At 45.9% G+C, this 72,089-nt stretch overlaps 2 protein-coding genes across 5 annotated transcripts; one reads left to right on the top strand and one right to left on the bottom strand.

Moving 5' to 3' along the window:
- The first annotated feature begins 18,939 nt into the window (after window positions 1–18,939).
- Window positions 18,940–31,893, top strand: LOC109886014 (fatty acid desaturase 2-like). Of its 2 annotated transcripts, XM_031832922.1 has the most exons (14): window positions 18,940–19,106; window positions 19,528–19,630; window positions 19,989–20,300; window positions 21,407–21,517; window positions 22,946–23,143; window positions 23,372–23,473; window positions 23,820–23,945; window positions 27,271–27,331; window positions 27,461–27,537; window positions 30,334–30,431; window positions 30,595–30,691; window positions 30,916–30,995; window positions 31,387–31,512; window positions 31,646–31,893. In XM_031832922.1, the coding sequence occupies exons 3-14, from the start codon at window positions 20,064–20,066 to the stop codon at window positions 31,695–31,697; spliced, it is 1,365 nt and encodes a 454-aa protein (XP_031688782.1). In that variant the 5' UTR covers window positions 18,940–19,106; window positions 19,528–19,630; window positions 19,989–20,063; the 3' UTR covers window positions 31,698–31,893. The 2 variants fall into 2 exon arrangements, with proteins under 2 accessions (XP_031688782.1, XP_031688783.1); XM_031832923.1 differs by lacking the exon at window positions 19,528–19,630 and having other exon boundaries at window positions 18,984–19,106.
- Window positions 31,894–37,845: 5,952 nt separating this feature from the next.
- On the bottom strand, window positions 37,846–69,108 carry LOC109884128 (fatty acid desaturase 2). Of its 3 annotated transcripts, none has more exons than XM_031832919.1 (14): window positions 68,860–69,108; window positions 68,263–68,333; window positions 67,591–67,902; window positions 67,190–67,300; window positions 62,683–62,880; window positions 60,052–60,153; window positions 59,581–59,706; window positions 52,502–52,562; window positions 52,300–52,376; window positions 41,318–41,415; window positions 41,058–41,154; window positions 40,560–40,639; window positions 40,094–40,219; window positions 37,846–39,960 (listed from the first exon to the last, which is right to left on the bottom strand). In XM_031832919.1, exons 3-14 carry the CDS (start codon window positions 67,825–67,827, stop codon window positions 39,909–39,911), a joined length of 1,365 nt encoding a protein of 454 aa, XP_031688779.1. In that variant the 5' UTR covers window positions 67,828–67,902; window positions 68,263–68,333; window positions 68,860–69,108; the 3' UTR covers window positions 37,846–39,908. The 3 variants fall into 3 exon arrangements, with proteins under 3 accessions (XP_031688779.1, XP_031688781.1, XP_031688780.1); XM_031832920.1 differs by having other exon boundaries at window positions 38,000–39,960; window positions 67,591–67,892; window positions 68,860–68,990; XM_031832921.1 differs by lacking the exon at window positions 68,263–68,333 and having other exon boundaries at window positions 68,860–68,985.
- Window positions 69,109–72,089: the final 2,981 nt, after the last annotated feature.

Raw genomic sequence — 72,089 nt, 5'->3', positions numbered from 1 at the left:
AGAGAGAGAGAGAGAGGAGGGAACAGCAATGTCAGAGAGAGAGAGGAGGGAACAGCAGTGACAGAGAGAGAGAGAGAGAGAGGAGGGAACAGCAGTGTCAGAGAGAGAGAGAGAGGAGGGAACAGCAGTGACAGAGAGAGAGAGGAGGGAACAGCAGTGTCAGAGAGAGAGAGGAGGGAACAGCAGTGACAGAGAGAGAGATAGAGGAGGGAACAGCAGTGTCAGAGAGAGAGAGAGAGAGAGAGGAGGGAACAGCAGTGACAGAGAGAGAGAGGAGGGAACAGCAGTGTCAGAGAGAGAGAGGAGGGAACAGCAGTGACAGAGAGAGAGAGGAGGGAACAGCAGTGACAGAGAGAGGGAGGAGGGAACAGCAGTGACAGAGAGAGAGAGAGAGGAGGGAACAGCAGTGACAGAGAGAGAGAGGAGGGAACAGCAGTGACAGAGAGAGAGAGGAGGGAACAGCAGTGACAGAGAGAGAGAGGAGGGAACAGCAGTGACAGAGAGAGAGAGGAGGGAACAGCAGTGACAGAGAGAGAGAGGAGGGAACAGCAGTGACAGAGAGAGAGAGGAGGGAACAGCAGTGACAGAGAGAGAGAGAGAGGAGGGAACAGCAGTGTCAGAGAGAGAGAGAGAGAGAGAGAGGAGGGAACAGCAGTGACAGAGAGAGAGAGGAGGGAACAGCAGTGTCAGAGAGAGAGAGGAGGGAACAGCAGTGACAGAGAGAGAGATAGAGGAGGGAACAGCAGTGTCAGAGAGAGATAGAGAGAGAGGAGGGAACAGCAGTGACAGAGAGAGAGAGGAGGGAACAGCAGTGTCAGAGAGAGAGAGGAGGGAACAGCAGTGACAGAGAGAGAGATAGAGGAGGGAACAGCAGTGTCAGAGAGAGAGAGGAGGGAACAGCAGTGTCAGAGAGAGAGAGGAGGGAACAGCAGTGACAGAGAGAGAGAGGAGGGAACAGCAGTGTCAGAGAGAGAGAGGAGGGAACAGCAGTGTCAGAGAGAGAGAGGAGGGAACAGCAGTGACAGAAAGAGAGAGGAGGGAACAGCAGTGACAGAGAGAGAGAGGAGGGAACAGCAGTGACAGAAAGAGAGAGGAGGGAACAGCAGTGACAGAGAGAGAGAGGAGGGAACAGCAGTGACAGAGAGAGAGAGGAGGGAACAGCAGTGACAGAGAGAGAGAGGAGGGAACAGCAGTGTCAGAGAGAGAGAGAGGAGGGAACAGCAGTGACAGAGAGAGAGAGGAGGGAACAGCAGTGACAGAGAGAGAGAGAGGAGGGAACAGCAGTGTCAGAGAGAGAGAGAGGAGGGAACAGCAGTGACAGAGAGAGAGAGGAGGGAACAGCAGTGTCAGAGAGAGAGAGAGGAGGGAACAGCAGTGTCAGAGAGAGAGAGAGGAGGGAACAGCAGTGACAGAGAGAGAGAGGAGGGAACAGCAGTGACAGAGAGAGAGAGGAGGGAACAGCAGTGTCAGAGAGAGAGAGGAGGGAACAGCAGTGACAGAGAGAGAGAGGAGGGAACAGCAGTGACAGAGAGAGAGAGAGAGGGAACAGCAGTGACAGAGAGAGAGAGGAGGGAACAGCAGTGACAGAGAGAGAGAGGAGGGAACAGCAGTGTAGTTTAGACTCCCTTTGAAATGTTGCATGTTTGAGATTGACTGCATCGCGGACTGATCTACAAATTAGAATGTGTCTGAATTTAGAAGGTGGTTTGTAGTTTGAGCAGTTGGTAATTACAGACTGAGCTAATGGTATAGGTGTGTTAAGCAAAAACACATTAGCTCATCACACATACAAGTATCAAGATTGTGCCTTGTAAAAAAACATGACATTTTTAACATACACAGCAAGCTGCAGGGTTTGTCCTTCTAAATATATACAGTACCTTCGGTACAGTATTCAGACCTTGACTTTTTCCACATTTTGTGACGTTTCAGCCTTATTAAACATCCTCAGCAATCTACACACACTACCCAATAATGACATCACACTATCCAATAATGACATCACAATACCCCATAATGACATCACAATACCCCATAATGACATCACAATACCCCATAATGACATCACAATACCCCATAATGACATCACAATACCCCATAATGACATCACAATACCCGATAATGACATCACAATACCCCATAATGACATCACAATACCCCATAATGACATCACAATACCCCATAATGACATCACAATACCCCATAATGACATCACAATACCCCATAATGACAAAGTGAACACAGGTTTTTAGAACATTTTGCAAATGTATAAAACATTTAAAACATCTTCTTCAGGCTAGGGTCTATTTTTCTCCATTTCCGCCTGACTGATGTGCCCAAAGTAAACTGCCTGTTGCTCAGGCCCTGAAGCCAGGATATGCATATAATTGGGACCATTGGAAAGAAAACACTCTGAGGTGTGTATAAATGTTAAAATAATGCAGGAGACTATAACACAATAGATATGGTAGGAGAAAATCCAAAGAGCCCATGCTCTTACATTGGAAAGTATAGGGAAAATGTAATCTAGCTCCCAGTATGCAATTCTTATTGCTTCCACTGGGTGTCAGTAGTCTTTGTTCAAGATTTCAGGCTTGTTTCTTCCAAAACAAAGAATAATAATGAGTTTCGGTACAGGGACACAGACTTTCGTGTACGCGCGACAAAGAGGACACGCACCTGCTAATATCGTTTTCCTATTGAACATAATTCTTTCCATATGAAATATTATAGTTTAATTACATTTTAGGATATCTGAGGATTAAATAGAAAAGTATTTTGACTTGTTTTAAACAAAGTTTAGCGGTAGAGTTTTGGATTCCTTTCTCTGCATGTTGAACGAGTGGATTACTCAAATCGATGGCGCCAACTAAACTGACTTTTAGGGATATAAAGAAGGATTTTATCTAGCAAAATGACACTACATGTTATAGCTGGGACCCTTTAGATGACAAATCAGAGGAAGATTTTCAAAAAGTGAGTGAACATTTAATCGCTATTTGTGAATTTATGAAACCTGTGCCGGTGGAAAAATATTTTGATGTGGGGAGCCGTTCCTCAAACAATCGCATGGCATGCTGTCGCTGTAATAGCTACTGTAAATCGGACAGTGCAGATAGATTAACAAGAATTTAAGCTTTTTAGCGATATTTTTAGCGACACTTGTATGTACCTACATGTTTAATATCCATAGTTTGATTATTTATTTGAATTTCGCGCCCACCAGTTTCACCGGAAGTTATTATTCATTTAAAACAGAAATACCTTAATTAAGTATTTAGTATTCAGACCCTTTGCTTGGTTGACTTTCTATGTAATGAAAATAAAATGTATCTCCTTGCCTATGTAACAGCCATATTTGGGAAAGAACTTAACGCAAGCATTCAGGAGAAATGCAAAGAAATTCTACAGATGAGTGACCAAATCAATTATTTTCATATGTTTGTCAGGTCACAAGAATTTTCCGATATCAAAACGGGATCGTGGGCCAAAAGAGTTAGGGAACACCTGCTATGTAACCCAATGAAACTGACACCATTGCACAGTCAGAGAGCCTAATATAGCTGACACCATCGCACAGGCAGAGAGCCTAATATAGCTGTCACCATCGCACAGTCAGAGAGCCTAATATAGCTGACACCATCGCACAGGCAGAGTGCCTAATATAGCTGACACCATCGCACAGTCAGAGAGCCTTATATAGCTGACACCATCGCACAGTCAGAGAGCCTAATATAGCTGACACCATCGCACAGGCAGAGTGCCTAATATAGCTGACACCATCGCACAGTCAGAGAGCCTTATATAGCTGACACCATCGCACAGGCAGAGAGCCTAATGAAACTGACACCATCGCACAGTCAGAGAGCCTAATGAAACTGACACCATCGCACAGGCAGAGAGCCTAATATAGCTGACACCATCGCACAGGCAGAGAGCCTAATATAGCTGACACCATCGCACAGTCAGAGAGCCTAATATAGCTGACACCATCGCACAGGCAGAGAGCCTAATATAGCTGACACCATCGCACAGGCAGAGAGCCTAATATAGCTGACACCATCGCACAGTCAGAGAGCCTAATATAGCTGACACCATCGCACAGGCAGAGAGCCTAATATAGCTGTCACCATCGCACAGGCAGAGAGCCTAATATAGCTGACACCATCGCACAGGCAGAGAGCCTAATATAGCTGTCACCATCGCACAGGCAGAGAGCCTAATATAGCTGACACCATCGCACAGGCAGAGAGCCTAATATAGCTGACACCATCGCACAGGCAGAGAGCCTAATATAGCTGTCACCATCGCACAGGCAGAGAGCCTAATATAGCTGTCACCATCGCACAGGCAAAGAGCCTAATATAGCTGTCACCATCGCACAGGCAGAGAGCCTAATATAGCTGTCACCATCGCACAGGCAGAGAGCCTAATATAGCTGTCACCATCGCACAGGCAGAGAGCCTAATATAGCTGTCACCATCACACAGTCAGAGAGCCTAATATAGCTGTCACCATCGCACAGTCAGAGATCCTAATATAGCTGTCACCATCGCACAGGCAGAGAGCCTAATATAGCTGTCACCATTGCACAGGCAGAGAGCCTAATATAGCTGTCACCATCACACAGGCAGAGAGCCTAATATAGCTGTCACCATCGCACAGTCAGAGAGCCTAATATAGCTGACACCATCGCACAGGCAGAGAGCCTAATATAGCTGTCACCATCGCACAGTCAGAGAGCCTAATATAGCTGTCACCATCGCACAGGCAGAGAGCCTAATATAGCTGTCACCATCGCACAGGCAGAGAGCCTAATATAGCTGTCACCATCGCACAGGCAGAGAGCCTAATATAGCTGTCACCATCGCACAGGCAGAGAGCCTAATATAGCTGTCACCATCGCACAGGCAGAGAGCCTAATATAGCTGTCACCATCGCACAGGCAGAGAGCCTAATATAGCTGTCACCATCGCAAAGTCAGAGAGCCTAATATAGCTGACACCATCGCACAGGCAGAGAGCCTAATATAGCTGACACCATCACACAGTCAGAGAGCCTAATATAGCTGACACCATCGCACAGGCAGAGAGCCTAATATAGCTGTCACCATCGCACAGGCAGAGAGCCTAATATAGCTGTCACCATCGCACAGGCAGAGAGCCTAATATCGCTGTCACCATCGCACAGGCAGAGAGCCTAATATAGCTGTCACCATCGCACAGTCAGAGAGCCTAATATAGCTGTCACCATCACACAGGCAGAGAGCCTAATATAGCTGTCACCATCGCACAGGCAGAGAGCCTAATATAGCTGACACCATCGCACAGTCAGAGAGCCTAATATAGCTGACACCATCGCACAGGCAGAGAGCCTAATATAGCTGTCACCATCGCACAGGCAGAGAGCCTAATATAGCTGTCACCATCACACAGTCAGAGAGCCTAATATAGCTGTCACCATCGCACAGGCAGAGAGCCTAATATAGCTGTCACCATCGCACAGGCAGAGAGCCTAATATAGCTGTCACCATCGCACAGGCAGAGAGCCTAATATAGCTGTCACCATCGCACAGGCAGAGAGCCTAATATAGCTGACACCATCGCACAGTCAGAAAGCCTAATATAGCTGACACCATCGCACAGGCAGAGAGCCTAATATAGCTGACACCATCGCACAGTCAGAGAGCCTAATATAGCTGACACCATCGCACAGGCAGAGAGCCTAATATAGCTGTCACCATCGCACAGGCAGAGAGCCTAATATAGCTGTCACCATCGCACAGGCAGAGAGCCTAATATAGCTGTCACCATCGCACAGGCAGAGAGCCTAATATAGCTGTCACCATCACACAGGCAGAGAGCCTAATATAGCTGTCACCATCACACAGTCAGAGAGCCTAATATAGCTGTCACCATCACACAGGCAGAGAGCCTAATATAGCTGTCACCATCACACAGGCAGAGAGCCTAATATAGCTGTCACCATCACACAGGCAGAGAGCCTAATATAGCTGTCACCATCGCACAGTCAGAGAGCCTAATATAGCTGACACCATCGCACAGGCAGAGAGCCTAATATAGCTGACACCATCGCACAGGCAGATAGCCTAATATAGCTGTCACCATCACACAGGCAGAGAGCCTAATATAGCTGACACCATCGCACAGTCAGAGAGACTAATATAGCTGTCACCATCACACAGTCAGAGAGCCTAATATAGCTGTCAACATCGCACAGGCAGAGAGCCTAATATAGCTGTCACCATCACACAGGCAGAGAGCCTAATATGGCTGTCACCATCGCACAGGCAGAGAGCCTAATATAGCGGACACCATCGCACAGGCAGAGAGCCTAATATAGCTGACACCATCGCACAGGCAGAGAGCCTAATATAGCTGTCACCATCACACAGTCAGAGAGCCTAATATAGCTGACACCATCGCACAGGCAGAGAGCCTAATATAGCTGACACCATCGCACAGGCAGATAGCCTAATATAGCTGTCACCATCACACAGGCAGAGAGCCTAATATAGCTGACACCATCGCACAGTCAGAGAGACTAATATAGCTGTCACCATCACACAGTCAGAGAGCCTAATATAGCTGTCAACATCGCACAGGCAGAGAGCCTAATATAGCTGTCACCATCACACAGGCAGAGAGCCTAATATAGCTGTCACCATCGCACAGGCAGAGAGCCTAATATAGCTGACACCATCGCACAGGCAGAGAGCCTAATATAGCTGACACCATCACACAGGCAGAGAGCCTAATATAGCTGTCACCATCACACAGGCAGAGAGCCTAATATAGCTGACACCATCGCACAGTCAGAGAGCCTAATATAGCTGTCACCATCACACAGGCAGAGAGCCTAATATAGCTGACACCATCACACAGGCAGAGAGCCTAATATAGCTGACACCATCGCACAGTCAGAGAGCCTAATATAGCTGTCACCATCACACAGGCAGAGAGCCTAATATAGCTGACACCATCACACAGGCAGAGAGCCTAATATAGCTGACACCATCGCACAGGCAGAGAGCCTAATATAGCTGTCACCATCGCACAGGCAGAGAGCCTAATATAGCTGTCACCATCACACAGGCAGAGAGCCTAATATAGCTGACACCATCACACAGGCAGAGAGCCTAATATAGCTGACACCATCACACAGGCAGAGAGCCTAATATAGCTGACACCATCGCACAGGCAGAGAGCCTAATATAGCTGTCACCATCGCACAGGCAGAGAGCCTAATATAGCTGACACCATCGCACAGTCAGAGAGCCTAATATAGCTGACACCATCGCACAGGCAGAGAGCCTAATATAGCTGTCACCATCACACAGGCAGAGAGCCTAATATAGCTGTCACCATCGCACAGTCAGAGAGCCTAATATAGCTGACACCATCGCACAGTCAGAGAGCCTAATATAGCTGTCACCATCGCACAGGCAGAGAGCCTAATATAGCTGACACCATCACACAGGCAGAGAGCCTAATATAGCTGTCACCATCGCACAGGCAGAGAGCCTAATATAGCTGACACCATCACACAGGCAGAGAGCCTAATATAGCTGACACCATCGCACAGGCAGAGAGCCTAATATAGCTGTCACCATCGCACAGGCAGAGAGCCTAATATAGCTGACACCATCGCACAGTCAGAGAGCCTAATATAGCTGACACCATCGCACAGGCAGAGAGCCTAATATAGCTGTCACCATCACACAGGCAGAGAGCCTAATATAGCTGTCACCATCGCACAGTCAGAGAGCCTAATATAGCTGACACCATCGCACAGTCAGAGAGCCTAATATAGCTGTCACCATCGCACAGGCAGAGAGCCTAATATAGCTGACACCATCGCACAGGCAGAGAGCCTAATATAGCTGTCACCATCACACAGTCAGAGAGCCTAATATAGCTGTCACCATCACACAGTCAGAGAGCCTAATATAGCTGACACCATCGCACAGGCAGAGAGCCTAATATAGCTGACACCATCGCACAGGCAGAGAGCCTAATATAGCTGACACCATCGCACAGTCAGAGAGCCTAATATAGCTGTCACCATCACACAGGCAGAGAGCCTAATATAGCTGTCACCATCGCACAGGCAGAGAGCCTAATATAGCTGACACCATCGCACAGGCAGAGAGCCTAATATAGCTGTCACCATCGCACAGGCAGAGAGCCTAATATAGCTGTCACCATCGCACAGGCAGAGAGCCTAATATAGCTGTCACCATCACACAGGCAGAGAGCCTAATATAGCTGACACCATCGCACAGGCAGAGAGCCTAATATAGCTGTCACCATCACACAGGCAGAGAGCCTAATATAGCTGTCACCATCGCACAGTCAGAGAGCCTAATATAGCTGTCACCATCGCACAGGCAGAGAGCCTAATATAGCTGTCACCATCGCACAGGCAGAGAGCCTAATATAGCTGACACCATCACACAGGCAGAGAGCCTAATATAGCTGTCACCATCACACAGGCAGAGAGCCTAATATAGCTGTCACCATCACACAGGCAGAGAGCCTAATATAGCTGTCACCATCACACAGGCAGAGAGCCTAATATAGCTGTCACCATCACACAGGCAGAGAGCCTAATATAGCTGTCACCATCACACAGGCAGAGAGCCTAATATAGCTGTCACCATCACACAGGCAGAGAGCCTAATATAGCTGTCACCATCACACAGGCAGAGAGCCTAATATAGCTGTCACCATCGCACAGGCAGAGAGCCTAATATAGCTGTCACCATCGCACAGTCAGAGAGCCTAATATAGCTGTCACCATCACACAGGCAGAGAGCCTAATATAGCTGTCACCATCACACAGGCAGAGAGCCTAATATAGCTGACACCATCGCACAGGCAGAGAGCCTAATATAGCTGTCACCATCACACAGGCAGAGAGCCTAATATAGCTGTCACCATCGCACAGTCAGAGAGCCTAATATAGCTGTCACCATCGCACAGGCAGAGAGCCTAATATAGCTGTCACCATCGCACATGCAGAGAGCCTAATATAGCTGACACCATCACACAGGCAGAGAGCCTAATATAGCTGTCACCATCACACAGGCAGAGAGCCTAATATAGCTGTCACCATCACACAGGCAGAGAGCCTAATATAGCTGTCACCATCACACAGGCAGAGAGCCTAATATAGCTGTCACCATCACACAGGCAGAGAGCCTAATATAGCTGACACCATCACACAGGCAGAGAGCCTAATATAGCTGTCACCATCACACAGGCAGAGAGCCTAATATAGCTGTCACCATCACACAGGCAGAGAGCCTAATATAGCTGACACCATCGCACAGGCAGAGAGCCTAATATAGCTGTCACCATCACACAGTCAGAGAGCCTAATATAGCTGACACCATCGCACAGTCAGAGAGCCTAATATAGCTGTCACCATCACACAGTCAGAGAGCCTAATATAGCTGTCACCATCACACAGTCAGAGAGCCTAATATAGCTGACACCATCACACAGTCAGAGAGCCTAATATAGCTGTCACCATCGCACAGGCAGAGAGCCTAATATAGCTGACACCATCACACAGTCAGAGAGCCTAATATAGCTGTCACCATCGCACAGGCAGAGAGCCTAATATAGCTGTCACCATCACACAGGCAGAGAGCCTAATATAGCTGACACCATCGCACAGGCAGAGAGCCTAATATAGCTGTCACCATCGCACAGGCAGAGAGCCTAATATAGCTGTCACCATCGCACAGGCAGAGAGCCTAATATAGCTGTCACCATCACACAGGCAGAGAGCCTAATATAGCTGACACCATCGCACAGGCAGAGAGCCTAATATAGCTGTCACCATCACACAGGCAGAGAGCCTAATATAGCTGTCACCATCGCACAGTCAGAGAGCCTAATATAGCTGTCACCATCGCACAGGCAGAGAGCCTAATATAGCTGTCACCATCGCACAGGCAGAGAGCCTAATATAGCTGACACCATCACACAGGCAGAGAGCCTAATATAGCTGTCACCATCACACAGGCAGAGAGCCTAATATAGCTGTCACCATCACACAGGCAGAGAGCCTAATATAGCTGTCACCATCACACAGGCAGAGAGCCTAATATAGCTGTCACCATCACACAGGCAGAGAGCCTAATATAGCTGTCACCATCACACAGGCAGAGAGCCTAATATAGCTGTCACCATCACACAGGCAGAGAGCCTAATATAGCTGTCACCATCACACAGGCAGAGAGCCTAATATAGCTGTCACCATCGCACAGTCAGAGAGCCTAATATAGCTGTCACCATCGCACAGTCAGAGAGCCTAATATAGCTGTCACCATCACACAGGCAGAGAGCCTAATATAGCTGTCACCATCACACAGGCAGAGAGCCTAATATAGCTGACACCATCGCACAGGCAGAGAGCCTAATATAGCTGTCACCATCACACAGGCAGAGAGCCTAATATAGCTGTCACCATCGCACAGTCAGAGAGCCTAATATAGCTGTCACCATCGCACAGGCAGAGAGCCTAATATAGCTGTCACCATCGCACAGGCAGAGAGCCTAATATAGCTGACACCATCACACAGGCAGAGAGCCTAATATAGCTGTCACCATCACACAGGCAGAGAGCCTAATATAGCTGTCACCATCACACAGGCAGAGAGCCTAATATAGCTGTCACCATCACACAGGCAGAGAGCCTAATATAGCTGTCACCATCACACAGGCAGAGAGCCTAATATAGCTGACACCATCACACAGGCAGAGAGCCTAATATAGCTGTCACCATCACACAGGCAGAGAGCCTAATATAGCTGTCACCATCACACAGGCAGAGAGCCTAATATAGCTGACACCATCGCACAGGCAGAGAGCCTAATATAGCTGTCACCATCACACAGTCAGAGAGCCTAATATAGCTGACACCATCGCACAGTCAGAGAGCCTAATATAGCTGTCACCATCGCACAGTCAGAGAGCCTAATATAGCTGTCACCATCACACAGTCAGAGAGCCTAATATAGCTGTCACCATCACACAGGCAGAGAGCCTAATATAGCTGACACCATCACACAGGCAGAGAGCCTAATATAGCTGACACCATCACACAGGCAGAGAGCCTAATATAGCTGACACCATCGCACAGGCAGAGAGCCTAATATAGCTGTCAACATCACACAGGCAGAGAGCCTAATATAGCTGTCACCATCACACAGGCAGAGAGCCTAATATAGCTGACACCATCGCACAGGCAGAGAGCCTAATATAGCTGTCACCATCGCACAGGCAGAGAGCCTAATATAGCTGTCAACATCACACAGGCAGAGAGCCTAATATAGCTGTCAACATCACACAGGCAGAGAGCCTAATATAGCTGACACCATCGCACAGGCAGAGAGCCTAATATAGCTGACACCATCACACAGGCAGAGAGCCTAATATAGCTGACACCATCGCACAGGCAGAGAGCCTAATATAGCTGTCACCATCGCACAGGCAGAGAGCCTAATATAGCTGTCAACATCACACAGGCAGAGAGCCTAATATAGCTGACACCATCGCACAGGCAGAGAGCCTAATATAGCTGTCACCATCGCACAGGCAGAGAGCCTAATATAGCTGTCAACATCACACAGGCAGAGAGCCTAATATAGCTGTCAACATCACACAGGCAGAGAGCCTAATATAGCTGACACCATCGCACAGGCAGAGAGCCTAATATAGCTGACACCATCACACAGGCAGAGAGCCTAATATAGCTGACACCATCGCACAGGCAGAGAGCCTAATATAGCTGTCACCATCGCACAGGCAGAGAGCCTAATATAGCTGTCAACATCACACAGGCAGAGAGCCTAATATAGCTGACACCATCGCACAGGCAGAGAGCCTAATATAGCTGACACCATCGCACAGGCAGAGAGCCTAATATAGCTGACACCATCGCACAGGCAGATAGCCTAATATAGCTGACACCATCGCACAGGCAGAGAGCCTAATATAGCTGACACCATCGCACAGGCAGATAGCCTAATATAGCTGACACCATCACACAGGCAGAGAGCCTAATATAGCTGACACCATCACACAGTCAGAGAGCCTAATATAGCTGACACCATCACACAGTCAGAGAGCCTAATATAGCTGTCACCATCACACAGGCAGAGAGCCTAATATAGCTGACACCATCACACAGGCAGAGAGCCTAATATAGCTGACACCATCACACAGGCAGAGAGCCTAATATAGCTGTCACCATCGCACAGGCAGAGAGCCTAATATAGCTGTCACCATCACACAGGCAGAGAGCCTAATATAGCTGACACCATCGCACAGGCAGAGAGCCTAATATAGCTGTCACCATCGCACAGGCAGAGAGCCTAATATAGCTGTCACCATCGCACAGGCAGAGAGCCTAATATAGCTGTCACCATCGCAAAGTCAGAGAGCCTAATATAGCTGACACCATCGCACAGGCAGAGAGCCTAATATAGCTGACACCATCACACAGTCAGAGAGCCTAATATAGCTGACACCATCGCACAGGCAGAGAGCCTAATATAGCTGTCACCATCGCACAGGCAGAGAGCCTAATATAGCTGTCACCATCGCACAGGCAGAGAGCCTAATATAGCTGACACCATCACACAGGCAGAGAGCCTAATATAGCTGACACCATCGCACAGGCAGAGAGCCTAATATAGCTGTCACCATCGCACAGGCAGAGAGCCTAATATAGCTGACACCATCACACAGGCAGAGAGCCTAATATAGCTGTCACCATCGCACAGGCAGAGAGCCTAATATAGCTGACACCATCGCACAGGCAGAGAGCCTAATATAGCTGACACCATCACACAGGCAGAGAGCCTAATATAGCTGACACCATCACACAGGCAGAGAGCCTAATATAGCTGACACCATCGCACAGGCAGAGAGCCTAATATAGCTGACACCATCACACAGGCAGAGAGCCTAATATAGCTGACACCATCACACAGGCAGAGAGCCTAATATTGCTGACACCATCGCACAGGCAGAGAGCCTAATATAGCTGACACCATCACACAGGCAGAGAGCCTAATATAGCTGACACCATCGCACAGGCAGAGAGCCTAATATAGCTGTCACCATCACACAGGCAGAGAGCCTAATATAGCTGACACCATCACACAGGCAGAGAGCCTAATATAGCTGTCACCATCACACAGTCAGAGAGCCTAATATAGCTGACACCATCACACAGGCAGAGAGCCTAATATAGCTGACACCATCACACAGGCAGAGAGCCTAATATAGCTGTCACCATCGCACAGGCAGAGAGCCTAATATAGCTGTCACCATCACACAGGCAGAGAGCCTAATATAGCTGTCACCATCACACAGGCAGAGAGCCTAATATAGCTGTCACCATCGCACAGGCAGAGAGCCTAATATAGCTGACACCATCGCACAGTCAGAGAGCCTAATATAGCTGTCACCATCACACAGGCAGAGAGCCTAATATAGCTGTCACCATCACACAGGCAGAGAGCCTAATATAGCTGTCACCATCGCACAGGCAGAGAGCCTAATATAGCTGACACCATCACACAGGCAGAGTTGGACAGAGGGGGAGGAGGAGGATTTCTTAGTTGGGTAAATTTGGGGAATACGTCCCAAATAGCACTGTATTCTATTTGTAATGCACTACTTGACCAGGGTCTTTAAGGAATAGGGTGCCATTTGGCTATAGGTCCTGGTCTAAAGTAGTGCACTACATAGGGAATAGGGTGTCATTTGGCTATAGGCCCTGGTCTAAAGTAGTGCACAATATAGGGAATAGGGTGCCATTTGGTAGTGCACTACATAGGGAATAGGGTGCCATTTGGGAAGCATTCTTGATGTACATTTTTTTTCACATCACGTCTTGAGCTGAGGGTCAAAGGAGAATAAGGAGGACAGTGTGTTCGGTCCAATTAACTGCAATGTGAATTTGTGGGTTTTCAATGTGGTTTTGTTTCCACCTGCTGGTTAATATCGGTAGTGGTTGAGCTGAAACAAACTCTTGTTCAAGGTTGAATGAATGGGTTACGTTTATATAGCGAGTGTGCCCACACTGACATTAATCGGCACGTGCGCTCTAGCCGACAGCTCGCAGAAACGGCGAGGGTATAGCCTGTATCCCTCAAACTCAACTCTGGACCTTGAAGCCAGTGCCACTACTTGTTTTCATTATTCCCCTCTAATCAGGGACGTATTTTTAGACTTGGGACACCAGGTGTGTGCAATTAATTATCATGTAGAACAGAAAAACCAGCAGGCTTTCGGACCTTGTAGGGTCAGAGTTGAGTACCAACGTGATGAGATTATTATGGACAAAAGAGTGAGATGATGTTTATTTGTCAAACGGCAACCCAAACATCGATGATCATGTCACCAGAATAAGACCCTCGATATTTATTGGGAAGGAGCGTCAAAACTCCTTTCGCCATCCTGTGATGTTCACCATCATTTATTTCATCTCTAGCCTCAAACTGCGTGGTTTACCGCCGAGTCATAGTGGCAGGACTACACAACATGGTATTGCATGACTCCAGGTTTACGTCGATATAATGGCTATTAAATAAATAGTTGCATGACTCCAGATTTACGTCGATATAATGGTTATTTAATAAATAGTTGCATGACTCCAGGTTTACGTCGATATAATGGTTATTAGATAAATAGTTGCATGACTCCAGGTTTACGTCGATATACTGGTTATTAAATAAATCGTTTCATGACTCCAGGTTTACGTCGATATAATGGTTATTAGATAAATAGTTGCATGACTCCAGGTTTACGTCGATATAATGGTTATTAGATAAATAGTTGTGCATAAAAGCGTTTCCACTGACATTTCTCGCACAATTAATTTTAGCGACACAAAAAGATCCAACCTTGTCTAGCGTGTTTTTGTTACCCCGGCCAAACCCTAACCCGAACGACGCTGGGGCCAATTATGCTCCACCCTATGGGACTCCCAATCACGGCCAGTTGTGATACAGCCTGGAAATCGAACCAGGGTGTCTGTAGTGACACCTCTAGCACTGAGATGCAGTGCCTTAAACCACTGCGCCACTCGGTAGCCCCATGCTAAACAGCCAACCTTACTGAAGCAAGTTATTCCTATCACTCTCTATTGTCATCGGTCTAGTCACAGGGAACCTCTTAGGATCCCTCGCCCTGAACACATCTTCCTCTACTACACTCTTCACTGCCTCAGCATATGACACCTTTACTACTCTGATCCTGGCAACCTAAACCTGCCTTTCCCTCACAGGACACTTCTGATCTGGGTACCCCTACAGTAATCACACACAACTTCTTCCACCAATATTACACACTCCTTTGACTCATGCCCTCCTGCACACTCACATCTAGGAATCTCCCTCCTTCCTACACACTGCTGCAACATGACCATAAGTTTGGCACCTAAAACACTGTTATGGGTTCGGAACAAAAAAGCTTTACAAACACGAAAGCTCTTACAAGCATTTATGACATTTCTCCTTCCAGTTATTGATAAACATGTACTTATTAAGAAAGGGACTGTTAGATCTGCTGAGACACTATAGATTGATGAGGAACTGAAGAATTGTGTGGTTGAGAGAGAGAGGAAGTTAAACAAGTGGCTAATAAGTCTGGCTGCTCATCTGACTGGAAAACCGACCGGAGAAATGATGTGACTGAACTGAACAAAAAGAAGAAGAAGAAAAACTCTATGAAACTTAGTTAAATTATATAAAATATGACGTAAAATAAAAAGCTTTGGAGAACTTCATATGAAATTATGGGCAAAAAAGACTAATTCAACATCGTTATTTACTAAATCAGACGACTCATTCATCACCAAACCCTTTGATGTGGCCAATTATTTAAATAACTACTTCATTGGCAAAGTGGGCAAAATCAGACATGAAATGCTAACCGCCAAAGACGTGGATTTAAGGCAGCCCCCCCCCCCCTGCACCTCTCTGATTCATAGGGTTTGGGTTAAATGCGGAAAGACACGTTTCAGTTGAATAAATGTCCCTTTCCAGCAACAAACTGTGAGCTATCCAGACATAAAATACCTAATTATGAAAGAAAAGCTATTTAATAAGGTTAGCATGGAAAAATGTTCTGAGTGTTCTTGGCCATTAATAATGAGAGACCAAAGCTACTGAGGATAATAGCAGAATATCTGAGCTTGAAGAAAAACGGTTTCACCTCAGGTAGGGAAGCTAAAGTCATGATACCTTTACTTTCGAATGGTAAAGGGCTATTTTTTTGGGCTCAAACAGCGGACCAATAAGTATACTGCCGGGCTCTTATTAACAAACACTTTGGAAAGAATTGTGTTTGAATCAAATACAATGCTATTTGTCAATGAAGAAATGAACAACAGACTTTCAGCCTATAGAGAAGGGCATTCTACATGTACTGCACTGACACAAGGGAAAGGGGGATAGCTAGTCAGTTGTTCAATTGAATGTATTCAACTGAAATGTGTCTTCCCGCATTTCCTGCCTTAAATCAACATCCACGTCTTCCCGCATTTAACCCAATGCCTCTGAATCAGAGAGGTGCCTTAATCAACATCCACGTCTTCCCGCATTTAACCCAATGCCTCTGAATCAGAGAGGTGCCTTAATCAACATCCACGTCTTCGGCGCTCGGGGAACAGTGGGCAAAAGAAATAAAAATAATCTATTTCACCTTTATTTAACCAGGTAGGCTAGTTCACCTTTATTTAACCAGGTAGGCTAGTTCACCTTTATTTAACCAGGTAGGCTAGTTCACCTTTATTTAACCAGGTAGGCTAGTTCACCTTTATTTAACCAGGTAGGCTAGTTCACCTTTATTTAACCAGGTAGGCTAGTTCACCTTTATTTAACCAGGTAGGCTAGTTCACCTTTATTTAACCAGGTAGGCTAGTTCACCTTTATTTAACCAGGTAGGCTAGTTCACCTTTATTTAACCAGGTAGGCTAGTTGAGAACAAGTTCTCATTTAAAACTGCGACCTGGCCAAGATAAAGCAAAGCAGTTTGACACAAACAACAACACAGAGTTATACATAGAATGAACAACTAATAACAACAAATAACTGATGAATGCATAAAACTTTCTTTTATTTTTTGCGAAATACCTTATTTACATAAGTATTCAGACCCTTTGCTATGAGACTCTAAATTGAGCTCAGGTACATCCTGTTTCCATTGATCATCCTTCAGATGATTCTACAACTTGATTGGTGTCCACCTGGGGTAAATTCAATTGATTGGACATGATTTGGAAAGGCACACACCTGTCTATATAAGGTCCCACAGTTGACAGTGCAATATGTCGGAGGAAACACTGTACAGCTGGCGACCGAGGTCAGCTTGCAGGCTCCCAGCCCGCCACAAGGAGTCACTAAGGCACAATGGGACAAAGAAATCCTCCCCAGACGAACCCGGGTCTGCAGTGACACCTCAAGCACACGTGATGCATTAGACTGTTGCACCACTCGGGAGGCCAACTTTGACACCGTTTAATCAGCTTCTTGATATGCCACACCTGTCAGGTGGATGGATTAATCAGCTTCTTGATATGCCACACCTGTCAGGTGGATGGATTAATCAGCTTATTGATATGCCACACCTGTCAGGTGGATGGATTAATCAGCTTCTTGATATGCCACACCTGTCAGGTGGATGGATTAATCAGCTTCTTGATATGCCACACCTGTCAGGTGGATGGATTAATCAGCTTCTTGATATGCCACACCTGTCAGGTGGATGGATTAATCAGCTTCTTGATATGCCACACCTGTCAGGTGGATGGATTAATCAGCTTCTTGATATGCCACACCTGTCAGGTGGATGGATTAATCAGCTTCTTGATATGCCACACCTGTCAGGTGGATGGATTAATCAGCTTCTTGATATGCCACACCTGTCAGGTGGATGGATTAATCAGCTTCTTGATATGCCACACCTGTCAGGTGGATGGATAAATCAGCTTCTTGATATGCCACACCTGTCAGGTGGATGGATTAATCAGCTTATTGATATGCCACACCTGTCAGGTGGATGGATAAATCAGCTTCTTGATATGCCACACCTGTCAGGTGGATGGATTAATCAGCTTCTTGATATGCCACACCTGTCAGGTGGATGGATTAATCAGCTTCTTGATATGCCACACCTGTCAGGTGGATGGATTAATCAGCTTCTTGATATGCCACACCTGTCAGGTGGATGGATTAATCAGCTTATTGATATGCCACACCTGTCAGGTGGATGGATTATCTTGACGAAGGAGAAATGCTCACTAACAGGGATGTAAACAAATTTGTTCACAAAATTTGAGAGAAACAAGCTCTTTGTGCGTATGGAACATTTCTGGGATAATTTTGTTTCAACTCATGAAACACTTTACATGTTTGTTTTGTGTATTGTAATTTTACCTTATTTTATTTATTTTAATGAATGTAGTTCTGTATCTGTCTATTCATGTTGTGTATTATGTCACGTTTTATGTTTTGTGTGGACCTTAGGAAGAGTAGAAGCAGCTTTGCCTGTAGCTAATGGGGATCCAGATAAAATACTACACAGGAAAGCATCAGGGAGGAGCAGTCCTTTCTTCTTCTTGAGACAGCATGTAAACAGGCACTGTGTCAGGGGCGGGGCCCTGATTGCGTCCAAGAACGTCCTGATTGGTTGGAATAGGTAAATTATTGACATAGGAAAGTGATTGACAGACCAGAAAGCCAATCAGATAGAGAGGGCCGGCCTTTATTTATTTTTTATATAATTCGGAAAGGCTGTTATGAACCAATTGCAGATATGGCAGCAGGCTAGTGAAACAACTCTATTGGACTAGAGACCCTCGAATGATCGGCTTTGAATTGTATAGTGAACGAGTGGGTGAATGACTGAGTGAGCTATAGGAACGAAACATACCGTTAGGAGTCTGCTGATGATTTGATTGGATAGATGATGAGACGGGTGATCAGAAAGAAGTAATTGTATTTTTATGAATAAGAGGAAGAGAGGAAAAGAGAGAGGATTGCACATCTGGAAATGCTGGTGAGTGCAGCTATTCCATTCATTCTGTAGCCACATCATCATTGTATAATTGCGTTATATTGTTGATCACAATATAGCCTGATTTAATGTAATGTCATGTAGCCTGGGGATTTCTGTAACGGCTGACACGACTATTCGATTGTATCATGTGTGTCATTATACAGACATTAACATTAAACACTCATAAAGGTTTGCACTGTGTGTCATATAAAACTCGGGAAACATATGCGGAACGGAAGAGGAGTCCATGCCCAAACAATGGCGTTATCTTTTTTGTTATAAAAGAAACTCCATACGGAATGCTACAGGTTTTCGTTATTAGATATTTTGAGCAACATTTTTAATGGTTTCGATGTTGGTAGAAAAGGAACTCCACAGAATTACAGGACCCAGACTGGCTGACATTCTTGCGCCTCTACAGGTATTCGTCATTCGATATTTTCAGCAAATGAATTGAACAACACATTTTGTTGTACAACGCTGTCTGGAAAACATCTCCCTTCCCTCTGGCAAAAGAATTGCAGGTTAGCGTTTTTCGTCATGAATGTTGTTCTGGAGGCAGCTCTGCAGAATGGTCACTAGCTAGCACAGTCACAGTCATCAAATCAGATTTTAAACCTAACCCTAATCTTAAATTAAGACAAAAAAGCTAATGTTTGTTTTTATAAATGTTTGAATACAGCCAATTTGACTTTGCAGCTGGCTTATCTAGTGGAAACTCTCAGATCTGCCTCCAGGACAAGACTCATCCCAATAAAAATCAAACTGTAGAAGAGTCACACCATTTCACCATCTGGGTGTGACTTGGCTCAGACAGCATGATCTGATTCTGATTCCATTCCCCGACTTCCTCTCTGTACGTTGCATTTGACTGGTCCTCAGTGTGTTTCAGTTGGACAGACTGGACAGAGCGCAGCCGACACAGCGACGGTGTGAGTGGAGCAGAGAGAACCGAGGATGGGGGGCGGAGGTCAGCAGACGGAGTCAAGCGAGCCGGCCAAGTGTGACGGGGTTGGGCCCGGTGGAGGGCGAGGTGGCAGTGCAGTCTACACCTGGGAAGAGGTCCAGAAGCACTGCCACAGAGGCGACCAGTGGTTGGTCATCGACAGGAAGGTCTATAATATTACCCAGTGGGCGAAGAGACACCCGGGGGGCATCAGGGTCATCAGTCACTTTGCTGGAGAAGATGCCACGGTCAGTAGCCTAACTATGGAAGTTGTTGGTGAAATGTTCTCAAGTTATTCCAAGAAGACTGTTGCAAATGTTATAATGTTGTAGGTATGACATATTACACTAGTTGTTAGTGGATCGTACATTATCATAATGACTAATTACACTAGTTGTTAGTGGATCGTACATTGTGATAATGACTTATTACACTAGTTGTTAGTGGATCGTACATTGTGATAATGACTTATTACACTAGTTGTTAGTGGATCGTACATTATCATAATGACTTATTACACTAGTTGTTAGTGGATCGTACATTGTGATAATGACTTATTACACTAGTTGTTAGTGGATCGTACATTGTGATAATGACATATTACACTAGTTGTTAGTGGATCCTACATTATCATAATGACTTATTACACTAGTTGTTAGTGGATCGTACATTGTGATAATGACTTATTACACTAGTTGTTAGTGGATCGTACATTGTGATAATGACATATTACACTAGTTGTTAGTGGATCGTACATTATCATAATGACTTATTACACTAGTTGTTAGTGGATCGTACATTGTGATAATGACTTATTACACTAGTTGTTAGTGGATCGTACATTGTGATAATGACTTATTACACTAGTTGTTAGTGGATCGTACATTGTGATAATGACTTATTACACTAGTTGTTAGTGGATCGTACATTGATGGATCATGATAACGATCTTAAAGCTGCAATATGCAAATGTTTAATAAGCGGTTCTATCTGTTCTATTTCTATGCTTCCTGTTCTTAAGTTTTCGTTTTTTGGGGGATCTTTTGCTTTCGGTTTTGTTGTTTGTTTGCTGAGATATGCAAATATTTTTTGGGTTATGAAAAAGTTATTTCCCATTTTTTCTCATACAATGATTCTCTACACTATACTTGTTTGTTTTGTCACATAAACTGAAATTAGAGCGAACTATTAGAATTGTAACAACCAGGAAACGGCGGAGCGATTTCTGCATGATGCGTCTTTATTTAATCACACGGCGAATATTAATTATATTTTTGTACTGAGAGACAAATTAATGACATTTGTATGTATTCCTCTTAAACAACATAGATTGATCTATGTCTCTAATTTCTAGGACGCATTTTCCGCATTCCATCCCGATCCTAATTTTGTCAGGAAGTTTCTGAAGCCGTTGCTGATTGGAGAGCTGGCACCGACAGAGCCCAGCCATGACCATGGGAAAAACGTGAGGAGGACCATCTTTCTCTCTCCCTCTACAGCATCACACCCATAACATACATCGTTGTAGGCTACATAATGAAACATAATGTGAAGCCTACAGCATCTCTCCCTCTGACATAGCATCACGCCCACTCTAACATACTGTAGGTTTAGGTAGGGACCCGGGGACCAACGTGAGGCCTGTCTTTCTCTGGCTGATAGGGAATGACATGCTTCTCAGACTGAATGCTGTGCAGAATGATACTTTCTACAATGTGTCAAAAGACCCGGGGACCAAGTCGTAGTGTGTCATCTTCAGTCATCTACTATAATAACTAGATCACATTATACCAGCCTGTCTATGTGCCCAGATGCCCCTATAACTAGATCACATTATACCAGCCTGTCTATGTGCCCAGATGCCCCTATAACTAGATCACATTATACCAGCCTGTCTATGTGCCCAGATGCCCCTATAACTAGATCACATTATACCAGCCTGTCTGTGCCCAGATGCCCCTATAACTAGATCACGTTATACCAGCCTGTCTATGTGCCCAGATGCCCCTATAACTAGATCACATTATACCAGCCTGTCTATGTGCCCAGATGCCCCTATAACTAGAACACATTATACCAGCCTGTCTATGTGCCCAGATGCCCCTATAACTAGATCACATTATACCAGCCTGTCTATGTGCCCAGATGCCCCTATAACTAGATCACATTATACCAGCCTGTTTATATGCCCAGATGCCCCTATAACTAGATCACATTATACCAGCCTGTCTATGTGCCCAGATGCCCCTATAACTAGATCACATTATACCAGCCTGTTTATATGCCCAGATGCCCCTATAACTAGATCACATTATACCAGCCTGTCTATGTGCCCAGATGCCCCTATAACTAGATCACATTATACCAGCCTGTCTATGTGCCCAGATGCCCCTATAACTAGATCACATTATACCAGCCTGTTTATATGCCCAGATGCCCCTATAACTAGATCACATTATACCAGCCTGTCTATGTGCCCAGATGCCCCTATAACTAGATCACATTATACCTGCCTGTCTATATGCCCAGATTCCCCTATAACTAGATCACATTATACCTGCCTGTCTATATGCCCAGATTCCCTGCTGCCCGCTGTCTGTTTACCTATTCAGGAGTCTTACATCTTATCCTGGTACTCTTCAGCTTTCTGTTACTTCTATTTCCTTACCCTTCCTCTTCTTCTTCCTCTTCTTCTCTACAGGTTTCTCTTCTCAATTTACACTGTCCTTATCCCTCTCCTGTCCTTCTCCATCTCCCTCTCCTGTCCTCTTCCTCCCCTCCTCTCCCTCAATTCTCATCTCTCTACCATCATCCATCTTCCTCCTGGTTCATCTACTTTGAGAAAGATCCCATTACATATGTATTGATTATTGATCACCTCTAATCCATACAGGCAGCACTGGTGCAGGACTTCCAGGCCCTGCGTGACCGTGTGGAGAGGGAGGGTCTCCTCCGTGCCCGCCCCCTGTTCTTCTGCCTCTACCTGGGCCACATCCTGCTACTAGAGGCCCTGGCTTTGGGCCTGCTCTGGGTCTGGGGGACCAGCTGGAGCCTCACACTGCTCTGTTCCCTCATGCTGGCCACGTCTCAGGTACCATTACAGTATTATTAGGGAGTACAAGAAGATAGTTGACAGGCAGATTCAAAGGTTAGGCATAGGGATCGAAGGTTAAGGTTAGGGTTAGCGTTAAGGTTAGGGAATTAGGTTAGGGTTACGATTAAGGTGAAGGTTAGGGTGGTGAGGTTAAGTTAGGGTAAGGGTATAGCTTAGCGATAGGGTTACCAAACCACCTTATCTGCCTTTCTTTTTCCCTCTCAGTCCCAGGCTGGCTGGCTGCAGCATGACTACGGCCACCTGTCAGTCTGCAAGAAATCTAGTTGGAATCACATACTGCAAAAGTTTGTCATTGGACACCTAAAGGTAGGCTGCTGGACAATGGTTGGACATTTGACAATACTGTTTCTTTAGGCTGATCTTCTGCTACTCTTTGGATAAGTTAACCGGACACAGTTTAAACCTAGTTCTAGACTGAAAACCATTCTCAATGGATAATCTCCTTTGAAAGTACATTTTACTCCAGGACTAGGTTTAATCTGTGTTCATTGAAACGGTCCCTTTCACTTTCCTACATTCACCAGAGCAGTGTTACATTTCCAAGTTCACTGCTATACATTAGCCTTATTTTGTGTAGTGTCCAACAGGTGTAAGTTACAGTAAGTGTAATTGTGTGTACCATTAATAAGTAACAGTAGCTGTGTGTTTCCAGGGTGCCTCTGCTAACTGGTGGAACCATCGTCACTTCCAGCACCACGCTAAACCCAACGTGTTTAGTAAAGATCCTGATGTCAACTCACTGCATGTCTTCGTCCTGGGAGACAAACAGCCTGTAGAGGTAGTTATCACTATAATATATTTGTGATTCCTGCCCCAACTGGACTCACAACCTTAGTGCTTTATGACCCATCTGACTTCCTGTCATATTTGAATAATATCTAAATATTCATGTAATATTATTAATGTTGTATTTAAATATCCATGTAATAGTTCTTTAATTTATTCATATTCATGAAATAACTATGTAATAATAACCATGTAATATTCACATATCCATGTAATAGCTCATTAATGTAATGTAATATTCATGAAATAACCATGTAAATATGTTAATGTAAATTTCAAATATCCTCTTAACCCCTGTGTAGTCTTAACATTCTGTCTGCTCTGTAAACAATGACCGGCCTTCACTAAACCCCTAAAATAAAACATCTTGATTGAATTTTAAACCCCAAATCTATTTTGCATGAAGAAACAACCTGTCATTCATCACAAACGTTGTGAATATCTGGGGTTTTCCCTCTTCACAATGCAGAAAGACATGCATTTAATCAGTGGACACCACTCGTTTCTATTACAACACACCTGTCACACCTGTCACACCTGTCACACCTGTCATAATCGTTTAGAGGTTTACTATTATTATTATTGCTAAAGGTAGGTGTAAACAAACTTTTTTAGCACACGTGTAGCCTAAGAAAATAGCGGGAAATGTGCAGAAAGTAGTTTTGTTGATGGGAAACAATAACAGTCTTGAACTTTTTTGGGCAACATAGTGATATATTCTTATATACTGTACAATCAGGAATTCAACTACAAAAGTCTAGTCTCCTCCCATCTTTTAAACCATTGCCCCCACCCACAAGGTGTATAAACAACAACAATAAATAAGAATTAAATAAGATAATAGATACAAAACAAAACATGAAGAACACAAATCAATCAAATCTAATTAGCACAAGTAGGACAGTATGCAAGTGTGGACATTGCAGATGTATTTCTCACATGTTCAGAGCATAGTATTTGTTTTACAGCCCTTCTTTCGGGGGGCAGAATTGGCATCTCCCCTCTCTTGCCTGCCCCAGCTGCAGCCTCAGGTGGATCAGGACAAGATTCAGAACCCCTGAACAGCTTTCACAAGCGCTGCAGATGCTGCTGTGCAGGGGAGGCACTCCCTTCTTTGAATGTGTGGGGTTACAAGTGTCTTTCCCAGCTGCTCCAGGAACACCGCTTATCAGGCATCCAGATAGGGTTGATCTTGTTCCGTATCACGAAGGCATTGTATGAGGCCACATCAATGATGTTATGGAAGATGACCAGGGGTCAGCGGGCAGTCCTCCTGCAGCGAGACATCCACTGGTCGACATCCCTGTGTAGACTTGCATCTTCCAAGTATGATGTCATACTTTGCTGGCTTGCAGGGCATATACTGCCAGAAAGGACAGCGACCTATTGACCAAAGAGATTTACTATCAGTAAATAGTATCAGTGCCACAGAAAACAATCACATAAATCAAGGATATTACAGCGATACATAATAAAATGAACGGTCAAAATCACTTACATTACAGATATGAAAATGGAAATGAACCTCAGATTGGAACCAGTTGCTCATCCACTGTTCATCCACTGTTACTTCAGGCCCAGGGTTGTAGAGGTATGGCAGACGCTCCACCCACTTCTCCCAGACCTCTCTTATGGCTCCACCCACTTCTCCCAGACCTCTCTTATGGCTCCACCCACTTCTCCCAGACCTCTCTTATGGCTCCACCCACTTCTCCCAGACCTCTCTTATGGCTCCTGTTCTTTGACAAAAATGTCTCTCTTTCAGCTTGGGGGATTTCTTCTTCATCTGAAGATGATGCATCGTGCTCTGGGTTGTATTCTTCACCATCTTCTTCTTCAGATTCCTCCTTCTCTTATAAATCATTGTTCTCTGGTTCCTCCTGGACATCTGATAAAATCAGATCTATGACCTGTTGGGCACTGAAACCTGCACTCATGGCTTCAGCAAAGGGAGAACTGGGCATCTTTATACCTCCTTCTCTGATTGCATTCCCCATTATTAAACAATGCTTTCAAGACATGTTTATTTTGTCTGAATATGTGTTTATTTTGTCTGAAATTTGGATGATTTAGTCCCCTCCATGTGTGGGCTCGTGGAGGGGTCATGGAGGGGTCGTAGAAGGGTCGTGGAAGGGTCGTGGAGGGGTCGTGGAGGGGAGATGCTGCACATCCACAAGAAAGTTTTAGTTTGGTCTGAGTTCAATCAGCAGCACATAATCTACATTTATCATTGTGTGCGCGTGCGTGTGTGTGTGTGTGTGTGTGTGTGTGTGTGTGTGTGTGTGTGTGTGTGTGTGTGTGTGTGTGTGTGTGTGTGTGTGTGTGTGTGTGTGTGTGTGTGTGTGTGTGTGTGTGTGCGTAGGTGCGTGTGTGTGTGTGTGTTTGTGTAAATTAATTTATAACTGCCGGGTCAAAAATGACCCTAAAACAATCTTTGTACCCTGGTGGTGTACAGACAATCTTTGTACCCTGGTGGTGTACAGACAATCTTTGTACCCTGGTGGTGTACAGACAATCTTTGTACCCTGGTGGTGTACAGACAATCTTTGTACCCTGGTGGTGTACAGACAATCTTTGTACCCTGGTGGTGTACAGACAATCTTTGTACCCTGTTGGTGTACAGACAATATTTGTACCCTGTTGGTGTACAGACAATCTTTGTACCCTGGTGGTGTACAGACAATCTTTGTACCCTGGTGGTGTACAGACAATCTTTGTACCCTGGTGGTGTACAGACAATCTTTGTACCCTGGTGGTGTACAGACAATCTTTGTACCCTGGTGGTGTACAGACAATATTTGTACCCTGGTGGTGTACAGACAATCTTTGTACCCTGGTGGTGTACAGACAATATTTGTACCCTGGTGGTGTACAGACAATCTTTGTACCCTGGTGGTGTACAGCTTTAATGGAAATATGAACAGAGGCGATGTTTCACTTGTTGTAATGTTGGGGGTCACTCTAGGAAACGTCATCAAATTTCAAGTTGAAAAAAGAACCTCTAGGGGGTTTTCTCTGCTGTTAAACATAGTGGGTCATGTTTTACCTTTAAGACAACATGTTCATTAAATTAATGTAATATTCATGAAATAACCATGTAATAATATTCATGTAATATTCAAATATCCATGTAATAGCTCATTAATTGAATGTAATATTCATGTAATATTCAAATATCCATGTAATAGTTCATTAATGTAATATTCATGAAATAACCATGTAATAATGTCCATGTAACGGTTTGTCTCAGTCGTGTTAAAACGGTATTCGTGTTTCTGTGTAAGATCCATCTGACTCCTTGTCTCTGTCTATTGCAGTATGGTATAAAGAAGTTGAAGTACATGCCCTACCAACACCAACACCAGTACTTCTTCCTCAGTAAGTTGCTGAACACGTTTCATTGGATTTCTGTATAGAATCACATCAACTTCCATTGAACACACAAAGACAAAAGACAGACCACTGTATGTATGTATGTAATACCAATATTATCCTTCTGTGTTTCAGTTGGACCTCCACTACTTATTCCAGTGTATTTCCACATCCAGATATTGCGGACCATGTTTTTACGACAGGACTGGGTGGTGAGATTTCATACCAGCTAAATGTAGACTTAATCCTCCTCATTCCCATCTGGAATATAAGGGCTTCCATGAGAGAGTAATGATATGATGTTTAGGACCTTGAGCGTGGCTGAGGTGCACCTATGACCAGCTCGGAAAGCAGATTGCATAGCGGTAAGGTACGGTGGGATTCGAAATGGTCGGTGATCTGTTTGTTAACTTGGCTTTCGAAGACCTTCGGGAGGCAGGGCAGGATAGATATGACTATGCGAACGCCTGGGGGCATTAAATCACTAAAGCTAAGTGAGCAATAATATTGTACTACCAACAACACACTGACTGTACCATCAGAAATGACTAAATCAAATCCAATTTTATCACATACAAATCAAATCAAATTTATTTATATAGCCCTTCGTACATCAGCTGATGTCACAAAGTGCTGTACAGAAACCCAGCCTAAAACCCCAAACAGCAAGCAATGCAGGTGTAGAAGCACGGTGGCTAGGAAAAACTCCCTAGAAAGGCCAAAACCTAGGAAGAAACCTAGAGAGGAACCAGGCTATGTGGGGTGGCCAGTCCTCTTCTGGCTGTGCCGGGTGGAGATTATAACAGAACATGGCCAAGATGTTCAAATGTTCATAAATGACCAGCATGGTTAGCAGATGTTAATGCGAGTGTAGTGAAATGCTTGTGCTTCTAGTTCCAACCGTGCAGTAATATCTAACAAGTAATCTAACAATTTCACAACAACTACCTTATACACACAAGTGTAAAGGAATGAATAAGAATATGTACATATAAATATATGAATGAGCGATGGCCGAACGGCATAGGCAAGATGCAGTAGATGGTATAGAGTACAGTATATACATATGAGATGAGTAATGTAGGGTATGTATACAAGATGCAGTAGATGGTATAGAGTATATACAAGATGCAGTAGATGGTATAGAGTATATACAAGATGCAGTAGATGGTATAGACTATATACAAGATGCAGTAGATGGTATAGACTATATACAAGATGCAGTAGATGGTATAGACTATATACAAGATGCAGTAGATGGTATAGAGTACAGTATATACATATGAGATGAGTAATGTAGGGTATGTATACAAGATGCAGTAGATGGTATAGAGTATATACAAGATGCAGTAGATGGTATAGACTATATACAAGATGCAGTAGATGGTATAGAGTACAGTATATACATATGAGATGAGTAATGTAGGGTATGTATACAAGATGCAGTAGATGGTATAGAGTATATACAAGATGCAGTAGATGGTATAGAGTATATACAAGATGCAGTAGATGGTATAGACTATATACAAGATGCAGTAGATGGTATAGAGTATATACAAGATGCAGTAGATGGTATAGACTATATACAAGATGCAGTAGATGGTATAGACTATATACAAGATGCAGTAGATGGTATAGAGTATATACAAGATGCAGTAGATGGTATAGACTATATACAAGATACAGTAGATGGTATAGACTATATACAAGATGCAGTAGATGGTATAGAGTACAGTATATACATATGAGATGAGTAATGTAGGGTATGTAAACATTAAATTAAGTGGCATTGTTTAAAGAGACTAGTGATACATTGTTTTATTATATAAGTGGCTGGAGTTGAGTCAGTGTCAGTGACAGTGTGTTGGCAGCAGCCACTCTATGTTAGTGATGGCTGTTTAACAGTCTGATGGCCTTGAGATAGAAGCTGTTTTTCAGTCTCTCGGTCCCAGCTTTGATGCACCTGTACTGACCTCGCCTTCTGGATGATAGCGGGGTGAACAGGCAGTGGCTCGGGTGGTTGTTGTCCTTGATCTTTATGGACTTCCTGTGACATCGGGTGAACTATCTTCCTTATCACCGTGATAATTGTTGCTTTGCAGTCATCCTATAGGGGAATAGGGGTGATTTTAGCCAAAACAAAAAAATGGGATGCCAGCAAAGCCACTACACAACACTAAACAATACATTAATTGCGCTGTAATGGTGACAAACGGTGCCCACAAACTGTTAGGGCCGACATATAGCTGTCCCTTCATCTTACCACTGCTACACTTGGCTATCAGCGGAGCCTTGTCTGGCAGCGAAACAGTTCATTCAGCCTCATTTACTGTCTTTAAAAAAACATAGCTGATATGGCTGACTTGGTTAAACAAATGTAGTTTCTAATGACAATTTGAGATGTACAAACTATGGCATAAGGGGACGACAAGTGGATAAGAGGCCATCTGTAATTTCGATTAAGACTTTAATGAGCGAGCTAGGACGGACGTAGTCAATATAACTATTTGTTTAGCGCTTTTGAAATGTACAGCGACAGAATTCAGAACACGGGCCGTTCTTCAAGTGTTCTACCTGTACACCAAGTCAGAACCGTAGGATAAATAAAGGGGGATATAAGCAGACATGGAAAGCTCTTAAAATATTAAATGATAACATGTCTCTAAACCAGGCTGTAGGCTACATGTGCACCACCAAGTCAGAACAGTAGAGTAAGTTATGAGGGGGAAAAGGACCAAATTATTAGGGTGAGGCATATCGGCTACTAACAGCTTACTACACAACATACACTTGATTTACTTTCTTAGCTACAGTATACATATCTCCCTGGCATATTACATCATCAATCAACTTGTTGTGTAATGTCTATGTCCATGATGAGCATCAATACGTTCCATCTATAATTTATAATAAATGTGGGGCTCAAAAAATGAATGATGTGTTGCCACTGGGTAGGAACCCCAGATGTATAATGTCTGGCCTAATACCAATCTTTGTCTCCTGTGAAGGATCTGGCGTGGTCGATGAGTTTCTACCTTCGCTTCTTCTGCTGTTACTATCCCTTCTTTGGTTTCTTTGGCTCAGTAGCATTGATCAGCTTCGTCAGGTAAAGTATGAACTGAGAGGGAGCTCAAAGATTAACTCATTCATTCGTTGTATTCAAACTATCTACAGTATTAGAAAACAACACAATGCTGTGCTTGATGTAATAATGTAATATAATATTGTGGCTGAATAATTATATTGTGAATATTGTACTGTGTATATAGGTTTTTGGAAAGCCACTGGTTTGTATGGGTGACCCAGATGAATCACCTTCCTATGGAGATAGATCACGAGAGACACCAGGACTGGCTCACCATGCAGGTAACATGTCATTACTAGACAACTGGGTCTTGTCTTGGAGTAGGAGGGCTGATCTAGGATCAGGTCCCCCCTGTCCATACATTCCTATTCATTATAATCTTAAAAGGCTAAACTGATCTGGGAACAGCAGTCCTGAGTACAGGCCCAGGAGTGTTTTCTGGGGCTGTGCCTTCTGTAGTTCTCCAGCAGAGGGAGCTGTAACGTGTCTCTTTCTCTGGTCTTAGTTGAGTGCTACTTGCAACATTGAACAGTCAACCTTCAACGACTGGTTCAGTGGACACCTCAACTTTCAGATTGAACACCAGTAAGTGAAACAAATATCCCACCTTACTGTTGTCTGTCAAACAGTATATACTGTATTTATATGGCCATTTATCAGGGCATTGACATACTAAAGTTATAGTTTTAGTTTAAGTTATAGTTTAAGTTTATAGTTTAAGTATTCAGCTTCATTCGATCTTAAATATAACTTGTTGTTTGTACTAAATACTCTACCTCGTAATAGTGTTTAGATACAATATCGATACAATCCTACTCAGAAACAGAGTTTTCTCTGAAAAACTCTGATGTGTCTGATCTCTCTCTCCTTCCTCCTCCCCCACTCTCTCTCTCTCTCTGCCTCTTTCTCTAATCTCTCTCTCCCTCTCTCTCCTCCCCCCCCACTCTCTCTCTGCCTCTCCCCCTCTGTCTCCCAGTCTGTTTCCTACCATGCCCCGTCATAACTACCACCTGGTGGCTCCTCTGGTTCGTGCTTTGTGTGAGAAACATGGAGTTCCCTACCAGGTCAAGACTTTGCAGAAAGGCATGACTGATGTTGTCAGGTAAAGTGTTTTAATGAATACTTGTATAGTGCTATTCCTCTGGGAATAGATTGTACATCATAAGGTGATACCTGCTGCTCTCAGTCTCCTATGTGATTTACCTGGTTCTTAATCCACCTCTGTTCTTCTCCAGGTCACTGAAGAAGTCAGGGGATCTGTGGCTGGATGCGTATCTCCATAAATAAATCCCTTCCTGACTCTGGATGGGATTAAATCCATCGCAGATTAATGACCTGCGAACAGAGAGGACATTTCCTGGATGTTTTTGATGATACTGATCGCTGCAAACATTATTGTGATATAATTGTTTTAATCCTTGTCAGCAGTGAATGGGGACCCATAGCATAAATAGAGGGTTTATATAGTAGGGCCAGGCGTTTTTTTAAAAACAAAAAAACTATTTATTGACCAATATTCCCAGCATTATCCACTGGGTTTGATGCAGGCAGAAAATCCTACGAAATGCTCTGTAATTGACACAAGTCTCAGTCATTCCAGTCTGGTTGTCCATTCGTTTCTGGTGGAGGGGTCGCCTGAACCAGGGGAGGCGCAGCATATGAATCTTAATTTCACAAAACCTATTATTTGGCAGGGAATTCTATTTGTAGATCAGTGATTTTACACCTCGTTTTTCTCAAGCTGATCGCCTCCAACAGACTCAATCCCTGATGACAGGAGGTTATATAAATGGGGCAATTAGAACACTTAAAGGGGAAAGACTATGAATCCAAGCAGAAAATATAAGTGTACAATAAAAAATCTCTATCGCTTGAAATTCCCCGCTGGGATGTTCTTTGCAGACGACAATATATTCTGCAAAACCTGCAATTTAGCGTCACATTTTAAATGGAAAAACAGGATAGACAGGATAGACAGCCATCTGACAAGACCATTAATTATCAATTAACAACAATATTTCACGACGTCTTCGTTGTCTGTTAATTAACATATGGGTATGATAGGCATTTTTGTATCCGAAAATGTAGAGGGTGAAATATAGACTATTTTCAGAATACTAATGGGTCGCCTATTTTCATTTACTATAGAAAGAACACATTTTATCCATCTCCGTTAAGACGTCAGTATTTGGAGAGATGCGCTTCTCCGCCTCCACAAGGTTTATGTAAAAGCGAAGCTACTCGGAGTGATATTCTAACACTGTCGAATAGTTCTCTGCCTGGAAATAAACTCTATAAACTCTATCAGCCAGAACAACTTTAACATATTCACTCAGCTCTCATACACAATGTGTGACAGTGGATTTGTCCGTTACTATGGAGATGCTTTCTGTTGTGTTTTTACCGGAGACTGCGGCTCCGTTCTTTTCACGTGTGTTAATGAAGGTGCGCAATTTGGGATTGTCAACTTTGTTTAGAGGGATGTTGTCGCTTGCAAAAGCAATATATATCCTCATCATTGACGTTTGTACACGTGTTTAATGAAAATGGCTAGTTTGTTCGGCTACATTTTCTTAGATAACATGCCTACTATTCCTATATAATTTTGATAACAGACAATGAGTAAGTAAAATATTTACGCCGATTTATTTCCTTAGGGTAATCATTTGGTGCATTAGTCTAAAGTGCATGCTGTTGATGCAAATATTTTCTTTTAATCTCATTTGAAGTCAAGCCACACGGTTGGGAATTGATTTTGGACTAATTGGATAATTATGTTAGATGATCACGGTGTGAGAAAGTGCTATAACGGATATGGGGTAGAAAAACAACAACCGAAGAACAACCAAAACGCCTGGCCCTAATCATTGGTGCCACCCTGTTTTAACAACATTTATGTATTTACGTATATTAAAATAAATATGTGTTTAAGCCTTATATTACATATATTTAAATATATGGACATATTACAAAATTGGCCTTTTTGATATATTTCTACAAATATGTTTATATATTTAAATATATGGAAATACATTTTGAGAGCATGCTGTGGTAGCTAGCAAAATAAATGCCCAAATATATTTCATAAATATATGTTGCCATGTATTTAAATGAATGGAAATGTTTGCTTTTTACCTTAATGATACTGTAGCTAAGCTACATAAATAAAAACAATCAATGCGTAACACTACAACGGTCAGGACTGAATCACAATAGCCTGCGCTGGATACTTTGAAAAGTCTGAAGGAATGACAACTAAAAGAGTGGTTTCAATCATCTTTATTGTTGGCTCAAATAACTTGGTCCGTTTGTTGAATTGTTACCTGGGAGTCAACGGAAGGTCGCATCTGAAACAATATAATGTATATAATTACCTCTGTGCTCTAAACATCTGAATGTGGAAATTATGTCTTTCTACATCCGGTTGATACTAACGACGTTGATTCCTTCACCTCCAGTGTCCATTTTCAGACTAACAAGTTGACAGTTGTGGATAATGCTGAGACAGGTTGACAGTTACCCTGTGGATAATGCTGAGACAGGTTGACAGTTACCCTGTGGATAATGCTGAGACAGGTTGGCAGTTACCCTGTGGATAATGCTGAGACAGGTTGACAGTTACCATGTGGATAATGCTGAGACAGGTTGACAGTTACCCTGTGGATAATGCTGAGACAGGTTGACAGTTACCCTGTGGATAATGCTGAGACAGGTTGGCAGTTACCCTGTGGATAATGCTGAGACAGGTTGGCAGTTACCCTGTGGATAATGCTGAGACAAGTTGGCAGTTACCCTGTGGATAATTCCCCACAAGAAGAAGAATAAATAAGGTGTTAATGTTCAAATTTGTATTTGTCAAATGCTTTGTAAACAGTGACTTTTAACGTGGCACCGTCACAGAATTCCACCATTACAAGTCAGTTCGTCAAATTTCTGCCCTGCTAGAGCTGCCCGGGTGCTGTTATTTTGAAGTGGAAAGGTCTAGAAGCAACAACAGCTCAGCCGGTAAGTTGTAGGCCACACAAGCTCACAGAACGGGACAGCCGAGTGCTGAAGCACGTAAAAATAATTTTCCACCTGTTGCAACACTCACCACCGAGTTCCAAACTCCCTCTGGAAGCAACGTCAGAACAAGGACTGTTAGTCGGGAACTTGATTAATAATTAAATGGGTTTCCGTGGCCGAGCAGGCGCACACAGGCCTAAGATCACCATGCGCAATGCCAAGCACCGGCTGGAGCAGTGGAAACGCGTTCTCTGCAGCGATTCATCACCAATGTGGCAATCCGACAAACAGATTTAGGTTTGGCGGATGCCAGGAAAACGCTACCTGCCGCAATGCAAAGCGACAAATGGGAAAGGAGTAATGCTGTTGGGGGGGTTTTCATGGTTCAGGCTGTAAAGTTTGGTGGAGGAGGAATAATGGGCTAGGCCCCCTTACAGTAGTTCCAATGAAGGTGAATCTTAACTCTACAGCATACAATGACATTCTAGAGGATTCTGTACCTCCCACTTTGTGGCAACAGTTTTGGGGAAGGTCTTTTCCTATTTCAGCAAGACAATGCCCCCTCCTGTGCACAAAGCGGTGCCACTCTTCAGAATTGAAGTCTGTGGGTGTCCCGGAGCAGGCTGATACCCTGTTTCATCGACCCAAGATCCATAGGTAAGACTGTACAGAGCATATAAGTATGCCCCCAATCCAATTCTGAAGTCTGACACATCAACAGTGGGATTTCAACAGTTGTTTTTATTTTTGTGTAAAATTAAATATGGCCTGTTCCCATTATTTGTATCCGTTTGCATCACTTTCAATGGGGAACTTTTATTTTGAAGGCAAACTGCAAATTCCACTACTGGGACTATTCCTTATTGTGCTTGCTTCACATAGGTGTGAATTCCCGAAGTCAGTTGCTTCCCCCAGTTGTAGCCTATAGCATGCTGCTGGCAGTATCTAAAGTGGCCAAAATGTGTGGTTAAGGCTAAGGTTAGGTTGAAATACCATTGTAAGTAATACATTGTAGAAATAGGCAGCCTGTATGACTTTGTGGCTGTGGTAAATAGTGACGAATTAGAATTAGCACATGACACATATGGCTTCATCAACAACAGTAATGTGTGATATGTGAAAAGTTGTAGAATAAAAATACCCCGTAAGTTTAACTCGTTACCCAGCCAAGCAGATACCACTAGTAGAGTGATTTTGGGGTTCCCCAGTTGCACAGCGGTCTAAGACACTGCATCTTAGTGCTAGAGGCGTCACTACAGACCCTGGTTTTATTCCAGGCTGTATCACAACCGGCCGTGATTGGGAGTTCCACAATTGACCTAGCGTCGTGCAGGTTAGGGTTTGGCCGGGGGGGTATGCCGTCATTGTAAATAAGAATTTGTTCTTAACTGACTTGCCAAGTTAAATAAAGGTTAAATAAAGGTTAAATAAAGGTTAAATAAAAACAAGATAAAAAATGAAAAGATTTGTCCTTTAGAACAAAAAGCTATTCACTACTTGGCTGAAAATGGAACATGGAGGACACTTGAATCAGGCTAGTGACATCTGACCTGTCCCAATTCACATTCATAACCTAGCCTGGTGGAACATGTCCCAATTCACCTTCATAACATAGCCTGGTGGAACCTGTACCAATTCACCTTCATAACCTAGCCTGGTGGAACCAACCTGTCCCAATTCACCTTCATAACCTAGCCTGGTGGAATCAGCCTGTCCCAATTCACCTTCATAACCTAGCCTGGTGGAATCAGCCTGTCCCAATTCACCTTCATAACATAGCCTGGTGGAACCTGTACCAATTCACCTTCATAACCTAGCCTGGTGGAACCAACCTGTCCCAATTCACCTTCATAACCTAGCCTGGTGGAATCAGCCTGTCCCAATTCACCTTCATAACCTAGCCTGGTGGAACATGTCCCAATTCACCTTCATAACCTAGCCTGGTGGAATCAGCCTGTCCCAATTCACCTTCATAACCTAGCCTGGTGGAATCAGCCTGTCCCAATTCACCTTCGTAACCTAGCCTGGTGGAACCAACCTGTCCCAATTCACCTTCATAACCTAGCCTGGTGGAACATGTCCCAATTTACCTTCATAACCTAGCCTGGTGTAACATGTCCCAATTCACCTTCATAACCTAGCCTGGTGGAATCAGCCTGTCCCAATTCACCTTCATAACCTTGCCTGGATGGAATCAGACTGTCCCAATTCACCTTCATAACCTAGCCTGGTGTAACCTGTCCCAATTCACCTTCATAACCTAGCCTGGTGAAACCTGTCCCAATTCACTTTCATAACCTAGCCTGGTGGAATCTGTCCCAATTCACCTTCAGAACCTAGCCTGGTGGAATCTGTCCCAATTCACCTTCATCAGTGGGTGCGGTTCCCCTTTAAATCTCGTGTAAGGCCAGATTCTGTTTCAAGAGACACCCAACCCTTCTCTAAAGCTAGCAAGCAACACATTGCTTGGCTAGTCAAGATAATTTTTTTATTCATTTTTTAAAATAGCTTTGGCAATTAAATTATATTTAATACATACTTGACATTAACTGAACTCAACTTAAATTTTTATAACAATTTTTACACACAATTCTTACCTTGGTTAGTCACACTGCACGTTTGTGGCAAGCTAAAGAAGGAGCTAGCTAGCCAGCGAGGTGTTTTAGCAAGCTTCATGAACATTTTTTACCTTTATTTAACTAGGCAAGTCAGTTAATTAAGAACAAATTCTTATTTTCAATGATAGCCTAGGAACTGCCTGTTCAGGGGCAGAACGACAGATTTGTACCTTGTCAGCTCGGGGATATGAACCTTTGTAACCTTCCGGTTACTAGTCCAACACTCTAACCAGTAGGCCGCCCCAAAACTCTTGTTTGCAGTTGAAGAAGTCTTTTCCTCTGTCACCAAACAGGTTTAAAAAACATATTTTAATAAAATTGTATGAGTGTTTAGTAAAAAATATTTTCCTTCTGAATAAAATTCAAAATTGTCAGTTGGAGCCAGGGATGGGGCTCGGGACCATTTCAAATTGTGATGGACAGCTCGGGACACCAAGGATGGACAGTAAATCTATTTACAAATATGTTCTATGTTCAAGTGCTTTTCGAAATATACATCTTGTTTAATTTTTACTATGTTTCATAAGTGGCAGGTGGGCTATACCTCAATGGCTGTGGAATTTATTTTCCACTACAAACTTGTGCATACTAGAGGTCAATAGAGACTCAACCAGTGGAGGCTGTTGGGAGGAGCTATAGGAGGACATGATCATTGTAATGGTTGGAATGGAACGGTATCAAAGACATGGAAACCACATGTTTGACTCCATTCCAGTAATTCCATTCCAGCCTTTACAATGAGCCCATCCTCCTATAGCTCCTTCCACCAGCCTCCATTGGACTCAAACGTATCATCAGGGTAGAGAAAGTTGTCAGGTGTAAGTGTGTATTTTACACATATTTTACAAATATATTTTACACATATTTTACAAATATATTTTACATGTTAACTTATATTTTATGACCTTTTTAGTTGTCATTCATTATTTTGTTGTCAAACTTGTCAAAGTATAGGTCTGAACTTGGTAGTTTTATGCAATGGATTTTAATGTAGCCTAGCAACAGTATTCAGGTAAAAGGCAAACATTTCAATTCATTAAAATATGGCAAAATATATTTATGAAATATAATTGGTAAATTATTTTACTAGCTACCACAGCACGCTATCAAAATGTATTTCCAGATATTTAAAGATATAAACATATTTGTAGAAATATGAAAAAGGCCAATTTTGTAATATGTCGATATATTTAAATATATGTCATATATTTTGATATCTGTCATTTACATATACGTACATGTACATACATGTTGTTAAAATATATATCAATGTCTTTTTTCCGTTTGGGGAGGAATAGTCTATCTAGTCACCAATGATTAAGGCCAGGCGTTTCGGTTGTTGTTTTCCTAACCCGCATTTCGATAAACTGACCTCAAGTTGCTGATATAGCACTTTCTCACACCATGATCATATAACATAAATATCCAATAAGTCCCAAATCAATTCCCAACCATGTGGATTGATGGAAATAATCGCCAACAATTATTCTCATCAGCAGTATTAGCGTATTTTAAGGACATTATCGAGAAATATTTTACTTATTCATTGCCTGGTATTAACATTATTATGGGAATGATAGGTATTTTATGTAAGAAAATGTAGCACAATACAGAACCAAGTAGACATTTTAATTTACTATAGAATAAATTATGAGGAAATGGCTTTTGCAAGCGCCAACATCCCGCTCGAAAAAGTTGACAATCCCAAATTGCGCACCTTCATTAACACACGTAAAGAACGGAGGCCGCAGCCCGGAAAAAAACCCACAACAGAAAGCATCTCCATAGTAACGGACTAATCCACTGTCACACATTGTGTATGAGAGCTGAGTGAATATGTTAAAGTTGTTCTGGCTGATAGAGTTTATAGAGTTTATTTCCAGGCAGAGAACTATTCGACAGTGTTAGAATATCACTCCGAGTAGCTTCGCTTTTACATGAACCTTGTGGAGGCGGAGAAGCGCATCTCTCCAAATACTGACGTCTTAACGGAGATGGATAAAATGTGTTCTTTCTATAGTAAATGAAAATAGGCGAGCCATTAGTATTCTGAAAATAGTCTATATTTCACCCTCTACATTTTCGGATACAAAAATGCCTATCATACCCATATGTTAATTAACAGACAACGAAGACGTCGTGAAATATTGTTGTTAATTGATAATTAATGGTCTTGTCAGATGGCTGTCTATCCTGTCTATCCTGTTTTTCCATTTAAAATGTGACGCTAAATTGCAGGTTTTGCAGAATATATTGTCGTCTGCAAAGAACATCCCAGCGGGGAATTTCAAGCGATAGAGATTTTTTATTGTACACTTATATTTTCTGCTTGGATTCATAGTCTTTCCCCTTTAAGTGTTCTAATTGCCCCATTTATATAACCTCCTGTCATCAGGGATTGAGTCTGTTGGAGGCGATCAGCTTGAGAAAAACGAGGTGTAAAATCACTGATCTACAAATAGAATTCCCTGCCAAATAATAGGTTTTGTGAAATTAAGATTCATATGCTGCGCCTCCCCTGGTTCAGGCGACCCCTCCACCAGAAACGAATGGACAACCAGACTGGAATGACTGAGACTTGTGTCAATTACAGAGCATTTCCTAGGATTTTCTGCCTGCATCAAACCCAGTGGATAATGCTAAGAATATTGGTCAATAAATTGTTTTTTTGTTTTTTTTAAAACGCCTGGCCCTACTATATAAACCCTCTATTTATGCTATGGGTCCCCATTCACTGCTGACAAGGATTAAAACAATTATATCACAATAATGTTTGCAGCGATCAGTATCATCAAAAACATCCAGGAAATGTCCTCTCTGTTCGCAGGTCGTTAATCTGCGATGGATTAAATCCCGTCCAGAGTCAGGAAGGGATTTATTTATGGAGATACGCATCCAGCCACAGATCCCCTGACTTCTTCAGTGACCTGGAGAAGAACAGAGGTGGATTAAGAACCAGGTAAATCACATAGGAGACTGAGAGCAGCAGGTATCACCTTATGATGTACAATCTATTCCCAGAGGAATAGCACTATACAAGTATTCATTAAAACACTTTACCTGACAACATCAGTCATGCCTTTCTGCAAAGTCTTGACCTGGTAGGGAACTCCATGTTTCTCACACAAAGCACGAACCAGAGGAGCTACCAGGTGGTAGTTATGACGGGGCATGGTAGGAAACAGACTGGGAGACAGAGGGGGAGAGGCAGAGAGAGAGTGGGGGTAGAGAAAGAGTGGGGGGGGGGGAGAGATCAGACACAATCAGAGTTTTTCAGAGAAACCTCCGTTTCTGAGTAGGATTGTATCGATATTGTATCTAAACACTATTACGGGGTAGAGTATTTAGTACAAACAACAAGTTATATTTAAGATCAAATGAAGCTCAATACTTAAACTATAAACTTAAACTATAACTTAAACTAAAACTATAACTTTAGTATGTCAGTGACCTGATAAATGACCATATAAATAAGGTATATACTGTTTGACAGACAACAGTGGGGTGGGATATTTGTTTCACTTACTGGTGTTCAATCTGAAAGTTGAGGTGTCCACTGAACCAGTCGTTGAAGGTTGACTGTTCAATGTTGCAAGTAGCACTCAACTAAGACCAGAGAAAGAGACACGTTATACAGCTCCCTCTGCTGGAGAACTACAGAAGGTACAGCCCCAGAAAACACTCTGGACCTGTACTCAGGACTGCTGTTCCCAGATCAGTTTAGCCTTTTAAGATTATAATGAATAGGAATGTATTGATCCTAGATCAGTTGTCTAGTAATGATGACATGTTACCTGCATGGTGAGCCAGTCCTGGTGTCTAGTAATGATGACATGTTACCTGCATGGTGAGCCAGTCCTGGTGTCTAGTAATGATGACATGTTACCTGCATGGTGAGCCAGTCCTGGTGTCTAGTAATGATGACATGTTACCTGCATGGTGAGCCAGTCCTGGTGTCTAGTAATGATGACATGTTACCTGCATGGTGAGCCAGTCCTGGTGTCTAGTAATGATGACATGTTACCTGCATGGTGAGCCAGTCCTGTTGTCGCTCGTGATCCATCTCCATAGGAAGGTGACTCATCTGGGTCACCCATACAAACCAGTGGCTTTCCAAAAACCTATATATACAGTACAATATTCACAATATAATTATTCAGCCACAATATTATATTACATTATTACATCAAGCACAGCATTGTGTTGTTTTCTAATACTGTAGATAGTTTGAATACAACGAATGAATGAGTTAATCTTTGAGCTCCCTCTCAGTTCATACTTTACCTGACGAAGCTGATCAATGCTACTGAGCCAAAGAAACCAAAGAAGGGATAGTAACAGCAGAAGAAGCGAAGGTAGAAACTCATCGACCACGCCAGATCCTTCACAGGAGACAAAGATTGGTATTACGGACAGACATGATCACATCTGGGGTTCCTAGCAAAGCAACAATTATCACTGTTGATTAGGAAGCATTAAGGACAGATATAATGACATCTGGGGTTCCTAGCAAAGCAACAATTATCACTGTTGATTAGGAAGCATTACGGACAGATATAATGACATCTGGGGTTCCTAGCAAAGCAACAATTATCACTGTTGATTAGGAAGCTAGTCATTTCTGATGGTACAGTCAGTGTTAGTGGTATTATGCTCGCTAGCTTTAGTGAGCAACGAACAAGGATTTAGTGCCCCCAGGTGTGAGCATAATCATAATACTAATCATAATCATAATCATATCTATCCTGCCCTGCCTTTCTAAGGCCTTCGAAAGCCAAGTGAACAAACAGGTCACAGACCATTTAGAATCCCACTATACCTTCTCCGCTATGCAATCTGGTTTCAGAGCTGGTCATGGGTGCACCTCAGCCACACTCAAGGTCCTAAACGATATCATAACCACCATCGATAAAATACAGTACTGTGCAGCCATCTTCATCGACCTGGCCAAGGCTTTCGACTCTGTCAATCACCACATTCTTATCGGCAGGCTCAACAGCCTTGGTTTCTCAAATGGCTGCCTCGCCTGGATCACCAACTATTTCTCTGATAGAGTTCAGTGTGTCAAATCGGAGGGTCTGTTGTCCGGACCTCTGGCAGTCTCTATGGGGTCTCTATGGGGGTGCCTCAGGGTTCAATTCTCGGGCCGACTAGTTTCTCTGTATACATCAATGATGTCACTCTTGCTGCTGGTGATTCTCTGATCCACCTTTACGCAGACGACACCGTTCTGTATACTTCTAGCCCTTATTTGGACACTGTGTTAAGTAACCTCCAGACGAACTTCAATGCCATACAACTCTCCTTCCGTGGCCTCCAACTGCTTTTAAATGCAAGTAAAAATAAATGCATGCTCTTCAACCGTTTGCTTCCCACACCTGTCCACCCGTTCTGACTTAGAACACAACTACAAATACCTAGGTGTCTGGTTAGACTGTAAACTCTCCTTCCAGACTCACATTAAGCATCTCCAATCCAAAATTATATCTAGAATCGGCTTCCTATTTCACAACAAAGCATCCTTCATTCATGCTGCCAAACATACCCTCGTAAAACTTACTATCCTACCGATCTTTGACTTCGGCGATGTCATTTACAAAATAGCCTCCAACACTTTACTCAGCAAATTGGATGCAGTCTATCACAGTGCCATCCGTTTTGTCACCAAAGCCCCATATACTACCCACCACTGTGACCTGTATGGTCTCGTTGGCTGGCCCTCGCTTCATATTCGTCGCCAAACCCACTGGCTCCAGGTCATCGATAAGACTTTGCTAGGTAAAGTCCCGCCTTATCTCAGCTCACTGGTCACCATAGCAGCACCCACCCATAGCACACGCTCCAGCAGGTATCTCTCTCTGGTCACCATAGCAACACCCACCCATAGCACACGCTCCAGCAGGTATATCTCTCTGGTCACCATAGCAGCACCCACCCATAGCACACTCTCCAGCAGGTATCTCTCTCTGGTCACCATAGAGGCACCCACCCATAGCACACGCTCTAGCAGGTATCTCTCTCTGGTCACCATAGCAGCACCCACCCATAGCACACGCTCCAGCAGGTATCTCTCTCTGGTCACCATAGCAGCACCCACCCATAGCACACGCTCCAGCAGGTATCTCTCTCTGGTCACCATAGCAGCACCCACCCATAGCACACGCTCCAGCAGGTATCTCTCTCTGGTCACCATAGCAGCACCCACCCATAGCACACGCTCCAGCAGGTATCTCTCTCTGATCACCATAGCAGCACCCACCCATAGCACACGCTCCAGCAGGTATCTCTCTCTGGTCACCATAGCAGCACCCACCCATAGCACACACTCCAGCAGGTATCTCTCTCTGGTCACCATAGCAGCACCCACCCATAGCACATGCTCCAGCAGGTATCTCTCTCTGGTCACCATAGCAGCACCCACCCATAGCACATGCTCCAGCAGGTATCTCTCTCTGGTCACCATAGCAGCACCCACCCATAGCACACGCTCCAGCAGGTATCTCTCTCTGGTCACCATAGCAGCACCCACCCATAGCACACACTCCAGCAGGTATCTCTCTCTGGTCACCATAGCAGCACCCACCCATAGCACACGCTCCAGCAGGTATCTCTCTCTGGTCACCATAGCAGCACCCACCCATAGCACACGCTCCAGCAGGTATCTCTCTCTGGTCACCATAGCAGCACCCACCCATAGCACACGCTCCAGCAGGTATCTCTCTCTTGTCACCATAGCAGCACCCACCCATAGCACACGCTCCAGCAGGTATCTCTCTCTGGTCATCATAGCAGCACCCACCAATAGCACACTCTCCAGCAGGTATCTCTCTCTGGTCACCATAGCAGCACCCACCCATAGCACACGCTCCAGCAGGTATCTCTCTCTGGTCATCATAGCAGCACCCACCCATAGCACACGCTCCAGCAGGTATCTCTCTCTGGTCACCATAGCAGCACCCACCCATAGCACATGCTCCAGCAGGTATCTCTCTCTGGTCACCATAGCAGCACCCACCCATAGCACATGCTCCAGCAGGTATCTCTCTCTGGTCACCATAGCAGCACCCACCCATAGCACACGCTCCAGCAGGTATCTCTCTCTGGTCTCCATAGCAGCACCCACCCATAGCACACGCTCCAGCAGGTATCTCTCTCTGGTCACCATAGCAGCACCCACCCATAGCACACGCTCCAGCAGGTATCTCTCTCTGGTCACCATAGCAGCACCCACCCATAGCACACGCGCCAGCAGGTATCTCTCTCTGGTCACCATAGCAGCACCCACCCATAGCACACGCTCCAGCAGGTATCTCTCTCTGGTCACCATAGCAGCACCCACCCATAGCACACGCTCCAGCAGGTATCTCTCTCTGGTCACCTTAGCAGCACCCACCCATAGCACATGCTCCAGCAGGTATCTCTCTCTGGTCACCATAGCAGCACCCACCCATAGCACATGCTCCAGCAGGTATCTCTCTCTGGTCACCATAGCAGCACCCACCCATAGCACATGCTCCAGCAGGTATATCTCTCTGGTCACCATAGCAGCACCCACCCATAGCACACGCTCCAGCAGGTATCTCTCTCTGGTCACCATAGCAGCACCCACCCATAGCACACGCTCCAGCAGGTATCTCTCTCTGGTCACCATAGCAGCACCTACCCATAGCACACGCTCCAGCAGGTATCTCTCTCTGGTCACCATAGCAGCAGCCACCCCTAGCACACGCTCCAGCAGGTATCTCTCTCTGATCACCATAGCAGCACCCACCCATAGCACACTCTCCAGCAGGTATCTCTCTCTGGTCACCATAGCAGCACCCACCCATAGCACACGCTCCAGCAGGTATCTCTCTCTGGTCACCATAGCAGCACCCACCCATAGCACACGCTCCAGCAGGTATCTCTCTCTGGTCACCATAGCAGTACCCACCCATAGCACACGCTCCAGCAGGTATCTCTCTCTGGTCACCATAGCAGCACCCACCCATAGCACACGCTCCAGCAGGTATCTCTCTCTGGTCACCATAGCAGCACCCACCCATAGCACACGCTCCAGCAGGTATCTCTCTCTGGTCACCATAGCAGCACCCACCCATAGCACACGCTCCAGCAGGTATATCTCTCTGGTCACCATAGCAGCACCCACCCATAGCACACGCACCAGCAGGTATATCTCTCTGGTCACCATAGCAGCACCCACCCATAGCACACGCTCCAGCAGGTATCTCTCTCTGGTCACCATAGCAGCACCCACCCATAGCACACGCTCCAGCAGGTATCTCTCTGGTCACCATAGCAGCACCCACCCATAGCACACGCTCCAGCAGGTATCTCTCTCTGGTCACCATAGCAGCACACACCCATAGCACACGCTCCAGCAGGTATCTCTCTCTGGTCACCATAGCACCCACCCATAGCACACGCTCCAGCAGGTATCTCTCTCTGGTCACCATAGCAGCACCCACCCATAGCACACTCTCCAGCAGCTATCTCTCTCTGGTCACCATAGCAGCACCCACCCATAGCACACGCTCCAGCAGGTATCTCTCTCTGGTCACCATAGCAGCACCCACCCATAGCACACGCTCCAGCAGGTATCTCTCTCTGGTCACCATAGCAGCACCCACCCATAGCACATGCTCCAGCAGGTATCTCTCTCTGGTCACCATAGCAGCACCCACCCATAGCACATGCTCCAGCAGGTATCTCTCTCTGGTCACCATAGCAGCACCCACACCTAGCACACGCTCCAGCAGGTATATCTCTCTGGTCACCATAGCAGCACCCACCCATAGCACACGCTCCAGCAGGTATCTCTCTCTGGTCACCATAGCAGCACCCACCCATAGCACACGCTCCAGCAGGTATCTCTCTCTGGTCACCATAGCAGCAGCCACCCATAGCACACGCTCCAGCAGGTATCTCTCTCTGATCACCATAGCAGCACCCACCCATAGCACACTCTCCAGCAGGTATCTCTCTCTGGTCACCATAGCAGCACCCACCCATAGCACACGCTCCAGCAGGTATCTCTCTCTGGTCACCATAGCAGCACCCACCCATAGCACACGCTCCAGCAGATATCTCTCTCTGGTCACCATAGCAGTACCCACCCATAGCACACGCTCCAGCAGGTATCTCTCTCTGGTCACCATAGCAGCACCCACCCATAGCACACGCTCCAGCAGGTATCTCTCTCTGGTCACCATAGCAGCACCCACCCATAGCACACGCTCCAGCAGGTATCTCTCTCTGGTCACCATAGCAGCACCCACCCATAGCACACGCTCCAGCAGGTATATCTCTCTGGTCACCATAGCAGCACCCACCCATAGCACACGCTCCAGCAGGTATATCTCTCTGGTCACCATAGCAGCACCCACCCATAGCACACGCTCCAGCAGGTATCTCTCTCTGGTCACCATAGCAGCACCCACCCATAGCACACGCTCCAGCAGGTATCTCTCTGGTCACCATAGCAGCACCCACCCATAGCACACGCTCCAGCAGGTATCTCTCTCTGGTCACCATAGCAGCACCCACCCATAGCACACGCTCCAGCAGGTATCTCTCTCTGGTCACCATAGCAGCACCCACCCATAGCACACGCTCCAGCAGGTATCTCTCTCTGGTCACCATAGCAGCACCCACCCATAGCACACTCTCCAGCAGCTATCTCTCTCTGGTCACCATAGCAGCACCCACCCATAGCACACGCTCCAGCAGGTATCTCTCTCTGGTCACCATAGCAGCACCCACCCATAGCACACGCTCCAGCAGGTATCTCTCTCTGGTCACCATAGCAGCACCCACCCATAGCACATGCTCCAGCAGGTATCTCTCTCTGGTCACCATAGCAGCACCCACCCATAGCACACGCTCCAGCAGGTATCTCTCTCTGGTCACCATAGCAGCACCCACCCATAGCACACGCTCTAGCAGGTATATCTCTCTGGTCACCATAGCAGCACCCACCCATAGCACACGCTCCAGCAGGTATATCTCTCTGGTCACCATAGCAGCACCCACCCATAGCACACGCTCCAGCAGGTATATCTCTCTGGTCACCATAGCAGCAGCCACCCATAGCACACGCTCCAGCAGGTATATCTCTCTGGTCACCATAGCAGCACCCACCCATAGCACACGCTCCAGCAGGTATCTCTCTCTGGTCACCATAGCAGCAGCCACCCATAGCACACGCTCCAGCAGGTATCTCTCTCTGGTCACCATAGCAGCACCCACCCATAGCACACGCTCCAGCAGGTATCTCTCTCTGGTCACCATAGCAGCACCCACCCATAGCACACGCTCCAGCAGGTATCTCTCTCTGGTCACCATAGCAGCACCCACCCATAGCACACGCTCCAGCAGGTATCTCTCTCTGGTCACCATAGCAGCACCCACCCATAGCACACGCTCCAGCAGGTATCTCTCTCTGGTCACCATAGCAGCACCCACCCATTGCACATGCTCCAGCAGGTATCTCTCTCTGGTCACCATAGCAGCACCCACCCATAGCACATGCTCCAGCAGGTATATCTCTCTGGTCACCATAGCAGCACCCACCCATAGCACACGCTCCAGCAGGTATCTCTCTCTGGTCATCATAGCAGCACCCACCAATAGCACACTCTCCAGCAGGTATCTCTCTCTGGTCACCATAGCAGCACCCACCCATAGCACACGCTCCAGCAGGTATCTCTCTCTGGTCATCATAGCAGCACCCACCCATAGCACACGCTCCAGCAGGTATCTCTCTCTGGTCACCATAGCAGCACCCACCCATAGCACATGCTCCAGCAGGTATCTCTCTCTGGTCACCATAGCAGCACCCACCCATAGCACATGCTCCAGCAGGTATCTCTCTCTGGTCACCATAGCAGCACCCACCCATAGCACACGCTCCAGCAGGTATCTCTCTCTGGTCTCCATAGCAGCACCCACCCATAGCACACGCTCCAGCAGGTATCTCTCTCTGGTCACCATAGCAGCACCCACCCATAGCACACGCTCCAGCAGGTATCTCTCTCTGGTCACCATAGCAGCACCCACCCATAGCACACGCGCCAGCAGGTATCTCTCTCTGGTCACCATAGCAGCACCCACCCATAGCACACGCTCCAGCAGGTATCTCTCTCTGGTCACCATAGCAGCACCCACCCATAGCACACGCTCCAGCAGGTATCTCTCTCTGGTCACCATAGCAGCACCCACCCATAGCACATGCTCCAGCAGGTATCTCTCTCTGGTCACCATAGCAGCACCCACCCATAGCACATGCTCCAGCAGGTATCTCTCTCTGGTCACCATAGCAGCACCCACCCATAGCACATGCTCCAGCAGGTATATCTCTCTGGTCACCATAGCAGCACCCACCCATAGCACACGCTCCAGCAGGTATCTCTCTCTGGTCACCATAGCAGCACCCACCCATAGCACACGCTCCAGCAGGTATCTCTCTCTGGTCACCATAGCAGCACCTACCCATAGCACACGCTCCAGCAGGTATCTCTCTCTGGTCACCACAGCAGCAGCCACCCCTAGCACACGCTCCAGCAGGTATCTCTCTCTGATCACCATAGCAGCACCCACCCATAGCACACTCTCCAGCAGGTATCTCTCTCTGGTCACCATAGCAGCACCCACCCATAGCACACGCTCCAGCAGGTATCTCTCTCTGGTCACCATAGCAGCACCCACCCATAGCACACGCTCCAGCAGGTATCTCTCTCTGGTCACCATAGCAGTACCCACCCATAGCACACGCTCCAGCAGGTATCTCTCTCTGGTCACCATAGCAGCACCCACCCATAGCACACGCTCCAGCAGGTATCTCTCTCTGGTCACCATAGCAGCACCCACCCATAGCACACGCTCCAGCAGGTATCTCTCTCTGGTCACCATAGCAGCACCCACCCATAGCACACGCTCCAGCAGGTATATCTCTCTGGTCACCATAGCAGCACCCACCCATAGCACACGCTCCAGCAGGTATATCTCTCTGGTCACCATAGCAGCACCCACCCATAGCACACGCTCCAACAGGTATCTCTCTCTGGTCACCATAGCAGCACCCACCCATAGCACACGCTCCAGCAGGTATCTCTCTGGTCACCATAGCAGCACCCACCCATAGCACACGCTCCAGCAGGTATCTCTCTCTGGTCACCATAGCAGCACACACCCATAGCACACGCTCCAGCAGGTATCTCTCTCTGGTCACCATAGCACCCACCCATAGCACACGCTCCAGCAGGTATCTCTCTCTGGTCACCATAGCAGCACCCACCCATAGCACACTCTCCAGCAGCTATCTCTCTCTGGTCACCATAGCAGCACCCACCCATAGCACACGCTCCAGCAGGTATCTCTCTCTGGTCACCATAGCAGCACCCACCCATAGCACACGCTCCAGCAGGTATCTCTCTCTGGTCACCATAGCAGCACCCACCCATAGCACATGCTCCAGCAGGTATCTCTCTCTGGTCACCATAGCAGCACCCACCCATAGCACATGCTCCAGCAGGTATCTCTCTCTGGTCACCATAGCAGCACCCACACCTAGCACACGCTCCAGCAGGTATATCTCTCTGGTCACCATAGCAGCACCCACCCATAGCACACGCTCCAGCAGGTATCTCTCTCTGGTCACCATAGCAGCACCCACCCATAGCACACGCTCCAGCAGGTATCTCTCTCTGGTCACCATAGCAGCAGCCACCCATAGCACACGCTCCAGCAGGTATCTCTCTCTGATCACCATAGCAGCACCCACCCATAGCACACTCTCCAGCAGGTATCTCTCTCTGGTCACCATAGCAGCACCCACCCATAGCACACGCTCCAGCAGGTATCTCTCTCTGGTCACCATAGCAGCACCCACCCATAGCACACGCTCCAGCAGATATCTCTCTCTGGTCACCATAGCAGTACCCACCCATAGCACACGCTCCAGCAGGTATCTCTCTCTGGTCACCATAGCAGCACCCACCCATAGCACACGCTCCAGCAGGTATCTCTCTCTGGTCACCATAGCAGCACCCACCCATAGCACACGCTCCAGCAGGTATCTCTCTCTGGTCACCATAGCAGCACCCACCCATAGCACACGCTCCAGCAGGTATATCTCTCTGGTCACCATAGCAGCACCCACCCATAGCACACGCTCCAGCAGGTATATCTCTCTGGTCACCATAGCAGCACCCACCCATAGCACACGCTCCAGCAGGTATCTCTCTCTGGTCACCATAGCAGCACCCACCCATAGCACACGCTCCAGCAGGTATCTCTCTGGTCACCATAGCAGCACCCACCCATAGCACACGCTCCAGCAGGTATCTCTCTCTGGTCACCATAGCAGCACCCACCCATAGCACACGCTCCAGCAGGTATCTCTCTCTGGTCACCATAGCAGCACCCACCCATAGCACACGCTCCAGCAGGTATCTCTCTCTGGTCACCATAGCAGCACCCACCCATAGCACACTCTCCAGCAGCTATCTCTCTCTGGTCACCATAGCAGCACCCACCCATAGCACACGCTCCAGCAGGTATCTCTCTCTGGTCACCATAGCAGCACCCACCCATAGCACACGCTCCAGCAGGTATCTCTCTCTGGTCACCATAGCAGCACCCACCCATAGCACATGCTCCAGCAGGTATCTCTCTCTGGTCACCATAGCAGCACCCACCCATAGCACACGCTCCAGCAGGTATCTCTCTCTGGTCACCATAGCAGCACCCACCCATAGCACACGCTCTAGCAGGTATATCTCTCTGGTCACCATAGCAGCACCCACCCATAGCACACGCTCCAGCAGGTATATCTCTCTGGTCACCATAGCAGCACCCACCCATAGCACACGCTCCAGCAGGTATATCTCTCTGGTCACCATAGCAGCAGCCACCCATAGCACACGCTCCAGCAGGTATATCTCTCTGGTCACCATAGCAGCACCCACCATAGCACACGCTCCAGCAGGTATCTCTCTCTGGTCACCATAGCAGCACCCACCCATAGCACACGCTCCAGCAGGTATCTCTCTCTGGTCACCATAGCAGCACCCACCCATAGCACATGCTCCAGCAGGTATCTCTCTCTGGTCACCATAGCAGCACCCACCCATAGCACACGCTCCAGCAGGTATCTCTCTCTGGTCACCATAGCAGCAGCCACCCATAGCACACGCTCCAGCAGGTATCTCTCTCTGGTCACCATAGCAGCACCCACCCATAGCACACTCTCCAGCAGGTATCTCTCTCTGGTCACCATAGCAGCACCCACCCATAGCACACGCTCCAGCAGGTATCTCTCTCTGGTCACCATAGCAGCACCCACCCATAGCACATGCTCCAGCAGGTATCTCTCTCTGGTCACCATAGCAGCACCCACCCATAGCACACGCTCCAGCAGGTATCTCTCTCTGGTCACCATAGCAGCACCCACCCATAGCACACGCTCCAGCAGGTATCTCTCTCTGGTCACCATAGCAGCACCCACCCATAGCACACGCTCCAGCAGGTATCTCTCTCTGGTCACCATAGCAGCACCCACCCATAGCACACGCTCCAGCAGGTATCTCTCTCTGGTCACCATAGCAGCACCCACCCATAGCACACGCTCCAGCAGGTATCTCTCTCTGGTCACCATAGCAGCACCCACCCATAGCACACGCTCCAGCAGGTATCTCTCTCTGGTCACCATAGCAGCACCCACCCATAGCACATGCTCCAGCAGGTATCTCTCTCTGGTCACCATAGCAGCACCCACCCATAGCACATGCTCCAGCAGGTATATCTCTCTGGTCACCATAGCAGCACCCACACATAGCACATGCTCCAGCAGGTATCTCTCTCTGGTCACCATAGCAGCACCCACCCATAGCACATGCTCCAGCAGGTATATCTCTCTGGTCACCATAGCAGCACCCACCCATAGCACACTCTCCAGCAGGTATCTCTCTCTGGTCACCCCCATTATTATTGCCTTACCTCCGTTATCCTACCTCATTTGCACACACTGTATATAGACTCTATTGTATTATTGACTGTATGTCTGTTTATTCCATGTGTTGTATGTGTCTCACTGCTTTGCTTTATCTTGGCCAGGTCGCAGTTGTAAATGAGAACTTGTTCTCAACTAGCTTACCTGGTTAAATAAATAAATATATATATATATAATTACTCTCTTGTGGAAGCCCTTACGTTCCAGATAAGAATGAAGAGGATTAAGTCTACATTTAGTTGGTATGAAAACTCACCACCCAGTCCCGTTGTGAAAACATGGTCCGAAATATCTGGATGTTGAAAAACACTGGAATGATTAGTGGAGGTCCAACTGAAACACAGAAGGATAATATTGGTATTACATACATACAGTGGTCTGTCTTTTCCTTTTACGTGTTCAATGGAAGTTGATGTGATTCTATACAGAAATCCAATGAAACGTGTTCAGCAACTTACTGAGGAAGAAGTACTGGTGTTGGTGATGGTAGGGCATGTACTTCAACTTCTTTATACCATACTGCAATAGACAGAGACAAGGAGTCAGATGGATCTTACACAGAAACACGAATACCGTTTTAACACGACTGAGACAAACCGTTACATGGACATTATTACATGGTTATTTCATGAATATTACATTAATTGAATTAACTCTTTCATGGATATTTGAATATTACATAGATATTATTACATGGTTATTTCATGAATATTACATTACATTAATGAGCTATTACATGGATATTTGAATACTACATGGATATTATTACATAGTTATTTCATGAATATTACATTACATTAATGAGCTATTACATGGATATTTGAATATTACATGAATATTTAGATTATTATTCAAATATGACAGGAAGTCAGATGGGTCATAAAGCACAAGGTTTTTTGTATTTATTTTTATTTTACCTTTATTTAACAAGTCAATGACACCCTAGGAACAGTGGGTAGGACTGCCTACCCACTAGGAACAGTGGGTAGGACTGCCTACCCACTAGGAACAGTGGGTAGGACTGCCTACCCACTAGGAACAGTGGGTAGGACTGCCTACCCACTAGGAACAGTGGGTAGGACTGCCTACCCACTAGGAACAGTGGGTAGAACAGTGGGTAGGACTGCCTACCCACTAGGAACAGTGGGTAGAACAGTGGGTAGGACTGCCTACCCACTAGGAACAGTGGGTAGAACAGTGGGTAGGACTGCCTACCCACTAGGAACAGTGGGTAGAACAGTGGGTAGGACTGCCTACCCACTAGGAACAGTGGGTAGAACAGTGGGTAGGACTGCCTACCCACTAGGAACAGTGGGTAGAACAGTGGGTAGAACAGTGGGTAGGACTGCCTACCCACTAGGAACAGTGGGTAGAACAGTGGGTAAACAGTGGGTAGGACTGCCTACCCACTAGGAACAGTGGGTAGAACAGTGGGTAGGACTGCCTACCCACTAGGAACAGTGGGTAGAACAGTGGGTAGGACTGCCTACCCACTAGGAACAGTGGGTAGAACAGTGGTAGGACTGCCTACCCACTAGGAACAGTGGGTAGAACAGTGGGTAGGACTGCCTACCCACTAGGAACAGTGGGTAGAACAGTGGGTAGGATGCCTACCCACTAGGAACAGTGGGTAGAACAGTGGGTAGGACTGCCTACCCACTAGGAACAGTGGGTAGAACAGTGGGTAGGGCTGCCTACCCACTAGGAACAGTGGGTAGGACTGCCTACCCACTAGGAACAGTGGGTAGAACAGTGGGTAGGACTGCCTACCCACAAGGAACAGTGGGTAGAACAGTGGGTAGGACTGCCTACCCACTAGGAACAGTGGGTAGAACAGTGGGTAGGACTGCCTACCCACTAGGAACAGTGGGTAGAACAGTGGGTAGGACTGCCTACCCACTAGGAACAGTGGGTAGAACAGTGGGTAGGACTGCCTACCCACTAGGAACAGTGGGTAGAACAGTGGGTAGGACTGCCTACCCACTAGGAACAGTGGGTAGAACAGTGGGTAGGACTGCCTACCCACTAGGAACAGTGGGTAGAACAGTGGGTAGGACTGCCTACCCACTAGGAACAGTGGGTAGAACAGTGGGTAGGACTGCCTACCCACTAGGAACAGTGGGTAGAACAGTGGGTAGGACTGCCTACCCACTAGGAACAGTGGGTAGGACTGCCTACCCACTAGGAACAGTGGGTAGAACAGTGGGTAGGACTGCCTACCCACTAGGAACAGTGGGTAGAACAGTGGGTAGGACTGCCTACCCACTAGGAACAGTGGGTAGAACAGTGGGTAGGACTGCCTACCCACTAGGAACAGTGGGTAGAACAGTGGGTAGGACTGCCTACCCACTAGGAACAGTGGGTAGAACAGTGGGTATGACTGCCTACCCACTAGGAACAGTGGGTAGAACAGTGGGTAGGACTGCCTACCCACTAGGAACAGTGGGTAGAACAGTGGGTAGGACTGCCTACCCACTAGGAACAGTGGGTAGAACAGTGGGTAGGACTGCCTACCCACTAGGAACAGTGGGGTAGAACAGTGGGTAGGACTGCCTACCCACTAGGAACAGTGGGTAGAACAGTGGGTAGGACTGCCTACCCACTAGGAACAGTGGGTAGAACAGTGGGTAGGACTGCCTACCCACTAGGAACAGTGGGTAGAACAGTGGGTAGGACTGCCTACCCACTAGGAACAGTGGGTAGAACAGTGGGTAGGACTGCCTACCCACTAGGAACAGTGGGTAGGACTGCCTACCCACTAGAACAGTGGGTAGAACAGTGGGTAGGACTGCCTACCCACTAGGAACAGTGGGTAGAACAGTGGGTAGGACTGCCTACCCACTAGGAACAGTGGGTAGAACAGTGGGTAGGGACTGCCTACCCACTAGGAACAGTGGGTAGAACAGTGGGTAGGACTGCCTACCCACTAGGAACAGTGGGTAGAACAGTGGGTAGGACTGCCTACCCACTAGGAACAGTGGGTAGAACAGTGGGTAGGACTGCCTACCCACTAGGAACAGTGGGTAGAACAGTGGGTAGGACTGCCTACCCACTAGGAACAGTGGGTAGAACAGTGGGTAGGACTGCCTACCCACTAGGAACAGTGGGTAGAACAGTGGGTAGGACTGCCTACCCACTAGGAACAGTGGGTAGAACAGTGGGTAGGACTGCCTACCCACTAGGAACAGTGGGTAGAACAGGGTAGGACTGCCTACCCACTAGGAACAGTGGGTAGAACAGTGGGTAGGACTGCCTACCCACTAGGAACAGTGGGTAGAACAGTGGGTAGGACTGCCTACCCACTAGGAACAGTGGGTAGAACAGTGGGTAGGACTGCCTACCCACTAGAACAGTGGGTAGAACAGTGGGTAGGACTGCCTACCCACTAGGAACAGTGGGTAGAAACAGTGGGTAGGACTGCCTACCCACTAGGAACAGTGGGTAGAACAGTGGGTAGGACTGGCCTACCCACTAGGAACAGTGGACTAGAACAGTGGTAGGACTGCCTACCCACTAGGCAACAGTGGGTAGAACAGTGGGTAGGACTGCCTACCACTAGGAACAGTGGGTAGAACAGTGGGTAGGACTGCCTACCCACTAGGAACAGTGGGTAGGACAGTGGGTAGGACTGCCTACCCACTAGGAACAGTGGGTAGGACTGCCTGACCCACTAGGAACAGTGGGTAGAAACAGTGGGTAGGACTGCCTACCCACTAGGAACAGTGGGTAGAACAGTGGGTAGGACTGCCTACCCACTAGGAACAGTGGGTAGGACAGTGGGTAGGACTGCCTACCCACTAGGAACAGTGGGTAGGACAGTGGGTAGGACTGCCTACCCACTAGGAACAGTGGGTAGAACAGTGGGTAGGACTGCCTACCCACTAGGAACAGTGGGTAGAACAGTGGGTAGGACTGCCTACCCACTAGGAACAGTGGGTAGAACAGTGGGTAGGACTGCCTACCAACTAGGAACAGTGGGTAGAAACAGTGGGTAGGACTGCCTACCCACTAGGAACAGTGGGTAGAAAGTGGTAGGACTGCCTACCCACTAGGAACAGTGGGTAGGACTGCCTTACCCACTAGGAACAGTGGGTAGAACAGTGGGTAGGGACTGCCTACCCACTAGGAACAGTGGGTAGGACTGTGGGTAGGACTGCCTACCCACTAGGAACAGTGGGTAGAACAGTGGGTAGGACTGCCTACCCACTAGGAACAGTGGGTAGGACTGCCTACCCACTAGGAACAGTGGGTAGAACAGTGGTAGGACTGCTACCCACTAGGAACAGTGGTAGAACAGTGGGTAGGACTGGGCCGTACCCACTAGGAACAGTGGGTAGAAACAGTGGGTAGGACTGCCTACCCACTAGGAAACAGTGGGTAGAACAGTGGGTAGGACTGCCTACCCACTAGGAACAGTGGGGTAAACAGTGGGTAGGACTGCCTACCCACTAGGAACAGTGGGTAGAACAGTGGGTAGGACTGCCTACCCACTAGGAACAGTGGGTAGAACAGTGGTAGTACTGCCTACCCACTAGGAACAGTGGGTAGAACAGTGGGTAGGACTGCCTACCCACTAGGAACAGTGGGTAGGACTGCCTACCCACTAGGAACAGTGGGTAGGACATGTGGGTAGGACTGCCTACCCACTAGGAACAGTGGGTAGGACTGCCTACCCACTAGGAACAGTGGGTAGAACAGTGGGTAGGACTGCCTACCCACTAGGAACAGTGGGTAGAACAGTGGGTAGGACTGCCTACCCACTAGGAACAGTGGGTAGGACAGTGGGTAGGCCTGCCTACCCGCTAGGAACAGTGGGTAGGACAGTGGGTAGGACTGCCTACCCACTAGGAACAGTGGGTAGAACAGTGGGTAGGACTGCCTACCCACTAGGAACAGTGGGTAGTACAGTCGGTAGGACTGCCTACCCACTAGGAACAGTGGGTAGAACAGTGGGTAGGACTGCCTACCCACTAGGAACAGTGGGTAGAACAGTGGGTAGGACTGCCTACCCACTAGGAACAGTGGGTAGAACAGTGGGTAGGACTGCCTACCCACTAGGAACAGTGGGTAGAACAGTGGGTAGGACTGCCTACCACTAGGAACAGTTGGGTAGAACAGTGGGTAGGACTGCCTACCCACTAGGAACAGTGGGTAGAACAGTGGGTAGGACTGCCTACCCACTAGGAACAGTGGGTAGAAACAGTGGGTAGGACTGCCTACCCACTAGGAACAGTGGGTAGAACAGTGGTAGGACTGCCTACCCACTAGGAAACAGTGGGTAGGACTGCCTACCCACTAGGAACAGTGGGTAGAACAGTGGGTAGGACTGCCTACCCACTAGGAACAGTGGGTAGAACAGTGGGTAGGACTGGCTACCCACTAGGAACAGTGGGTAGAACAGTGGGTAGGACTGCCTACCCACTAGGAACAGTGGGTAGAACAGTGGGTAGGACTGCCTACCCACTAGGAACAGTGGGTAGAACAGTGGGTAGGACTGCCTACCCACTAGGAACAGTGGGTAGAACAGTGGGTAGGACTGCCTACCCACTAGGAACAGTGGGTAGAACAGTGGGTAGGACTGCCTACCCACTAGGAACAGTGGGTAGAACAGTGGGTAGGACTGCCTACCCACTAGGAACAGTGGGTAGAACAGTGGGTAGGACTGCCTACCCACTAGGAACAGTGGGTAGAACAGTGGGTAGGACTGCCTACCCACTAGGAACAGTGGGTAGAACAGTGGGTAGGACTGCCTACCCACTAGGAACTGTGGTAGAACAGTGGGTAGGACTGCCTACCCACTAGGAACTGTGGGTAGAACAGTGGTAGGACTGCCTACCCACTAGGAACAGTGGGTAGACAGTGGGTAGGACTGCCTACCCACTAGGAACAGTGGGTAGAACAGTGGTAGGACTGCTACCCACTAGGAACAGTGGGTAGGACAGTGGGTAGGACTGCCTACCCACTAGGAACAGTGGGTAGGAACAGTGGGTAGGACTGCCTACCCACTAGGAACAGTGGGTAGAACAGTGGGTAGGACTGCCTACCCACTAGGGAACATGGGTAGAACAGTGGGTAGGACTGCCTACCCACTAGGAACAGTGGGGTAGAACAGTGGGTAGGACTGCCTACCCACTAGGAACAGTGGGTAGAACAGTGGGTAGGACTGCCTACCCACTAGGAACAGTGGGTAGAACAGTGGGTAGGACTGCCTACCCACTAGGAACAGTGGGTAGAACAGTGGGTAGGACTGCCTACCCACTAGGACAGTGGGTAGAACAGTGGGTAGGACTGGCTACCCACTAGGAACAGTGGGTAGAAACAGTGGGTAGGACTGCCTACCCACTAGGAACAGTGGGTAGAACAGTGGGTAGGACTGCCTACCCACTAGGAACAGTGGGTAGAACAGTGGGTAGGACTGCCTACCCACTAGGAACAGTGGGTAGAACAGTGGGTAGGACTGCCTACCCACTAGGAACAGTGGGTAGAACAGTGGGTAGGACTGCCTACCCACTAGGAACAGTGGGTAGGACTGCCTACCCACTAGGAACAGTGGGTAGAACAGTGGGTAGGACTGCCTACCCACTAGGAACAGTGGGTAGAACAGTGGGTAGGACTGCCTACCCACTAGGAACAGTGGGTAGAACAGTGGGTAGGACTGCCTACCCACTAGGAACAGTTGGGTAGAACAGTGGGTAGGACTGCCTACCCACTAGGAACAGTGGGTAGGACTGCCTACCCACTAGGAACAGTGGGTAGAACAGTGGGTAGGACTGGCTACCCACTAGGAACAGTGGGTAGAACAGTGGGTAGGACTGCCTACCCACTAGGAACAGTGGGTAGAACAGTGGGTAGGACTGCCTACCCACTAGGAACAGTGGGTAGAACAGTGGGTAGGACTGCCTACCCACTAGGAACAGTGGGTAGAACAGTGGGTAGGACTGCCTACCCACTAGGAACAGTGGGTAGAACAGTGGGTAGGACTGCCTACCCACTAGGAACAGTGGGTAGAACAGTGGGTAGGACTGCCTACCCACTAGGAACAGTGGGTAGAACAGTGGGTAGGACTGCCTACCCACTAGGAACAGTGGGTAGAACAGTGGGTAGGACTGCCTACCCACTAGGAACAGTGGGTAGAACAGTGGGTAGGACTGCCTACCCACTAGGAACAGTGGGTAGAACAGTGGGTAGGACTGCCTACCCACTAGGAACTGTGGGTAGAACAGTGGGTAGGACTGCCTACCCACTAGGAACAGTGGGTAGGACTGCCTACCCACTAGGAACAGTGGGTAGAACAGTGGGTAGGACTGCCTACCCACTAGGAACAGTGGGTAGAACAGTGGGTAGGACTGCCTACCCACTAGGAACAGTGGGTTGACTGCCTGTTCAGGGGCAGAACGACAGATTTGTACCTTGTGGGCTCGGGGATTTGAACTTGCAACCTTCCGGTTACTAGTCCAACGCTCTAACCACTAGGCTACCTACTAGGTTGTGAGTCCAGTTGGGGCAGGAATCACAAATATACTATAGTGATAACTACCTCTACAGGCTGTTTGTCTCCCAGGACGAAGACATGTAGTGAGTTGATATCAGGATCTTTACGAAAAATGTTGGGCTTAGCGTGGTGCTGGAAGTGACGATGGTTCCACCAGTTAGCAGAGGCACCCTGGAAACACACAGCTACTGTTACTTATTAATGGTACACACAATTACACTTACTGTAACTTACACCTGTTGGACACTACACAAAATAAGGCTAATGTATAGCAGTGAACTTGGAAATGTAACACTGCTCTGGTGAATGTAGGAAAGTGAAAGGGACAGTTTCCTGAACAAAGACTTAACATAGTCCTGGAGTAAAATGTACTTTCAAAGGAGATTATCCATTGAGAATGGTTTTCAGTCTAGATCTAGGTTTAAACTGTGTCTGGTTAACTTTTCCAAAGAGTAGCAGAAGATCAGCCTAAAGAAACAGTATTGTCAAATGTCCAACCATTGTCCAGCAGCCTACCTTTAGGTGTCCAATGACAAACTTGTGCAGTTTGTGGTTCCAGCCGGATTTCTTGCAGACTGACAGGTGGCCGTAGTCATGCTGCAGCCAGCCAGCTTGGGCCTGAGAGTGAAAAAGAAAGGCAGAATTTGAACAGTGTCTGAAAGGTGGTTTGGTAACCTTATCTCTCTTCTCCCTCTTTTACCCCTGCCCCGCTACAAAGTTTCTCCCTGCAGGTGATCACTGAGTCCGAGGTACTAAGGGAGCTCCTGAAACTAGACCCCACAAAAACATCTGAGTCAGATGATTTTAGACCCTTTCTTCTTTTAAGGTTCTTCATCGCCAAGCCTCTCTTTGAACTTTTGAACCTGTCTCTCCATTCTGGGGAGGTTCCCATTGCTTGGAAGGCAGCCACAGTTCATCCTTTATTTACAGGGGGAGGTCAAGCTGATCCTAACTGTTATAGGCCTATTTCTATTTTGCCCTGTTTATCAAAAGTGTTGGAAAAACGTAATAATCAACTGACTGGCTTTCTTGATGACTACAGTATTCTTTCTGGTATGCAATCTTTTCAGGTTATGGATGTGTCACTGCAACCTTGAAGGTCCTCAATGATGTCACTATTGCCCTTGATTGTAAGCAATGTTGTGCTGATATTTTTATTGACTTGGCCAAAGCTTTTGATACAGTAGACCATTCCATTCTTGTGGGCCGGCTAAGGAGTATTGGTGTCTCTGAGGGGTCTTTGGCCTAGTTTGCTAACTACCTCACTCAAAGAGCGCAGTATATAATGTCAGAACATCTGCTGTCTCAACCACTGTCTGTCACCAAGGGAGTACCCCAAGGCTCGATCCTAGGCCCCATGCTCTTCTCAATTTACATCAACAACATAGCTCAGGCAGTAGGAAGCTCTCTAATCCATTTATATGCAGATGATACATAGTCTTATACCCAGCTGGCCCCTCCCCGGATTTTGTGTTAAATGCTCCACAACAAAGCTTTCTTAGTGTCCAACAGGATTTCTCTGTCATATGGTTTGGTATGAAGAATGCCCCACTCCCTACTGGTGTGATTACTCTGAGGGTTTTGAGCTTCAGGTAGTCACCTCATACAAGTACTTTCTAACCCTGATTCAGATGACCATCCTCACTATGCTAGATTACGCAGACATCATTTATAGATCGGCAGGTATGGGTGCTCTCGAGTGGCTAGATGTTCTATACATTTCAGCCATCAGATTTGCCACCAATGATCCTTATAGGACACATCACTGCACTCTATACTCCTCTGTAAACTGGTCATCACTGTATACCTGTTGAAAGACCCACTGGTTGATGCTTATTTATTAAACCCTCATAGGCCTCACTCCCCCCTATCTGAGATATTTACTGCAGCCCTCATCCTCCACATACAACACCCGTTCAGCCAGTCACATTCTGTTAAAGGTCCCCAAAGCACACACATCTCTGGGCCGCTCCTCTTTTCAGTTCGCTGCAGCTAGCGACTGGAACGAGCTGCAACAAACACTCAAACTGGACAGTTTTATCTCCATCTCTTCATTCAAAAACTCAATCATGAACAGTCTTACTGACAGTTGTTGCTGCTATGCGTGATGTATTGTTGTCTCTACCTTCTTGCCCTTTGTGCTGTTGTCTGTGCCCAATAATGTTTGTACCATGTTTTGTGCTCCTCCCATGTTGTGTTGCTACCATGTTGTTGTCATGTTGTGTTGCTACCATGTTGTGCTGCTACCATGTTGTTGTCATGTTGTGTTGCTACCATGTTGTTGTCATGTTGTGTTGCTACCATGTTGTGTTGTTACCATGTTGTTGTCATGTTGTGCTGCTACCATGTTGTTGTCATGTTGTGTTGCTACCATGTTGTTGTCATGTTGTGTTGCTACCATGTTGTTGTCATGTTGTGTTGCTACGATGTTGTTGTCATGTTGTGTTGCTACCATGTTGTTGTCATGTTGTGCTGCTACCATGTTGTTGTCATGTTGTGTTGCTACCATGTTGTGTTGCTACCATGTTGTGTTGCTACCATGTTGTTGTCATGTTGTGCTGCTACCATGTTGTGTTGCTACCATGTTGTGTTGCTACCATGTTGTGCTGCTACCATGTTGTGTTGCTACCATGTTGTTGTCATGTTGTGCTGCTACCATGTTGTTGTCATGTTGTGTTGCTACCATGTTGTGTTGCTACCATGTTGTGTTGCTACCATGTTGTGTTGTTGTTTTTGGGCTCTGTTTATGTAGTGTTGTCTCTCATGTCATGATGTGTTTTGTCCTCAATTTTTTAAAATTATTATTATAGTTTATTATTTTTTCCCAGCCCCCGTCCCCGCAGGAGGCCTTTTGTCATTTTGTAGGCCGTCAATGTAAATAAGAATTTGTTCTTAACTGACTTGCCTGGTTAAATAATGGTAAATAAATATATAAAATGAATAAATAAAATTCAATCTTAAACCTAACCTAACCTAAACCCTTACCCTAACCAAAATCTTAATCTATTCGTCTAATTCTAACCTTAATCCTAAACGTAACCTTAACCTTAATTTTAACCCTAACCCTAACCTTCGATCCCTATGCCTAACCTTTGAATCTGCCTGTCAAATATCTTCTTGTACCCCCTAATAATACTGTAATGGTACCTGAGACGTGGCCAGCATGAGGGAACAGAGCAGTGTGATGCTCCAACTGGTCCCCCAGACCCAGAGCAGGCCCAAAGCCAGGGCCTCTAGTAGCAGGATGTGGCCCAGGTAGAGGCTGAAGAAGAGGGGGCGGGCACGGAGGAGACCCTCACTCTCCACACGGTCGCGCAGGGCCTGGAAGTCCTGCACCAGTACTGCCTGTATGGGTTAGAGGTGATCAATAATCATTACAGACGTATGAAGTCTATCTCAATGAATCTGTCCTTGACTTCAGGATGTGAGAAATTAGGATGCTTGGAATTACAGAAATGTGATAGAGCAAAGTAGATGAACCAGGAGGAAGGTGGATGATGGTAGAGAGATGAGAATTGAGGGAGTGGAGGGGAGGAAGAGGACAGGAGAGGGAAAGGGAGAAGGACAGGAGAGGAAGAGGACAGGAGAGGGAGAAGGACAGGAGAGGGAGAAGGACAGGAGAGGGAGAAGGACAGGAGAGGGATAAGGACAGGAGAGGGATAAGGACAGGAGAGGGATAAGGACAGGACAGGGATACGGACAGGACAGGACAGGGATAATGAGAGGGTTAAGGACAGGAGAGGGAGAAGGACAGGAGAGGGATAAGGACAGGACAGGGATACGGACAGGACAGGACAGGGATAATGAGAGGGTTAAGGACAGGAGAGGGAGAAGGACAGGAGAGGGAGAAGGACAGGAGAGGGATAAGGACAGGGATACGGACAGGACAGGGTTACGGAGAGGGTTAAGGACAGGAGAGGGAGAGGGCGAGGGAGAAGGACAGGACAGGGATAAGGAGAGGGATGACGACAGTGTAAATTGAGAAGAGAAACCTGTAGAGAAGAAGAAGAAGAATAGAATAAAACTTTATTGTCCACATCCAGGATGGACATTTTAGTTTGGCATCACTTTCATTAAAATAATCACATACACATACAGCCGAAGTCTGAAGGTTACAACTGGACCCGTTACAGCCTATCAGGCCTAGAAGGGGGATTTAGAAGCTTCTGATAGGCTAATTGACATAATTTGAGTCAAGGTGTACCTGTGGATGTATTTCAAGGCCTACCTTCAAACTCACTGCCTCTTTGCTTGATATCATGGGAAAATCAAAAGAAATCAGCCAAGACCTCAGAAAAAAATGTGTAGACCTCCACAAGTCTGGTTCATCCTTGGGAGCAAATTCCAAACTCCTGAAAGTACCACGTTCATCTGTAGCCGTCATACCGCTCAGGAAGGAGACGCGCTCTGTCGCCTAGAGAGGAACGTACTTTGGTGCAAAATGTACAAATCAATCCCAGAACAACAGCAAAGGATCTTGTGAAGATGCTGGAGGAAATAGATACAAAAGTATCTATATCCACAGTAAAACGAGCCCTAAACCATCATTATGTTTGGAGGAAAAAGGGGGAGGCTTGCAAGCCAAAGAACACTATCCTATCCGTGAAGCATGTGGGTGGCAGCATCATGTTGTGGGGCTGCTTTGCTGCAGCAGGGACTGGTGCACGTCACAAAATAGATGGCATCATGAGGAGGTAAAATGATATATATCCTCATGATGCCATCTATTTTGTGACGTGCACCAGTTCTTTGGCTTGCAAGCCTCCCCCTTTTTCCTCCAAACATAATGATGGTCATTATGGCCAAATAGTAATATTTTTGTTTCATCAGACCAGAGGACATTTCTCCAAAAATGATGATCTTTGTCCCCATGTGCAGTTGCAAACCGTAGTCTGGCTTTTTAATGGTGGTTTTGGAGCAGTGGCTTCTTCCTTGCTGAGCGGCCATTCAGGTTATGTCAATATAGGGCTCGTTTTACTGTGGATATAGATACTTTTGTTCCTATTTCCTCCAGCATCCAGTACTATTGTTTGTACAGATGAACGTGGTACCTTCTTTTGATTTTCCCATGATATCAAGCAAAGAGGCACTGAGTTTGAAGGTAGGCCTTGAAATACATCCACAGGTACACCTTGACTCAAATTATGTCAATTAGCCTATCAGAAGCTTCTAAATCCCCCTTCTAGGCCTGATAGGCTGTAACGGGTCCAGTTGATCTGCTATGGACAGGGTAAGGTGCTTACTAACAACCCTTTCCATGCATTTGGCCAAAAGGGGCACGAGGGCCAAAGGTTAAAGGTCATTTGGTGATTTGGCTCCTGACTTCTTAGGCACTGGTACAATGGTTGACACCTTCCAGGACTTTGGCACTGTACAGGTGCTCAGCAGGAGTTGAAACAGTTGTGTGGAGCAGACCAGCTCAGACCAGCTCAAGAAGAAGAAGAAGGATAAGGAAATAGAAGTAACAGAAAGCTGAAGAGAACCAGGATAAGATGTAAGACTCCTGAATAGGTAAACAGACAGCGGGCAGCAGGGAATCTGGGCATATAGACAGGCAGGTATAATGTGATCTAGTTATAGGGGCATCTGGGCACATAGACAAGCTGGTATAATGTGATCTAGTTATAGGGGCATCTGGGCACATAGACAGGCTGGTATAATGTGATCTAGTTATAGGGGCATCTGGGCACATAGACAGGCTGGTATAATGTGATCTAGTTATAGGGGCATCTGGGCACATAGACAGGCTTGTATAATGTGATCTAGTTATAGGGGCATCTGGGCACATAGACAGGCTGGTATAATGTGGTCTAGTTATAGGGGCATCTGGGCACATAGACAGGCTGGTATAATGTGATCTAGTTATAGGGGCATCTGGGCACATAGACAGGCTGGTATAATGTGATCTAGTTATAGGGGCATCTGGGCACATAGACAGGCTGGTATAATGTGATCTAGTTATAGGGGCACCTGGGAACATAGACAGGCTGGTATAATGTGATCTAGTTATAGGGGCATCTGGGCACATAGACAGGCTGGTATAATGTGGTCTAGTTATAGGGGCATCTGGGCACATAGACAGGCTGGTATAATGTGCCCTAGTTATAGGGGCACCTGGGCATATAGACAGGCTGGTATAATGTGCCCTAGTTATAGGGGCATATAGACAGGCTGGTATTTTTTTTTTTTTTTTATTTTACCTTTATTTAACCAGGTAGGCAAGTTGAGAACAAGTTCTCATTTACAATTGCGACCTGGCCAAGATAAAGCAAAGCAGTTCGACAGATAAAACGACACAGAGTTACACATGGAGTAAAAACAAACATACAGTCAATAATGCAGTATAAACAAGTCTATATACAATGTGAGCAAATGAGGTGAGAAGGGAGGTAAAGGCAAAAAAAGGCCATGATGGCAAAGTAAATACAATATAGCAAGTAAAATACTGGAATGGTAGTTTTGCAATGGAAGAATGTGCAAAGTAGAAATAAAAAAATAATGGGGTGCAAAGGAGCAAAATAAATAAATAAATAAAAATTAAATACAGTTGGGAAAGAGGTAGTTGTTTGGGCTAAATTTTAGGTGGGCTATGTACAGGTGCAGTAATCTGTGAGCTGCTCTGACAGTTGGTGCTTAAAGCTAGTGAGGGAGATAAGTGTTTCCAGTTTCAGAGATTTTTGTAGTTCGTTCCAGTCATTGGCAGCAGAGAACTGGAAGGAGAGGCGGCCAAAGAAAGAATTGGTCTTGGGGGTGACTAGAGAGATATACCTGCTGGAGCGTGTGCTACAGGTGGGAGATGCTATGGTGACCAGCGAGCTGAGATAAGGGGGGACTTTACCTAGCAGGGTCTTGTAGATGACATGGAGCCAGTGGGTTTGGCGACGAGTATGAAGCGAGGGCCAGCCAACGAGAGCGTACAGGTCGCAATGGTGGGTAGTATATGGGGCTTTGGTGATAAAACGGATTGCACTGTGATAGACTGCATCCAATTTGTTGAGTAGGGTATTGGAGGCTATTTTGTAAATGACATCGCCAAAGTCGAGGATTGGTAGGATGGTCAGTTTTACAAGGGTATGTTTGGCAGCATGAGTGAAGGATGCTTTGTTGCGAAATAGGAAGCCAATTCTAGATTTTACTTTGGATTGGAGATGTTTGATATGGGTCTGGAAGGAGAGTTTACAGTCTAACCAGACACCTAAGTATAATGTGATCTAGTTATAGGGCCATCTGGGCATATAGACAGGCTGGTATAATGCGCCCTAGTTATAGGGGCATCTGGGCACATAGACAGGCTGGTATAATGTGCCCTAGTTATAGTAGATGACAGACTACTTTTCTAGGAGGTAAATATTGTCTAAATATCTCCATCCACATCACACCTGCTCTTACCACACTCTGACACATTGTAGAAAGTATCATTCTGCACAGCATTCAGTCTGAGAAGCATGTAATTCCCTATCAGCCAGAGAAAGACAGGCCTCACGTTGGTCCCCGGGTCCCTACCTAAACCTACAGTATGTTAGAGTGGGCGTGATGCTATGTCAGAGGGAGTGATGCTGTAGGCTTCACATTATGTTTCATTATGTAGCCTACAACGATGTATGTTATGGGTGTGATGCTGTAGAGGGAGAGAGAGAAAGATGGTCCTCCTCACGTTTTTCCCATGGTCCTGGCTGGGCTCTGTCGGTGCCAGCTCTCCAATCAGCAACGGCTTCAGAAACTTCCTGACAAAATTCGGATCGAGATGGAATGCGACAAATGCTTCCTAGAAATCAGACACACAGATTCATCTATGTTGTTTAAGAGAAATACATACACATGTCCTTTATTTGTCTCTCAGACAATTTAACAAATATTTTAAAAAGTACAAATAAATACTAAATAATTAACAGTGAGATTAGTTAAGAGATTATCATGAAATTAGGATCCTGCAATGTACGATCCACCAACAACCAGTGTAATATGTCATACCTACAACATTATAACATTTGCAACAGTCTTCCTGGAATAACTTGAGAACATTTCACCAACAACTTCCATAGTTAGGCTACTGACCGTGGCATCTTCTCCAGCAAAGTGACTGATGACCCTGATGCCCCCCGGGTGTCTCTTCGCCCACTGGGTAATATTATAGACCTTCCTGTCGATGACCAACCACTGGTCGCTTCTGTGGCAGTGCTTCTGGACCTCTTCCCAGGTGTAGACTGCACTGCCACCTCGCCCTCCATCGGGCCCACCCCCGTCACACTTGGCCGGCTCGCTTGACTCCGTCTGCTGACCTCCGCCCCCCATCCTCGGTTCTCTCTGCTCCACTCACACCGTCGCTGTGTCGGCTGCGCTCTGTCCAGTCTGTCCAACTGAAACACACTGAGGACCAGTCAAATGCAATGTACAGAGAGGAAGTCAGGGAATGGAATCAGAATCAGATCATGCTGTCTGAGCCAAGTCACACCTACATAGTGAAATGGTGTGACTCTTCTACAGTTTGATTTTTATTGGGATGAGTCTTGCACTGGAGGCAGATCTGAGAGATTTCCACTAGATAAGCCAGCTGCAAAGTCAAAATTGGCTGTATTAAAACATTAATAAAAACAAACATTAGCTTTTTTGTCTTAATTTAAGATTAGGGTTAGGTTTAAAATCTGATTTGATGGCTGTGGCTGTGCTAGCTAGTGACCATTCTGCAGAGCTGCCTCCAGAACAACATTCATGACGAAAAACGCTAACCTGCGATTCTTTTGCCAGAGGGAAGGGAGATGTGTTCAATTCACTTGCTGAAAATATCGAATGACGAATACCTGTAGAGGCGCAAGAATGTCAGCCAGTCTGGGTCCTGTAATTCTGTGGAGTTCCTTTTCTACCAACATCAAACCATTAAAAATGTTGCTCAAAATATCTAATAACGAAAACCTGTAGCATTCCGTGTGGAGTTTCTATTCTAATCTGTTGAGCATCGAGGGAATTTACCACGATGTTTATTTGTAACCCTTTATTAGAATAGAGACAAAGAGCATTGAAATGTTCTCATCAATAAATAATAAAGAATACGGAGATGCGCCATTGTGTGGGCATGGACTCCTCTTCCGTTCCGCATATGTTTCCCGAGTTTTATATGACACACAGTGCAACTCTTTATGAGTGTTTCACGTTAATGTCTGTATAATGACACACATGATAAAATCCAATAGTCCATTGGCGTGTCATCCCTTACAGAAATCCCCAGGCTACATGACATTAAATTAATGTAGATTAAAGTACATTTAAAGTGAATTAAATTATACAATGATGATGTGGATACAGAATGAATAGAATAGCTGCACTCACCAACATTTCCAGATGTGCAATCCTCTCTCTCTTTTCCTCTCTTCTTGTCCTATTCATGCAGATACATTTACTTATTTCTGATCACCCGTCTCATCATCTATCCAATCAAATCACCAGTAGGCTACTAACGGTATATTTCGTTACATAACTAACTGTAGCTCACTCTGGTCATTCACCCACCCGCAAGTTCCCTAAACAATTCCATGCCGATCATTCGAGTCTCTCGTCCAATGGGTTTATTTCACTAGACCGCTGGCATATCTGCAATTGGTTCACAACAGTTTATTCGAATTGTATAAAAAAAGTCCGTCCCTATCAATCTGATTGGCCTTCAGGACTGTCAAAGGCTTGCCTATTCCAGCCAATCAGGACGCTCTTGGACGCCCTCACGCTGTCACACGAAGAAGATAGGACAGCCCCGTTTGTGTTTTCTCCAACTCCAAGTTTAACATTTAATTCTTCACTTTAGTTACATACGTGTTTTTTAAATATTTTTTATAGATCCATTAATCCGTTAAATAAATGTAACCCGAGTCATCATTATCTAGTGGATAGAAAAGAACTAAACCAAAACATTTTCCGTGCTACCCTTTTACAGTCACGAAGGGTTCATTTAACTGCGGTATTAGTGTAACGAGTTATAATCTACAGCCCATAAGGGTTCGCTAAGGTATGGTGCGCGAACTTTGTACATTAATAAAATGAGTAAAGTCCCCTTGATATGGATTTTTCCTCCTGTTCTCTAAACGGAGTTCTTGATTTTTGCGTATCCATTTTCATTTCCCCGCACCACACTCACACCCCAGTAGCATCCACCACCAGTCACATACAAGATAAGAATAAACCTTCATACACTTCAATAACACGTTGCTCTAATGACTAACATCAGTAAGAGGACCACTCTACCATATCATATGGAGCGATACCTTCTTACTCTACGGAGGCTTTGCATACGAATGCTTTCTCTGAGCAGGCCCCTGATATCCTGTTGCCAAGGGAACACCTTATACATAAAACATAACATAATACATGAATAGGCGATTACAGCTGAAGGATAGAACTATGTAAAATTATATAATACATAACTTTAATAGACAGGTACGGAACTACATAAATTAGATATAAAAAAAAGGCAATAGAGCAACACAGTGGAGGTGTCATAATACCCAGAAAACCTTGCGGTCAAACAGTGAAATGATACCCATTGTTTTCCACCATTGTTTTCCACCATTGTTTTCCACCATTGTTTTCCACCATTAATTTTTCCCATGAGGGATTTTAGAAACACTGAACCAATGAATGGTGGAAAAATGATTGGCACCATTTCCCTGTTTGACTGCTAGGTTTTGTGGTTATTGTGAATTATACTGTGGTAGACTGAGCAAAAATATAAACGCAACATGTAAATCATTGGTCCAATGTTTCATGTGCAGAAAAAATTATAATTTATATACATATTAAAAGGTTATTTGTCTTAGATGTTGTGCACAAATTTGCTTACATCCTTGTTAGTGAGCATTTCTCCATTGCGAAGATAATACATCCACCTGACTGGTGTGGCATATCAATAAACTGATTAAAATAACATGATCATTACACAGGTGCACCTTGTGCTGGGGGACAATAAAAGGCCACTCTAAAACGTGCCGTTTTGTCACACAACACAATGCCACAGATGTCTCAAGTGTTGAGGGAGAGTGCAATTGTCATGCTGACTGCAGGAATGTCCATCAGAGCTGTAGCCAGAGTATTTAATGTTGATTTCTCTACCATAAGCTGCCTCCAACGTTGTTTTAGAGAATTTGGCAGTATGTCCAACCGGCCTCACAACAGCTGACCGTGTGTAACCACACCAGCCCAGGACCTTTACATCCAGCTTCTTCACCTGTGGGATCGTCTGAGACCAGCCACCCAGACAGGTGATGAAAGGTGTGGGTTTGCACAACCAAACCATTTCTGCACAAACCGTAAGAAACCGTCTCAGGGAAGTTCATCTGCATATTCGTCATCCTCACCAGGTTTTTGACCTGTGTGCAGTTCGTCATCGTAACTCACTTCAGTGGGCAGAAGTTCACATTCGATGGCCACTGGCATGCTGGAGAAATGTGCTCTTCAAGGATTAATTCCGGTTTCAACTGTACCGGGAAGATAGCATCATGTGGGCGAGTGGTTTGCTGAAGTCAAAGTTGTGGACAGAGTGCCCCCATGGTGGCGGTGGGGTTATGGTTTTGGCAGGCATAAGCTTTCAGATGTCAAACACAATTGCATTTTACCAATGTCAGTTTGAATGCATAGAGATACTGTTTCAAGATCCTGAGGTACACAATTCCTGGAAGCTGTAAATATCCCAGTTCTCCCATGTCCTGCATACTCACCAGACATGTCTCATACTGAGCATGTTTGGGATGCTCTGGATTGACGTGTACGACAGCGTGTTTCAGTTCCCGCCAATATCCTGAAACTTCACACATCCATTAAAGAGGAGTGGGACAACATTCCACTGGCCACAAATCAACAGCCTGATCAACTCTATGTGAAGGAGATGTGTCACACTGAATAAAGCTAATGGTGGTCACACCAGATACTGACTGGTTTTCTGATTCACGCCCCTGTCCTTTAAAAAAAAAAATATATCTGTTATCAACAATCAACCAATCACAGGCCAGCCTGGCAGACTGTCAACCAATCACAGCCCAGCATGGCTGGTTACCGTCACACCAGATACTGACCAGTTTTCTGATCCAACCTTTTTCTGAAGGTATCTATGACCAACAGAGGCGTATCTGTATTCCTCAGTCATGTGACATTCATAGATTAGGGCCTTGTGAATTTATTTAAATTGACCGATTTCCTTTATATTAACTCAGTAAAAATGTTTCAAATTGTTGCATGTGTTTCTTTTATATTTTTGTTCAGTGTACATTTTTATTAAGAATACACATTTTCATATTCTTATGCCTTAGCAATCCATGCAAAATGTACTCATAATAATGGCTATTGCTTACTGTTACAATTGCAGATCCTAAATACTGTTGAAGTAATATGGCTACAGGTTCATCTGCCTCACCTAAAGCCCATTCTGGTGGGAAGGTGCTATAGACCACCAAGTGCTAACAGTCAGTATCTGGGTAATATGTGTGAAATGCTTGATAATGTATGTGATATTAACAGAGAAGTATATTTTCTGACTGACCTAAATATTGACTGGCTGCTCACTCAAGAAAAACCTT

The sequence above is a fragment of the Oncorhynchus kisutch genome, linkage group LG10, assembly GCF_002021735.2.
Source record: "Oncorhynchus kisutch isolate 150728-3 linkage group LG10, Okis_V2, whole genome shotgun sequence".
In the NCBI taxonomy this organism is placed as follows: domain Eukaryota; kingdom Metazoa; phylum Chordata; class Actinopteri; order Salmoniformes; family Salmonidae; genus Oncorhynchus; species Oncorhynchus kisutch.
This window is presented reverse-complemented; position numbering and strand designations above follow the sequence as displayed.

Excerpts from the sequence above, each read along its gene's own strand:
- LOC109886014 (XM_031832922.1), top strand. The coding sequence starts at position 20,064 with ATGGGGGGCGGAGGTCAGCAGACGGAGTCAAGCGAGCCGGCCAAGTGT. Across the intron at positions 23,144-23,371 it reads TCATGCTGGCCACGTCTCAG|TCCCAGGCTGGCTGGCTGCA; the intron begins GTACCATTACAG and ends TTTCCCTCTCAG. Across the intron at positions 23,474-23,819 it reads TTGTCATTGGACACCTAAAG|GGTGCCTCTGCTAACTGGTG; the intron begins GTAGGCTGCTGG and ends GTGTGTTTCCAG.
- LOC109884128 (XM_031832919.1), bottom strand. The coding sequence starts at position 67,827 with ATGGGGGGCGGAGGTCAGCAGACGGAGTCAAGCGAGCCGGCCAAGTGT. Across the intron at positions 62,881-67,189 it reads GCCAGGACCATGGGAAAAAC|GCAGTACTGGTGCAGGACTT; the intron begins GTGAGGAGGACC and ends TAACCCATACAG. Across the intron at positions 52,563-59,580 it reads GAGACAAACAGCCTGTAGAG|TATGGTATAAAGAAGTTGAA; the intron begins GTAGTTATCACT and ends TGTCTATTGCAG.